The 72,089-nt window shown below is 41.5% G+C and overlaps 2 protein-coding genes across 5 annotated transcripts; one reads left to right on the top strand and one right to left on the bottom strand.

Moving 5' to 3' along the window:
• The first annotated feature begins 17,480 nt into the window (after window positions 1-17,480).
• Window positions 17,481-51,250, top strand: wdr26a (WD repeat domain 26a). Of its 3 annotated transcripts, XM_046400869.1 has the most exons (14): window positions 17,482-18,159; window positions 19,304-19,403; window positions 19,601-19,657; window positions 20,748-20,884; window positions 22,245-22,342; window positions 22,517-22,673; window positions 22,941-23,079; window positions 23,192-23,332; window positions 30,462-30,581; window positions 31,437-31,582; window positions 45,988-46,066; window positions 46,507-46,636; window positions 47,013-47,207; window positions 49,361-51,250. In XM_046400869.1, exons 1-14 carry the CDS (start codon window positions 17,873-17,875, stop codon window positions 49,381-49,383), a joined length of 1,809 nt encoding a protein of 602 aa, XP_046256825.1. In that variant the 5' UTR covers window positions 17,482-17,872; the 3' UTR covers window positions 49,384-51,250. The 3 variants fall into 3 exon arrangements, with proteins under 3 accessions (XP_046256826.1, XP_046256825.1, XP_046256827.1); XM_046400870.1 differs by lacking the exon at window positions 30,462-30,581 and having other exon boundaries at window positions 17,481-18,159; XM_046400871.1 differs by lacking the exons at window positions 45,988-46,066; window positions 46,507-46,636; window positions 47,013-47,207; window positions 49,361-51,250 and adding an exon at window positions 34,887-35,253.
• Window positions 51,251-53,148: 1,898 nt separating this feature from the next.
• cnih4 (cornichon family AMPA receptor auxiliary protein 4) lies at window positions 53,149-62,881 on the bottom strand. Of its 2 annotated transcripts, none has more exons than XM_046400872.1 (5): window positions 62,738-62,881; window positions 61,523-61,591; window positions 60,509-60,621; window positions 54,851-54,994; window positions 53,149-54,735 (listed from the first exon to the last, which is right to left on the bottom strand). In XM_046400872.1, exons 1-5 carry the CDS (start codon window positions 62,804-62,806, stop codon window positions 54,708-54,710), a joined length of 423 nt encoding a protein of 140 aa, XP_046256828.1. In that variant the 5' UTR covers window positions 62,807-62,881; the 3' UTR covers window positions 53,149-54,707. The 2 variants fall into 2 exon arrangements, with proteins under 2 accessions (XP_046256828.1, XP_046256829.1); XM_046400873.1 differs by having other exon boundaries at window positions 54,851-54,991.
• Window positions 62,882-72,089: the final 9,208 nt, after the last annotated feature.

Genomic DNA, 72,089 nt, shown 5'->3' with positions numbered 1-72,089 from the left:
GAACACATTAGACATCATGACCTCAGCCGTTTCTTTGGCTGAGGGGAGCTTGGGGAGAGCAATAAAATGGACCATCTTTGAAAGTCTGTCCACCACCGTGAGAACCACAGTGTTGCCATTGGAAGGAGGCAGCCCTGTGACGAAGTCCATGGAGATGTGGGACCAGGGGCGTCGGGGAATGGGCAAGGGCCTGAGTTCCCCTGAGGGTTTCTGGTGAGAGACTTTGTTACAGGCACACACAGAGCAGGCATTCACATAATCAGCAACATCCTGAGACATTTTGGGCCACCAAAAACGTTGTTGTAACACATACAGGGTCTTATGAATACCAGGATGGCAGACAGTCTTATTAGTATGGGCCCAATGAACCACATCTCCCCTGAGAGCCTGAGCCACGAAAAGTTTGCCCTCGGGGCACTCAGGGGGAATGGTGACCCCCTCGACTGCCGCTTTAACCTTCTCTTCTACCTCCCACGAGAGCATGGCCACGAAACAGGTCTCGGGGAGGATAGTTCTGGAGTCTGGTTCGGTATGGTCTGGACTGAACATTCGAGACAGGCAATCAGGTTTGACGTTCTTAGAACCAGGTCGGTAAGAGAGAGTGAACTCAAAGCGGCTGAAGAAAATAGCCCATCTAGCCTGCCTTGCATTTAGCCTTTTAGCAGTTTTTAAATACTCTAGGTTCTTATGATCAGTCCGTACCAGGAAAGGCTGAGAGGCTCCCTCCAGGCAGTGTCTCCACTCCTCCAGGGCCACCTTAACAGCCAGCAGCTCGCGGTCCCCAATATCATAATTTCGCTCAGCAGAGGAAAGTTTCTTGGACAAGAATGCACACGGGTGCAATTTACCGTCCTGGGGATTAATTTGTGAGAGGACCGCTCCGACCCCGATGTCCGAAGCGTCCACCTCAACCACGAACTGCTGACTGGGATCTGGGAGGATGAGAACAGGAGCGAAGGTGAAGCTTTTCTTGAGACCCAGAAATGCAGCTTCGCATGCGGGGCTCCAAACAAAAGGTCTGTGGGGAGAGGTAGGACAATGCAAAGGCAAAGCTACAGTGCTATAGTTGCGAATGAATTTCCTGTAGAAGTTAGCAAAACCCAGAAACCTTTGAACATCCTTGCGTGACCTGGGGGTAGGCCAATCTGCCACCGCGGAGACCTTCCAAGGATCCATCCTGACCTCCCCCTCAGCAAGCACGAACCCAAGGAATGAGACCGAGGGTCTGTGAAACTCGCACTTCTCCACTTTGACAAACAGCTGGTTCTGAAGCAGCCACTGAAGCACCGAGCGGACATGGCGAGTGTGAGACTCCTCATCGGGGGAAAAGATCAGGATGTTATCTAGATAAACAAAGACAAAAACATTGAGCATGTCACGAAGCACGTCATTAACTAAACTTTGGAAAACAGCAGGAGCATTCGTGAGTCCAAAAGGCATGACTAGATATTCGTAATGGCCCGTGGGAGTGTTGAAAGCCGTCTTCCATTCGTCACCCTCCCTGATTCTAACTAAGGGATAGGCATTGCGGAGGTCCAGTTTGGTGAAGATAGTGGCCCCTTCCAGAAGCTCGAAGGCTGTAGAGATGAGGGGAAGGGGGTACCTGTTCTTAACAGTGATGTCATTTAGGCCACGGTAATCGATGCAGGGACGGAGGGTCTTGTCCTTCTTTTCCACAAAGAAGAAACCTGCACCGGCAGGAGATGAAGAGGGACGGATAATCCCGGCGGCGAGAGAATCCCTGATGTAGTCCTCCATGGCTTTACGCTCAGGTGCCGAGAAAGAGAATAACCTGCCCCTGGGGAGTGTGCTTCCTGGTAGGAGATTGATAGCACAGTCGTAGGGACGATGCGGTGGCAGGGACATGGCTTTGGCTTTACTGAAAACCTCGGAGGGCTTGCCGAACCGGGTCCGAGTCGGCTGAGTCCATATTGGCCAGTTCGTACTGTCACGGTCCTGACTAAGCAAATAAGGAGGACTCAACTGCGCGACTGGAGACGGTCAAGCAGAGAACAAGGTTTATTCAGGCTGGGGTAGGTACACGAAAAAGCAGTCAGAATCAGGCAGCGGTATCCGAAAAACGTGAGGCAAAGACGAGGTCAGGAAAAATGAGCAGGGATCAAAAACACTGGTGACAAGACTATGAAAATGCTGGAACGTGAAGATAACAACGACGAACTGGCAACGAGACAAGACACAAGAGGGAATATTTACATGAGGCTAATGGGGAGTGATATGAGGCAGGGCAGGGAAAACAATCAGGGAACAGGTGCACACAGACGGGGAGGGGGCAGGGCAGACAGGAACCTGAAACAGAGGCAGAGGTGAGTGAACGTAAAATAAAACAGGAAGACAAGACATGAAACATGAGGGAAAAAATAAAATACTTAACAGCAGGGATGTGCAGAGACCTCTGGTGGGGCAGGGGCTCAGTTTATAAAAAAGGGCACAAAACATTTCAAGCAATTGAACTTTATTTAAAACTGAATTTCAATAACAACTTAATTTCTGCCTGTGTGTGTGTGTGTGTGTGTGTGTGTGTGTGTGTGTGTGTGTGTCTGTGTGATGTCCCTCTTTTGATGCTGAATATTGGTCCTCAAAGCAGCAGTTTTCGGCTTGCCATGTTCTTGTAAATGTCTATGACAACACTGTGTTCAATAGGGATATCTTTCTCAATTGCCAGCAGCAGGAGATCCGACAGCCTTTCTTCGTGGCAAAGTTTTGCAAGTTTTGTCTTGTCTTGGGTTCATTCAACTGTCATGCGTGCAGATTATCGTGTTATGGCGATTTAGAAAAGGTTTGCCTACTCCCCCTGCTTTATGAATTAAGTCAACTAACTTAAGGTTAAATCAGGGCTACTATAAAATGGTAGTAGAGCCTGGTTCATCTTCTAGAATATTCGAAGCTGCCACATTACTAAATCGATGAGGTTGCTCTACATTACACAACCCAACGCAAAAAACAGCCCTAAACAATGTATTAACTTGTCCTTTCACAAATCATACAACATGAATGGTCAGAAAAGGAATGAACACTGTGATTCTCTGTGACCTTACCATGCGCCTCTCCTTCTTGCATCGTCTCACTTGATGGCCGCATGCACACGCTTTCGATGGGTTCGCTGACCATGTGACGTCATGAATCGTAGCCGCAAGGTATTTAGGTGTAAAACATTTTTCCCCCCAAATGTATAACTTCGCATATGATTTAGGAGACATTGTGGAGAACTTAGCTGTTGGAACTCATTTATTTATTAAAAAAAAATAATAATAATAAAAAAAAAAAACAGCCCTGTCAAAAGGGCACTTTGAATGTCCATCAGGAAAAGGGCAGATGCCTGAGCCCCTGTAGCCCCCCTTATCTGCACGTGCCTGCTTAACAGGGATCATGACAGGAAAGGGTTACAAAAGTATCTCTAAAAGCCTTGATGTCCATGTGTCTACTGTAAGATAGACTGTCTACAAATGGAGAAAGTTCAGCACTGTTGCTACTCTCCCTACGTGTGGTCGTCCTCTAAAGGTGACCGTGAGAGCACAGTGCAGAATGCTAAGTGAGGTGAAGAAGAATCCTAGAGTGTCAGCTAAAGACTTACAGAAATCTCTGGCACATGCTAACATTATTGTTGACAAATCTACAATAAGTAAAACATTAAACAAGAACGGAGTTCATGGGAGGACACCACAGAGGAAGCCATTGGTGTCCAAAAAAAACATTGCTGTATGTTTGAAGTTTGCAAAAGAGCACCTGGATGTTCCACAGCACTACTGGCAAAATATTCTGTGGACAGATGAAACCAAAATTGAGTTGTTTGGAAGGAACACACAACGCTATGCGTGGAGAAAAAAAAGCACAGCACACCAACATCAAAACCTCATCCCAACTGTGAAATATGGTGGAGGGGGCATCATGGTTTGGAGCTGCCTTGCTGCCTCAGGGCCTGGACGGATTGCTGTCATCGACGGAAAAATGAATTCCCCAGTTTATCAAGACATTTTGCAGGAAAACTTAAGACCATCTGTCCGCCAACTGCAGCTCAACAGAGGATGGGTGATGCAACAGGACAACGACCCAAAGCACAGAAGTAAATCAACAACAGAATGGCTTCAGCAGAAGAAAATACACCTTCTGGAGTGGCCCAGTCAGAGTCCTGACCTCAACCCGATTGAGATGCTGTGGCATGACCTCAAGAGAGCAATTCACACCAGACATCCTGAGAATTGCTGAACTGAAACAGTTTTCTACAGAGGAATGGTTCAAAATTCCTCCTGACCGTTGTGCAGGTCTGATCTGCACCTATATTAAACGTTTGGTTGAGGTCATTGCTGCCAAAGGAGGGTCAACCAGTTATTAAATCCAAAGGTTCACATACTTTTTCCACCCTGCACTGTGAATGTTCATGTGAATGTGAATGTGCACATGTGAATGAAATCAGAACATATTTTATGACCAATTTATACAGAAATCCAAGTAATCCCAAAGGGTTCACATACTTTTTCTTCCAACTGTATACACAAGGTATAGAGAGATAAGGGCAGATAAGGTGCAGAATGGCAACGGATAAGGTGCGGATACAATCTTAAAGTGTTAATTGTAGTGCAGAATAAATTCTTATTTATGTGGAAAAAGGGGAAGAATTGAAGAGTTTGATAGCCACAGGGAAGAATGACTTCCTGTGGCATTCTGTGGACCACCTCAGTGGTCTCAGTCTACGACTGAAGGTGCTGCAGTAGGATTCCAGTATGGCATGCAGGGGGTGTGATTTGTTGTTTAGACTGCAGTTCCACTCCCAGAACAGAGCCAGCTCTCCTGATGAGCTTGTTGAGCCTTTTGGCATCAGCTGTCTTCTCCCTGCTGCCCCAGCACACCACAGTGTAGAAGATGACACTGGAGACCACTGAGTGGTAAAACATTTGCAGCATTGTCCTGCAGACATTAAAAGACCTGAATGTCCTCAGGAGGACATCTTCCCTTTCTTGTAGAGGGCATTGGTGTTGACTGTCCAGTCCAGTTTATTGTCTGTGTGGACCCCTAGATACTTGTAGCAGTCCACAATGTTCACCTCAGTACCCCTGATGTTGATAGGGTTGTGGGGGGTACTCATCTTCCTGAAGTCCACCCCCAGCTCTTTAGTTTTTTCTATGTTGAGCTGCAGGTGGTTCTGTCCACACCACTCCACGAAGCTGTCCACCACACCTCAGTAATCAGCTTCCTGGTCACCGGTGATGCAGCCCACAATTGCAGACTCATCTGAAAACTTCTGCAGATGGCAGGATTGTGAGCTGTACCTGAAACAGATTAGCTCTGTTGTCAGCACAGGCTTTTTTCAGCTTCGTCTACTGGCAAAAGTGAAGTCTTTTCTCAGTCGGCAGGATCTTGAGAGGGCAATCCATGCTTTTATTAGTTCCAGACTCGATTACTGCAACGCCCTTTACGTTGGACTCAGTCAGACCTCTATTGCTCGTCTCCAACTCGTGCAGAATGCTGCTGCACGATTTTTAGTGGGCACATCCAGGCGTGAACATATCACCCCTGTGCTGGCGTCACTCCACTGGCTCCCTGTCCGTTTTAGAATTGATTTTAAACTTCTGTTGTTTGTTTTTAACGCCATTAATGACTTAGCCCCCCCCCCTACCTGGCAGACATTTTAACTTTTCGCAACTGTGGCAGAGCCCTGCGCTCTTCCGGTCAGCTTCTGCTAGAGGCCCCCAGGACGAGACTCAAACAGTGGGGCGATCGTTCCTTTGCCGTCGCTGGTCCCAGCCTGTGGAACAAACTGCCCGCCGACATCCGCACCACTCGTGATCTCAGCCTTTTTAAATCAAAACTTAAGACACACTTTTTTAGATTGGCCTTTTATTCCGACTAGGTATACACTTCATGTGTACTCACTCTGCCTGCTGCATCTTATACATTTCTGGAAGGTTTTTAACACTACAGCACTTTTATTTTCTTTTATTTATTTTCTTTTTATTGTATTTAAATTGTATTTTAATTGTATTTTAGTTGTATTTTAATTTTAACTGCATTTATTTATCTATGTACCTGTTATGTATTGTTTCTAGAGGTTTGTTGTAAAGCACTTTGGGTACCGTCTGGCTATTGTAAAGGGCTATATAAATAAACTTGATTTGATTTGATTTGATCTGAAATCAGGGGTGTATAATGTGAACAGATAGGGCGAGAGGACGTCCCCTGAGGAGCCTCTGTGCTGCTCAGTATGGTGTCCGAGGTGGTGTTCTGCAGCCTCACGTACTGTACAAGTGCAACGACCAGCAGGTCAGCCATGATCCAACACTGCCTGACACCTTAAACAGCTTCTTTGCACGCTTCGACTCTCCAAGCAGCAGAAGAACTGCACATCTTCCTCCGCCAGAGGTGCAGCAGCAGCCTCTCATCCTGCAGCTGCACCAAGTGACCTCTGCTTTGAGAAGGATCAACATCAACAAGGCTGCAGGTCCAGACAAGGTGTCAGGACGCACTCTAAAGTCATGCACTGACCAACTGGCAGAAGTCTTTCTGGACATCTTCAACCTGTCCATGCAGCTGTCCACGGTCCCTGTGTGCCTGAAGTCCTCCATCATTGTGCCTGTGCCCAAGAAATCAACCATCACCTGCCTCAACGACTACCAACCTGTCACTCTGATCCCGGTTATCATGAAGTGCTTCGAGAGGATCCTCCTGAGATACATCAAGGACGCCATCCCGGCTGGCCTGGACAGTCTGCAGTTCGCCTACAGGGAGAACCATTTCATGGAGGATGCCATCTCGCTAGCACTTCACACGGCCCTGACTCACCTGCAGCATCCTAACATCTATGTTAACACCTATGCTATTTGTGGAATTCAGCTCAGCCTTCAACACTCCTGGATATGCTGGCCCTGAAGCTCCACAACCTGGGTTTGTCAGCTTTACTCTGCTCCTGGATCAGGGATTTCCTCACCAACAGGCCCCAGGTGGTGAGGATAGGGGAGGGTGTGCTCAGCCCTGCCCTATTCACCCTCTTCACACATGACTGCTCTGCTATCCATCCCACAAACATGGTCATTAAGTTTGCAGACAACACCACCGTGGTGGGTCTTATTCATATCCAACAATGATGAGACTCACTACACAGACGAGGTCCAGAACCTGACACAGTGGTGTTCCAGGAACAACCTTGTCCTGAACATCAGCAAGACCAAGGAGGTCATAGTGGATTACAGGAGGTCCAGGAAGACTGAACCCATCTGTATACTTGGGGAGGCGGTGGAGCATGTGGACAGCATAAAGTTCCTGGGCATCCACATTTCCACTGACCTCTCCTGGTCAGTGAACACCTCTCACCTGGTGAAAAAGGCCCAACAATGGCTTTTTTTTTCTCAGGAAGTTGAAACAGACTGGGCTGTCTTCTCAGCTGCTCGCGAACTTTTACAGGGCCACAATTGAAAGCATCCTGTGTCTCAGTGTGACTGTGTGGTATGGCAGTTGCACAGCAGAGGACAGGAAGGACTTAGCCCAGGTGGTGAGGGTTGCACAGGGGATTGTGGGCTGCCGTCTACCGGATCTGGACTCAGTTTACACTGCCCGAGTCCAAAAGACAATGTTGTTGGAGGGGGAGGGGTTGAGGCTGAAGTCCACGGTGGTGAAGAGGGGTGGGGCAGTAGTCAAGGAGGTGTGATGACCCCCAAAGAGGTGTTGGAGGTGTGGGAATTGTCCACAACATCAAACCTGATGAAGAACAGGTTTAATTTGTTGGCCTCTTGTTGGTCTCCTCCCATCACTGCCGCAGTCTTTGTTCCTTGACCAGTAATGCTTCTCATCCCATTCCACACTTGCCTGGTATTGTTTTAGGCCAGTTTGCTCTTCAGCTTCCTCCTGTACTGCTCCTTGCTGTCCTTGATCTTGTCCCTCACCTCAATCTGCGCTCTCCTCATCGCCTCCCTGCCCCTCTTCCTGAAGGCAGCCTTCTTCCTATTCAGGGCCTATTCTGGTCACCCATGGTTTATTGTTGGGGAAGCAGCTAATGGTTTTTGTGGGGACTATATTATCCGTGCAAAAATTAATATAATCCGTAATACACTCCGTGAGCATGTGAATGTTGTTGTGATCTCGGGTCATGCGCTCTGGAGAACAATAGAGCGGCCTATATGTAACCCATAAAGCTGAATTAGAGTGACTAATCGTTTAGAAACCCCTTCTGACATACACCTAGTCATAAGTTCCTGAGTTCGAACTCCGAACGAGCACGGACATTGGCTGCGTGCCAGCCATCCCTAAAATCCGAGGTGACGTCACTCAGGTAATAAAAGGTCACTGCGACCATCAGCCTTTGCCTTTTTCCTGTGCGTGCTGTGTCCAAACTGCCAAAAGGGAGCAACAATCAGACGTTTGATTATCATCATCTTAGATCCCGGGTCACAGTTCTGCAACTCGCAGGCCGAGAAACAGACTGCTGTATTTTTTCTGTAACTGTCCTTTTTTCTTCTTCCGACGTGGATCGCTGGGCAATCAGCTGATCGCACGTTAACGAGCTGCGCGCCGACTTTGTTAAGGACGAAACAAAGTTTGTTAACTTCTTCAACGGTGATTTTCTCCGCTGCCGGCGAGAGATCAACACTCCGCATCATCTGAGATAACGGACCACCAGCATCCCGCCGAGGACGACGCTGCAAACGTTTAAGCGGATCATTATTTCAAACTCCGAAAGATCGGAGCAACGCAAAGTAAGAGGCTTATGTCTGGGCAGAGATAGTGTAAAGTAGGGTTGTTTACCCATGATTTCCTGTAACTTTTAAGTGCTGCATTCATTGATTTTGTTTTCCAATCGGTCACTTCCGCCGTTTCAGCGAGACCGCGAGTCACCGGTTAAAGGACCAATAGCTGAGCAGATAAGCTCCGGTTCACTGACTCCGTTATTGTGTGGTGATACGCGAGTTTCAAAAGAATTAGAGTGGATTCTTTTATTGGGTTGTGTTTCTTGTATTTTTATTTCTATCTTTCCTCACATTCTTCTTTCTGAACGGTGAGACGAAAGTCCGAGCATGCGATCACGAGCCGTAAAAACAGGGTACGTGGCGCTCAAAGGCTTCCGCCCATTGTTCTCGTCTGTGACCATACAAGCAACATTACATGGGTTATCACCAACTTGGCTCTGAATAATACGGCCGGCGTATTCTTCTGTCCTTGGGCCAATATTATTCAGCCTGTATATGCTCCCCATTGGTGATATTATTAGGAAACACTCCATACATTTTCATTGTTATGCGGATGACACACAATTGTACTTATCAATGAAACCAGATGAAACAAATCAGCTAGTCAAGCTTCAGGCATGTCTTAAAGACATAAAAACCTGGATGACCAGCAACTTCCTACTTCTAAATTCAGACAAAACTGAAGTTATTGTTCTGGGCCCCGAACACCTTAGAAATAAATTATGCAGTGATATTGCATTGATAGATGGCTTAGCCGTGGCCTCAAGCTCCAATGTAAGAAATTTAGGAGTTATCTTTGACCAGGACATGTCCTTTAACTCGCACATAGCAAATATTTCAAAGACTGCATTCTTTCACCTCCGCAATATCGCAAAGATTAGCCACATCCTGAGTCAGAAAGATGCAGAAAAATTAGTCCATGCATTCATTACCTCTAGACTGGATTACTGTAACTCCCTTCTATCAGGCTGCCCCAGTAAATCCATAAAGACTCTCCAGCTAATCCAGAACGCTGCAGCACGACTACTGACAAGAACCAGCATGAGAGACCATATTTCTCCTGTTCTGGCTTCTCTACATTGGCTACCTGTAAAATTCAGGATAGATTTTAAAATTCTCCTCCTCACTTATAAAGCCCTGAACGGTCAGGCACCATCCTATCTTAAAGAGTTAATAGTACCCTATTATCCCACCAGAACTTTGCGTTCCCAAAATGCAGGGCTACTTGTGGTTCCTAGAGTCCTCAAAAGTAGATTGGGAACCAGAGCCTTTAGTTATCAAGCTCCTCTACTATGGAACCATCTTCCGGTTTCGGTCCGGGAGGTGGACACCCTCTCTATATTTAAGAGTAGACTAAAAACTTTCGTCTTTGATAAAGCTTATAGTTAGGGCTGGCCTAGGCCGGCCCCTAGTTATGCTGCTATAGGCTTAGACTGCCGGGGGCCCTCCCATGACGCACTGAGCTCTTTCTTCCTCTCCCTCTCCTTCTGCACACATTCATGTCCCATTAATGCATATTACTAACTCAACTTCTTCCCTGGAGTCCCTGTGCTTTCTTGTCCCGCAGATTCCTATCGATCATGACTGAACCTCCTGCTGCGGTCCTGCTGTCGTCCTGCTCAAAACCTACTGCAATTACTACTGTTTAGTCATAATCTGATTTAAATCTGTTACGACTCTGTACAGCTACTACCATTATTGTTACTACCATTGTTATCAAAATCACCATAATACCTTCTGTATACTTCAATGTCATTATCATTATCTACATTCCGATACTTCTGGCATTATTACTGCTGCTATGCATCCGGGTGCCCCCTGTGCTCAGCAAGGACCAGCGATTCACGGGCTGGTCCCGGATCATTTGGCGTCGGGTTGCATGGAAAGAGGAAAAATGGTCTACTTGAGGCAGTTGTGGATCAGCGGTTAGGGTGTCGGACCCGTAACCGGTGGATCGCTGGTTCGAGTCCCCGTACCGGTGTCCATGGCTGAGGTACCCTTGAGCAAGGTACCTAACCCCCACTGCTCCCCGGGCGCTGCACGCGGTCGCCCACTGCCCCGGGTTTGCTGTGTGTGTGTGCACGTCACTTGGGTGGGTTAAATGCAGAGCACAAATTTCGTTGGAGTGAGTTCCCTCCAATGACAAAATATGTCACTTTCATTTCACTTTCACTTTCATCTCTGCTTGTGTGCTCCTTCTCTCACACCCCACCCCCTCTGCCTCTCTCCCTCTCTCGCGCTCTCTCTCTCTCTCTCTCTCTCTCTCTCTCCTTCTCTCTCCTTCTCTCTCAACCCAACCGGTCAAGGCAGATGGCCGCCCATCTTGAGCCGGGGTCTGCTCCGAGGTTTCTGCCTTCTAAAAGGCAGTTTTTCCTCGCCACTGTCGCCAAGTGCTTGCTCAAGGGGGAATGTTGGGCTCTCTCTATTTTACAATTTAATTAAAGAGTTTGGTCTAGACCTGCTCAAATTGGAAAGTGTCATGAGATAACTTTTGTTGTGAATTGGCACTATATAAATAAACTGAATTGAATTGAATTCTGTTGTCATTTTGGGTTTTGCTGAGTCATCACTTGCGTGTGACTAGTTGTTTTGTTTGCTGAGTCATCCTTCATGTGGTCGCTCATCCTGGTGTGCTGACCCCCCCCTCATGTAGTCCTCCACCATTTTGGTTGTAGTTTCCCCACTCGCCATTTTGGTTGTAGTTCTCCACTCATGTGGCCATCCGCCACCTTAATTGTAGTCAGCCACTAGCTTGTCGTTGTTAGCTGCTATGTTGTTAGCCGCTATCTTGCTAACCGCCATTTTGTTTGTTTTTAGCCGCTAGCTTGTTAGCCGCTACCTGGCTAGCTTGTTAGCCTCCACCTTGTTTGTTGTCATCTGTCTCTCTCTCACACACACACACACACACACACACACACACACTCCTGTATATATGCACACCTATGTATAGATATACTCTTGCTGCTGTACCTGTGTTATCCCTAGTTAATGGTTAATGTGTGTTGATAAAACTTAGATTATAATAGTGTTTATTACAAAGTGATACTTATCTATGGATGGTTGTTGCTGGTTAATAAATCCTGTTATAGTTTAACCTGTCGTTGTCTGTGGTTATTGTGTATGTACTTGTAATAACAGCTGAATTCATGACAGCCAGTCCTCGGATTCATCCTTCACAATTTTAAGAGACTGTTTTTCCTATTAATTAATTTGGCTATTGGTCCCTTGGTCCCATACACTGATTTTTGCTTCAGTGATTATTCCCCATAATCATTGACTCTTTTGCCAATAACCAAATTGCTCCTACAAGTGCACAACAATGTCCTCCCCATGTGCATCACAGAAATCTTTCCAGTCAGTTGCCTCAAAGTAACCCTACAGGGTCTCCATAGCCTCCTGTTCGGTGGCCACCTCCGAACAGTTCTTGTGGTCACTGGTTGTCGCTGACCTGTAGGGATGTACTGGGGCTTGAGGTAAACTAGGTTTTGGTCTGATTTGCCCAAGGGGAGGAGAGCTATGGTACTGTATGCTTCCTGCTGGGGGCAGCCGTGGCCTAGAGATTGGAGAAGCGGCTTGTGATCAGAGGGTCACCGGTTCGATTCCCCCACTGGATGGGCAGAAAAAATTTGGATGTGGTGGAGTGATTAATGCGATAAAAAATGCTCCCCCCCTTCATTAGCCGGCTTACTTAACCCCCAAATATGCTCCCCGGGCGCTTGATGCTGCCCACTGCTCCTGTGTGTGTTTCACTGCATGTAATTTGCCGGGTGTTGAGCGTGTGTGTTCAACTAAGGATGGGATAGATGCAGTAGTAAAATTCAGTATGTGTGTATGTAAAAAATATATATATATTGCCAATAAAAGTTGATTCTTCTTCTTCTTCTTCACATTAGCATACAGCAGATCCATTGTTTTATTTTCCCTTGTTCTGCAGTCCACAAACTGCAAAATTTCCAGATATAGATGAAGACATCAGGATTCTGAGTCTGAAGTCTGCCGGTCGCGGAGATGATGACGTTAGCAGCCCGCGTCGCGTCGGCAGTTGGTGGAATGTAAACACAGAGAATGATGGCGTGTGAAAACTCACGGGGCGAATAATATGGGCGAAGTCCTACTGCCAGCAGCAGTGCAGCGAAGACAGCGGAAAGAGCGACGTGGATACACGCCAGCCACTGCAGGAAGGTGCCAGAACCAGCAGACAACGTTCTTCAAGATTAATCAGCTCATAAAATCACTCACCCACACACACATAGTGAGACAGCAATGACCAGCTCAGCTGAATGGTGTAAGCCAAGCGCTGCCACAGCTGCTACGGTGAATCACACAATGCACATACATAGCTCCAGAGATAACACACTATGCGAGGCATCGTGGAGTGTCCAACGAGGAACATCGAGGGATCGCCAATTAATCATTGGAAAATTCTTACTACCAGTTGTAATTGTAATATCCATAATGCTAATCATATTATGTTGTATTATCCCCTGTTCAAGAAGGATAATTTCTTCTATGATAGATTCATCATTTACTATGGTACATGTTACTGGAGAATATAGTGCCCAGATGATGATAGTGACATTGATGAAAATAATGTGTAACAATAATAACCTATTCTAAATGATGTGTAGAATTGAAGCTGGTTGTATTTTCTTCACTGATATATGAATAGTTTATCACAGATGATAGAAAGGGGGGAGTGGTGGTGGAAATTTTGTATGCTTTGTAGTAACAATGATATAATGTTTTGCTTTTACTTTATACTTGATGTAGTTGATCTGTAGCTTTAGTTGTGTAGTGTTATAGTGACTAAGTAATGACCTGGTGAACTGACTGTTATTAATAACATCCTGGGTAAAGCAAAAGGCAGGAAGAGATCTACATATCACAAGAGATAATGCCTAGTCATAAAACCCTGAATCGGGGCACAACAGGTATTTCATCCTGTCTGTTTCCCGTCAACCTGCGAAGTAATGTTTTGAAGCTCCAAACAAAGGACCAAAGACACATCAGAAAGTTATAAAATGGGATGAAGTCTTCAGTGGGGCACTCTAAATTGCTTATTGCCGTGTGGTTCTGTGTGTTGCCTTCTCTCTACAGAGAGAGATTAAAACATTTTGGTGCATGCTACCTTTCCAGGTTTGTTGTGTTTTTCCTTTTCTTGACTCACTACAGGCAGGAAAGAAATTGCTGTAGCACTGCAATATCAGTATGATTTTCATCACTGAATCTCATGTACGTAGATAAATAATACATTTATTAGGCAGATCTGCGCAGAATTGATCACTGATCATTGATTGTTGCACAGTGCATGCCAGTTCGACCTCTGTCTGACTGTCTTAATCTCAATTTGCTCTGATGTCATACACGCGTGAGCAACGATAATACCACAAGATCAAGGGCTGCAGTTGCTCTCCACCGAATGCAAAACCCAGGACATGAGGGGAAATGCCTGCATGTCGCCCGTTCCAAGAGCTGACTGATTTAGAAGCTGACTCAAAAATATGACGTTTTGTACATAATTTTGTTTTTTGTTGAATTGGAGAGATTTTAGTTTTATTTGTATGACTTTGAAGATTTATTTAAATTTATTTAACATTTATTTAAATATTAAATAAATATAAAAATTAATATTATATATATTAATATTAAAACTATTTCAATTTATTTAACAGAATACATGTTGGGTGGCTCATGGTGACATTCAGCAGTAGTAAAGAGAATCAATACATATCATAGTTGTATGCATAGGCCTGTATTAATACTGAATTGATTTAATGTTTAAGTGTTTGCAAACAGATAAACTTGAGAGTAGGTTGTGAAGATTATTATCTGTGCACAGAAAAGAGAAATGAAATTCAGAACAACAATTTTCATGATTGATAATCTGTCAGATATTTAGGGTTTTTGTTTTTTTTTTTTTTGCTATTTATGCAATTTGAGAATAGTGTGCTCAGCTGATTTACAAACAGTAGTTATCTGATATGATTCTCTTTTACATACATTTGTGTAAAATTTAGTGTAAATGTCAAAGCCATGGTTTTCTTTATTTACAATGTCCACATGTCAATCACAAACCACCAAATTTTGTAATTTAAGTTGTTTTATTTCCAAGGATGAGCAGTACTTAATACCCCAAACACAAAGTTAAACAGAAAACATTTATTGCGTGAGAACCAGATAGGAATAATAACTGGTTGGGGAAATGTCTTTTTTTTTAAATGAAGGAATCTCCTTTTAAAAGCAGAATTAAGAACAATGTTAAAATTTAACAGTCCAAGAGCTCACGACCATGCTCCAGCCATTGTCCTCCTGCAGTGTTAGCGCTGTCCTTTCCGCCACACCAGTTAGCCCCCGCGGGTCGTCCTCCACTCTATTTAGCCTGAACATCTCACTGCTGCTCGTGCTGCTCCCATCCCTCACCCGGCCTCCACCTCGGCTGAACTGCTCCCAGCGACGTTCGTGGGCCTGGAACACAGGAGATGGCCAGCCGTCTATTCTACAAACACAGGGTGCACTTTCTCTGGTTTGAGGGTTCGTCTCAGCCTGCAGCCAACAGTGCATCAGTCAGGGACTCAGCTTTTGGTCAGAAGCTGCTTCTGCCACTTCACATCCTAAGACCTCCAATATGTTGCTGGTGTCTCTGGTCAGCCCTCCAGGTCTTCTACCACTGCTGCTTCCTGGTGTGTCAGCGTTAGAAGAAGCACACGCATCTGGCTACCTGGCCTGCCTATCAATCAGTCTGTGGGCCTGTTGTAACAGCCGATTGCATGGTGCAGCTGTCATTCAAAAGGTTGCATTCACTGCCTAAAACCATATCCGGACATTTCTAAGGCATGCATATAATCAACTCAAATCAAACAAACTACACTCCAATAATAACCACAACAGTCCTAACTGAAAAGGGTCCAAAAAATGTGAAAATAGATTGATAAACAAACATGCAATTAAACCAAATACACAAAACACGGCACATAATAGAAAACAAATATAGCAAGCAGTGTATGACACTCAGCATGACATAAACATAAACTTTAATGTCACAGATTGCCATATAATAGTTAGTAAGCAAGGAGCTGTGTACAAGCAGATAGAGAGAGAGAATGAACATTCCAGAATGCCACTCCAATGGAGGTCACTAGTGCCAATAAACAGGAAAGAAAAGCCACAACACTAACAAATGCTCTGGAAAAAGCCCACACAGACAAGGCAGCAAAAGGTTTATCTGCAGAAGAAACAGTTACATTGATGGAGACTATTGTAAAAGCTATAGATGGGAATCACATTGACGATGGAAGAAGTTAGCAGTCAGATACAGAAGCACAACACCATGCTAGTTTTGATAGCCAAAACAGTGCAGAGGAACTGAAAGGAGCTGAAGGAATATAAGATGAAATGGAACTGCTCCAAAAGGAAAATGAAAACATGAGGGAACACATTTTGAGAAAAAAAAAAGAAAAATACAAAAGAAGATGGTATCTTCGTATTAAAGATAAAAAAGAAAAAGTCATTCATCAATGGCGGGCGCATACCAAAGGCAACAGCTGACAGCTGAGCTTATGTTAAACTAGCATACTCAATGCAAGAGTTCTGATTATGGGATTCACATCTCATGACTTTTCTTCTCCGCCTCCTACAGTTCTTCAGGAAGGACAAAACAGACATTTCCTTTCTTAATACAAAGGGACTCTGTTAAACACAAAGCTGTTTTCCTGTTTTGTAAATGGCAGAAACTTAATTGTATATTTCTTCAAGAAACCAACTCTCACACATTGGATGTTAAGTTTTGGAGTCAACAATGGGGTGATAAGATCTTAGTCATGGTACAAATCACTCAGCAGGAGCCGCCATATGCCTCAGCAAATAGATAAGATAATAAATGTTAAGGCAGACAGCAACTGACATTGGGTAGCATGTGTGCTGGAAATTGATAGTGTTGTCATTATCCTGATCAATGTGTACAGACACAATGATCTGAAAAACAAACAGATGTTTTGTCCAGTGGCAACAGTTATCAGGGAATTAAATACATTTATATATTATTATTTGTTCCACAGTGAGGAAATTAGCATTGTTGCAGCAGCACAAGGACAGCAATAAGGTACATTTGACTAAAACATATAAAAGCTATATGCTAAAATTATAAAAAGTAGATTTTTAATATTTACAACTAGATTCAACTAAATTCCTTTCCATCGAAGAAAAATTACCCAAAGGACAAATATACACGATATAAGTGAGAAAGTGAAAACTTACATTAAATGTTACTGTATTGCACGTCATCTGTTGAGGTTATTGCACATATTTATTGTACACATAGTTATTGTTGTGAAGCTATTGCACATATAGTTGTCGTAGCGGCGCTACAGAAGGGCCCTGGAACCCTCCTGCCGTGAGATGACAGTGCTACCCACTGCACCACCATGCTACCCAAGTACTTTTTCACTTAATTAGAAAAACAGTTTAGAGGGGTTCCAGGTTTTAATCCCGCTCTGGGCCGTGCTGTGCCGAGTTTGCATGTTCTCCCTGCGTGGGTTTTCTCCGGGTACTCCGGCTTCCTCCCACAATCCCAAAAACATGCACATTAGGTTAATTGGCTACTCTACATTGCCCCTAGGCGTGAGTGTGTGCGTGTGTAGTTGTCTGTCTTTTTACAGATATGTATTTCATTTATATGTAACAAGCTTTTTGTCTCCATCCCCTGCCTATTGTAAAGATGAGTGGAGGACTCCTGTATTGTAGGCCGACAGCGTCTCGTAGCGGCGACGCAGCCCACGCAAAAGACGTAAAGGAATTTCCGTTGACGTCACTTCAAATGTCCATAACAGGGCCGCAGCTATCTGAGAGCAACAATAACAAGCTGTCCCCAGTAACTTCAGCGCGGCGTCAACGGAACTGACAGTGCGAAATTCCATCGAGTTTCACAAAATGCGGCTGTCGAAATAAATTCGGTCTCTGTTTGTTCGTCGTCCGAGTTCAAAATCGGGTTATATTCGCGGTAACTGTCGCGTACCAAAGACGGAGGCTCGGCCGCAGGGGGAACAGGGCAGTTCGGGGCTGCATCTGGGTCAGTGGGCCTGTCGGCCTGCTGTGATAGAGGTTTTGCTCTCCCCACAGTGCCTCGTTGCGCCGGTCATTGGTCTATAGAAATACATTTTAACACCAGCATAAACTGTGGTAACATGCAGGCTAACGGAACAGGACAAGACCGAGATTCAGAAGTGTCCTGCCACACCATTGCGCAGAACGGCGAGTCGTCCTCCACGGGGGTAGCTCACTCTAACGGACTTGTGTCAGTGACCAACAATGGAAACAATGTGAGCAACAACAACAACGGAGTGACTGCCCAGTCTGCGTCTAACAACAGCAACAACACGTCGGATGGCGTCAAAAAGAAGAAGCGGCTGTCCCAGTGTGAGGAGGATGTTATCAGGCTAATAGGACAACATTTACACGATTTAGGTCTCAAGTAAGTTTAGACACGGTGTCATCCTCGTCGTCATCATCATCATCGTCCAGGCGAGCCAGCTGTCAAATGAATAATCTGACCAAATTAGTGATGCAGTCACGATGACCTGCTGTGGACGTGATGTCTTCTTACTGATGAAGGGAGAAAATATCCCAAAACTCACGGGCACTTTGTTGCCATTGTAATTTACATTTCAGCAAGGCGCTTAATTCATTTAAATAATGCACAAGTATCCGGCCTCGCAGGCTGATTGTGCCTGTATCTAACCAAACAAGGAGATACGTTTTCATAGATTTTCATGTTCGGGATGGCGGTTTAACGGTTTCAACGGTACGATGATTTCTTTAGAAATTCATGCAGGTAGTTGAATATATGTTCGGAAAATATAAGCACATACACCACTATGTCCGTGGTGTAGTGCAAGATTGTTGACGGGTAGGCTAATTTTCTGTCAGTGAAATTATTAGTTAATAAAAAGCATTGTGAGCTTGTGCTCAACTCATTTGTTTTCATCTCTTTTTTCACTGCGTGTACTGTAGATCATATAGTCCGTTCATTTTCAAGATTGGTACACCGTGTTTTGATTTGCCCCCCCAGGTGTTTATAGGGGGAAAAGAAAGTGATTTAAAATCAATGTTATAAAATCACAGGTTATGCATCTCTATTTTGGTGTGGTGGGTGTGAGGTGAAATGCCCTTTAAGGATGTAGAATTCCTAATTATTTTTCAAAATCTGAGCATGGTGGGCAGAGTGACTGAGAAAGTCATGTCAAGTCAAATGTTGACTATACAATATGGTAAAACACAGTAGGTTTTTACTCTTGGCCTGTGGCCCACAATTGAGTTTCAGTTTAGGGCCCCCCAACGGGAAAAAGTTTGGGCACCACTGGTATACACTGATTGTATAAATCATGTATATTGTATAGATCATGAGCTAAAAATCAAATCTGAGGCTCAGCCCAATTGGTGCATAGTGTCGCTCAGTTGATATTGATTCATGTTATCTATCAGTACTTGACATGGCAAGAGTGTACAGACTATTCATTGAGTTTCAGTCATTTTGGTAAAAGTAATGAGTGCTGAGCTTTTCTGAGGTCACCGATTGATGTGAATTGATTTTTGTGTGCTGTGTACACTGATTACAGTCAGACGGTGGACCTCCTGATGCAGGAGTCTGGCTGCAGGCTGGAGCACCCATCAGCCACCAAGTTTCGCAATCATGTCATGGAAGGAGAGTGGGACAAGGTGGTTTCAAAATGGAAATCCATTCTCTTAGTCTTTTCTAGTAATTTATGTACTGTATTTAGACCAAATAGAATGAAGCATACGGGTTTAGCTAAAAAATATTTTCTGTGATTGAAGCCTCTGTTGTTCAGTATTGGTCCGCTAATGACTTCATCCATTTGATCTTTTAATTATTCTTTTTTCATGTCTTTATTCAGGCTGAGAGTGATCTGAATGAGCTGAAGGCATTGATGCTTTCCCCAAGTGCTATTGTGGTAAGTGGCAAGCCTAGCAATCGTCAGACTGCTAACAGGCAGTTCTGTCTCTGATACTGTTGTTGTCTCAGCAGCCATGAGCACAAAGCTCTGAACATAGGGACAAATTAAAAGAATTCTGCAGTAAACAATACTCAAGTTTATTTATTTGTGTCAGAACCACAGAATTAAAGAATATAAACTCGCTGCTTGGCTCCATTAAACCTCTGCCATTCTTTTTTCTATATTGCAACACCTGTTGTGCTCATTTGTTTACCATTCATTCACATTAAGAATTGGTTATGTGTAAGTACAGAAGTGTTAGAACTGCATTTTAACCCAGGGATCTGTTAGACCTGTAGGCCCCATGACAGTTGTCTGCCTTGTCTGTATCCAGCCTTGATGTTGGTGCCCAGCAGTCCAGATGATGTGCATTTGTGCAATATCATCAAGAAGAATGTATTGTACTATGGAGCCCTGAAGTGTTCTAAATTAAATGGATAAATAAGGCATTTTAAAATATTAATCAGTACAAAATCTAATGATGGTTATTTAGTGACCCATTACATGTTTAAATCTCATTTTATTATTTTACATCTTTTCATGCTGCTGCTTTTCACTGCAGTTTGTTATTTAATTCCAGCAGTTTTTGTTTTAGAATAAAGTCAGTTTTTGTTTTTATCATCAAGTCTTTGTCAGACAAGACGAACAGGGCAGAGCTAACTATGTGCTTGGCCAGTCGCTTCAACAGCCATATGGAAAGATTTCAGATATACCAGAGAGACACTGACAGACAAAGCAGGATGGAAATGTTGTTAAAAATCATATTGACAGTGTTATCAATGAATGCTTTATCGAAACAGCTGGAAGTGTGTTCCAACCATGTTATGCTAAGAAAGAAGGTTTTACAGTTTGATTAACTACTTGCTTCAGACATTCACCAGATGTACAGAACACAATTAATGAATGTTTAAAATAAACAAAAAATAAACCATACATTCAGTCATTTGTTGATTATGCTTAACAATCGATCATTTTATTATTATTATATATAAGCATTGTGTTTTGATATAATGGCTAAAGTCATATTATTCTTGGCCTTCTTGTGTAGCGGATGAAGTTCCTGCTGCTGCAGCAGAAGTATCTTGAGTATCTGGAAGATGGGAAGGTGTTAGAGGCCCTACAGGTCCTCCGAGCAGAACTCACCCCTCTCAAATACAACACAGAGCGGATCCACATCCTGAGCGGGTCAGTTCACCAGCTGACAGTCTGGAAGCTGAGACTGTTGATGAGTTTTCATTTCACTGCACTCAGAATGTGAAATATTGCTTGTTGTTTCGAAGCTGTTGCAGTAGAAGGTGTCGAATCCCTCTGAGAAATGACAGAAGTGATTTTGGCAGCCTTTCTGTTGACTTCGCTGTGTATGAGATGAACAGCACTGATTATAATGTGCATATTCATTGACAAGACTTTTTGAAGGCCATGTTGAAACAGCACTGAAGTTGTCATAACCTTTGTGAAAGAAGTCTGTCAGAAATTCATGCTTGGCAGGACATTCATGGAAATATCATAGAATATTAAAACATTAAAAGACAATCTATACACAGTGTTTTTATGTCCATTACTTTCCCTCTCAAGCGTCCTCCATTTTGTCAAACATAACAGTCAACACAGACTCCAAGACCAGAGCATGTGATGCACAGTCTCTTCTCTTTCCTCTCTTCATGTCTATGGGCAGCCTTTCAGATCATACAGGTCTCCTGCTGTCTGTATGTGTAATCACTGATTAAAGTTATCATTAATGATCCCAGCACTCCCAGTTTTGCTATGAGCTTTCTGGTTTCACTTGAAGCAATTACCCTCCCACTAAGATGGGGAGTTAAATCTGTATCTGTCCTATGTCTACTCAGCTGAGGGAATTTCTTCAAATTTGACACAAAAATCAACATGGACTCAAGGATGAAGTTATTAGAATTTGGTGGTCAAATGTCACTTTGACCTCAAGAAATCTGTTTTTGGGCATAAGTCAAGAATTCACTACACTAGACATACTACGACAAAATTTTGCTCACTGATCTACTAAGATAAAGTGATGACATTTTATATCCAAAAGGTCAAAGGTGAACTTCACTGTGACATTGTCATGTTAAACAATTTTCTGTTCATTATTCAACTTCTATACAGTAAGTCAGGTACTGAATTGGTGACTGATTGTACAGATCCTCTATGCTGCTGCATTGAAGAAGTGTGTTAATCGTCCATGTTTTAGAATTTGTAGCTTCTTTGTGCTGTCTTCTGTCAGAATCAGCTGCATTGGCCAAGCATGTGAACACATAAAATGAATTAGACTCTGGCTTTTATTGAATTCATTCAGAGTTTTTTATACATATATTGTTTGAGTCAGGTCAAACATAAATGTAAAATGCAACTTGTCTAGTTGGTGGAAGCATATAACCACAAGGCAATAATCCTAGTTTCTATAGTTATTGTGAAGGAGGGTCCTTCATTATATGAGATGCATGACGAGACAGGCCTGCATCATACACTTGGAAAGCTCACTGTAAAAGCAGGTGACAGTAGCTGAGAAAATGTCATCATGTGTTTGAAGGTACCTGATGTGTAGTCATGCAGAGGACCTGCGAACCAAAGCAGAGTGGGAAGGGAAAGGCACAATATCCCGAACAAAGCTCCTGGACAAGCTTCAGAGTGGGTGCAGTATGATTCACTGCCCAGTATACAGTGCTATCCTCAGAATATTTCCACACTGAGTCAGATGTTTACTGTAGTAGGTCACTATTTTGTAAAGTAATTAAAATCTATTTGTGTGTGTGTGTGTGTGTGTGTGTGTGTGTGTGTGTGTGTGTGTGCATGTGCGCACAGCATACCTGCCTCCATCAGTGATGCTGCCTCCTCACCGCCTTCAGACTCTGCTGAAGCAGGCAGTGGAACTGCAGAGGGAGCGCTGCCTCTACCACAATACCAAGTTGGATAGTGGACTAGACTCTGTGTCCCTGCTGCTAGACCATGCCTGCAGCCGGTATTGTACTGCTGCACCCAGGCTGATGGCACTTTTCTCTTTAAAAAAAAATCAAGTTCTGATTTCTAATTCACATTTACGTTGTGGTAACAGTAACACTACAGTAGAAATGTATTTGTGTCTTGGTGGAAGCAATATTTAATCCACTGAACCAACTAGAAGATGATGTTAAATATATTTTACTAGAATCAGTTCAGTTCCCGTTGTGAAGCTTGGTATCTGTGTGTGTGTGTGTGTGTGTGTGTGTGTGTGTGTTCTTAATCCTAGGAAACAGTTCCCTTGTTACACTCAGCAGATTCTCACTGAACACTGCAATGAAGTCTGGTTCTGCAAGTTTTCTAATGATGGTACAAAACTGGCAACTGGCTCCAAAGATACCACAGTCATTGTATGGCACGTGAATATGGTAATCAGTCAATTACTTGTCAGGAATTTAACTTTGGAACAAGAAAGATTAATCAGCAAATATGGGAGTTGAAATAGCTACATCATTGACTGGTTTGTCTGTTGGTTAACAGGAAACCCAGCAGTTGAAGTTAATGAAGACCCTGGAGGGTCATGCTTATGGTGTTTCATACCTGGCATGGAGCCCTGATGATTCCTATCTGATAGCCTGTGGTCCTGATGACTGCTCTGAGCTGTGGCTGTGGAATGTACAGGTACAATATCTCTTACACACAGGCAGTATGATGTGCATGTCGCCCAATCATTGGTTTCCCTCCTACTTGACTAAGTTGTGATCCACATTTTGAAAATATAAACAGAACACAAAAAACATAATTGAATAACAGCTGCTGTTAGTTGTGTGATGAACCTAAGTCAGCAGCAGGCCACTGGCCAGTCACAATTGTTTTGAGGAAGCCAGGGTCTTTCTGTATCATTTTAAAACAATTTAAACAGTCCAGGGTCTCTGTCATATTTTGTGCTTCATAGTGCACCCCAGAGCCTTTCTTTGTAGAGTTTGCATGTTCTCCTTGTGTCCGCTTCGGTTCTCTGTGAGTACTTTGGCTTCTTTCCCCACTCTAAAGATATGCAGGTAGTTAAATTGGTGACTTTAAATTGCCCATATGTGTGAATGTGAGCATGAATGGTATGTTTGTCTCCACGTGTCACCCCTTGTGATGAACTGGCAGCTTGTCCAGGGTGTACCCCACCTCTCACTCTATGATCTGCACGGGGTGCAGCAATGATGGATTATGGATGGATAGTGCGCCACATATTTTCAGCGTGAGACAGGTTTGGAATGTAGACAGTTCCGTCTAGTACCTGCACATCTGCTGTTGTAACACACATGAAGAATGTGGCTTGTCTGGGTGGCTGCAGATGTTGCTCCAAAATCTGTCTGTACTTTACAGTATTAATGGTGCCTTCACAGATGTGCAAGTTATCCACACCGTAGGCATGAACACACTCCAATAATATCATATTTGCTGGCTTTTGAACCTTGTGCCTTGTGCCAATAACACCAGCCCCTGAAGTAATAATCTTTGTGCGTGCGTGTGTACAATATATATATATACAGTGGTATGAAAAAGTTTGGGCACCCCTGATCATTTTCAGGATTTTCCTTTATAAATCATTGGTTGTTCGGATCAGCAATTTCAGTTAAATATATCATATAGCAGACAAACACAGTGATATTTCAGAAGTGAAATGTTTTAGTTTAGTTTAGTTAGTTTAGTTTAGTTTAGTTTAGTTTATAGGATTAACAGAAAGTGTGCAATAATTACTTAAACAACATTAGGCAGGTGCATAAATTTGGGCACCCCAACAGAAAAATGACATCAATATTTCGTAGATCTTCCTTTTGCAGAAATAACAGCCTCTAAACGCTTCCTATAGCTTCCAATGAGGGTCTGGAGTCTGGTTGAAGGTATTTTTGACCATTCTTCTTTACAAAAAATCTCCAGTTCAGTCAGGTTTGATGGTTTCCGAGCATGGACAGCCCGCTTTAAATCACACCACAGATTTTCAATAATGTTCAGGTCTGGGGACTGAGATGGCCATTCCAGAACGTTGTAGTTGTTCCTCTGCATGAATGCCTTTGTAGAGTTTGAGCAGTGTTTGGGGTCGTTGTGTTGTTGAAGTATCCAGCCCCGGCGCAACTTCAACTTTGTCACTGATTCTTGAACATTGTTGGCAAGAATCTGCTGATACTGACTGGAATCCATGCGACCATCAACTTTTACAAGATTGCCAGTACCTGCACTGGCCACACAGCCCCACAGCATGATGGAACCACCACCAAATTTTACTGTGGGTAGCAAGTGTTTGTCTTGGAATGCTGTGTTCTTCTTCCGCCATGCATACTGCCCCTTGTTATGTCCAAATAACTCAATTTTACATTCATCAGTCCACAGCACCTTATTCCAAAAGGAAGCTGGCTTGTCCAAATGTGCTTTAGCATACCTCAAGCGACTCTGTTTGTGGCATGTGCGTAGAAAAGGCTTCCGCCGCATTACTCTCCCATACAGCATCTCCTTGTGCAAAGTGCGCTGAATAGTTGAACGATGCACAGTGACACCATCTGCAGCAAGATCATGTTGTAGGTCTTTGGAGCTGGTCTGTGGGTTGAGTTTGACCGTTCTCACCATTCCTCGCCTCTGCTTATCAGAGATTTTTCTTGGCCTGCCACTCCGGGCCTTAACTAGGACTGTGCCTGTGGTCTTCCATTTCCTCACTATGTTCCTCACAGTGGAAACTGACAGCTTAAATCTCTGAGCCAGCTTTTTGTATCCTTCCCCTAAACCATGATGTTGGACAATCTTTGTTTTCAGGTCATTTGAGAGTTGTTTTGAGGCTCCCATGTTGCCACTCCTCAGAGAAGATGCAAAAGGGAGAACAACTTGCTACTGGCCACCTGAAATACCCTTTCTCATGATCGGATTCACCTGTGTATGTAGGTCAAGGGTCAATGAGCTTTCCAAACAAACTTTGTGTTCCAATAATTAGTGCTAAAGGTACTCAAATCAATAAAACAACAAGGGTGCCCAAATTTATGCACCTGCCTAATGTTGTTTAAGTAATTGTTGCACACTTTCTGTTAATCCTATAAACTTCATTTCACTTCTGAAATATCACTGTGTTTGTCTGCTATATGATATATTTAACTGAAATTGCTGATCCGAACAACCAATGATTTATAAAGGAAAATCCTGAAAATGATCAGGGGTGCCCAAACTTTTTCATACCACTGTATATATATATATATATATATATATATATATATATATATATATACACACACACACATCATTAACTCCATTAAAAAGTGCATAAGTGCAATCCCACAGTAATAATGCCTGAATCATTAATGTACAAGATGCTTCCTTTTCTTCCTGCCTCTGCCTATCTATTTATTATACTTTGCTGATTATTTTCTCCTTTAATTTATTATTTGTTCCAACTAATAGTGCAGACCTCTATGTTATAAAATATAATTAAAGGGAGAACCAGTAGATGTCTGAAACCATGAAATGTTTATACATTGAAAGACTTGAGTGATTACCAAAATACTTGCCAATTAGATTTCTGTCAGTAATTGACAATTAGTTTCAGCTGTACTTGTATATTTTCATTGTTTTATTAGCAAAAATCTTAATTTATAAAGGAACTTATTACTGAAGCTGTTAAAAAAATGTAATAAAGAAAAAAGGAGAAGGTGTAGTGGAGTGAAAGTAGGAAGGGGCAGGAGAAAGAGGAAGTACTCAAGTAAAGTACAAGCATCTTAAATTTGTACTCGTGCAAAGAGTTTAAAGAGTTTGGTCTAGACCTGCTCTAATTGGAAAGTGTCATGAGATAACTTTTGTTGTGAATTGGCGCTATATAAATAAACTGAATTGAATTGAATTGAATTGGTTGGGTAAGTGTACTTCATTACATTCCACCACTAGAAAATGCTAAAAACTCCTTTATAATATTACGGACTTTAATTGAAATCTTGTGTCGAGAGACTTTGATCTTAAACTGCTGGATTAACTAAGTTTTTCACGTCGCCCCATCCTTGCTTGTGAAGACTGAGCTTTTCAAGGATGTCCATTTAATAACCAATCATGATACTGTCACCTGTTACCAGTTAACCTGTTTACTTGTGGAATATTCCAAACAGATGTTTATCGAGCACTCCACAACTTTCCCAGTGTTTTGTTGCTCCTCTACCAATTTGTTTGAAACATGTTGCTGGTATCCTAAAGTCAAGCATTAAATGTGTTGTCTTTTTAGTGTTTTCAATTACAAACAAACAAACAAACAATATATGTCGGAAATGCTGTGAGATTTTACTTGATCAGTTTACACATTTTATTACCTTTGACATGTAACTGTTTACTTTGAATGAATTGATCTAAAGATTTTGACTTTAAGGTAATGTATATAGGTAAGTCTCAAAGTTTCAAAATATTGAAAATACTTTGTATTGCCAAATTCTTACATGCTTATTGATATAACAAAATAAAAGCGATTAACTGTACAGCACCAGATTAAATATATTTTTCCCCATAATTAACAACGACCAACAACCAGCTGTTACAGCCTTTGTTTATCTGTCACACAGTCCGCACAAACTAATTCTAAAGCAGCGTACTGTTTATGTGTTGTTGTTATCTCTGAAACTACAGTCTTTATAGTACAAGTACAAGTGTTTTCACAGAGTTTCTTGTTGAGTTACAGTGAAGTAATAACAAAAGAGGAAGATGCAAACTAAGAAGACTGTGACTTTGAAAGATATGAGCTTTTAAGACAGTTGAAACCTGATATTAGTGTCAAACTTTGTTTGAACCAAAAATCCTTTGATCCTCCAATGAAATAGAGAAATGTGTGCTTGGTAGACTCGGGTGCAGTGGGGCCCAACACAAGTGAAGGCTGCACCGAGGAGGGCCAGTAGAGAGGTGCAGGCAGATCAGCAAGTATATGAGTGAGGTCTCAACAGGGAATTAGACCTGGAGGTAATGAGGTGACCGGAGGTACAACAGTGTGCAATCATGTGGGGAAAAACTACAAACAAAAACACAATGGCAATGCTGCACTTATCCATGCATGAGAAATATGGGACATCGAAATATGAGAATATATGCACTGCCTCAAAGAGAGCTGAAAATGGTGAAACCCCTTACAGACTCAAATCCCGATTTTTTTTGTCTGAAACCTGATCAACTCAAATATCTTCACAGGAAGCTTTTTATTTCCAGGGTCCAAGTTAGTATATTTAGGAAAGACAGAAATAGATGAAAAGGATGCGGCTTACTTATCTAAGACCACATAAGGCAAAAACACATAGATACAGTTGCTAGGCTGGAGAAAGAAATAAAACATCTGGCATTCACTATAACTCTGTCACCTAAAATGTCATTTATATTGGTTGTCATATATAAACATCCATCTTCAGATGTTTTCTGTGAACGCTTTCAAGGAACTTATTGGCTTTTAATGTGAATTGGGCAGAAAAAAGAAGAAAAAAGGAAAAAGAGAAAGATTATCTGCTTATTACAGCATTGAAATCTTAATCTTAAAATGTTAATTGTGATATACATCCCTTTTAAAGACCATCATAGCAGAGTAGTAATGAATTTATCGTATTTAGTCAGCCACCAATTGTGCAAGTTCTCCCACTTAAAAAGATGAGAGAGGCCTGTAATTTTCATCATAGATATGCCTCAACTATGAGAGACAGAGTGGGGGGAAAGAATCCAGGAAATCACATTGTAGGATTTTTAATGAATTAATTGGTAAATTCCTCTGTAAAATAAGTATTTGGTTGCCTACAAACAAGCAGGATTTCTGGCTCTCACAGGCCTGTAACTTCTTTTTAAGAGCCTCCTCTGTCCTCCACTCGTTACCTGTATTAATGGTACCTGTTTGAACTCGTTACCAGTATAAAAGACACCTGTCCACAACCTCAAACAGTCACACTCCAAACTCCACTATGGTCAAGACCAAAGAGCTGTCAAAGGAAAAACTGTAGACCTGCACCAGGCTGCACTTAACATAACATCAGCAACATCCTCTGCCCTTCGACTCTCACATCGACTAAGGAAAAACTCCCAGAAAAACCTTTAACAGGAAAAAATGGAAGAAACCTCAGGGTGAGCAACAGAGGAGGGATCCCTCACCCAGGACGGGCAGACGTGCAATGGATGTTGTACAGGCAGGAAAGCAGTTACCAACATGAGAAATGACATTACTAAAAAGAAAAGTAAAACAAAATCTCATCTGTTTAGTTTCACTTTCTGCTACCACCTCAATATGATTTTAACATTTCACAAGTTATAAGAAAATTATAGTAATGAAAATTATAATGAACTGCGGTAACATTCATGTATTCTTTTTTTTTTATGTGATGTTGAGAATCACTATCCTATCAGTTCGATTTCGGCCCGTAGGGAGAACCACCCCGCCGATAGTCGGTACACAGAGGAATGACAGGCAGATGTCAACAATACACATTGGGTTGGTCATAGAGCCGGCTACAGTTCAACTTGAAGATCTGGATGGAGAGATACCTGCATGGAGAGATACCTGCAGAAAGATACAAGAAAGATACAGAAAATGGAAGACATACAAGACCACTGATAATCTCCCTCGATCTGGGGCTCCACGCAAGATTTCACCCCGTGGGGTCAAAATGATCACAAGAATGGTGAGCAAAAATCCCAGAACCACACGGGGGGACCTAGTGAATGACCTGCAGAGAGCTGGGACCAAAGTAACAAAAGCTACCATCAGTAACACACTACGCCGCCATGGACTCAAATCCTGCAGTGCCAGACGTGTCCCCCTGCTTAAGACAGTACATGTCCAGGCCCGTCTGAAATTTGCTACAGAGCCTTTGGATGATCCAGAAGAGGATTGGGAGAATGTCATATTGTCAGATGAAACCAAAATAGAACTTTTTGGTAAAAACTCAACTTGTCGTGTTTGGAGGAGAAAGAATGCTGAGTTGCATCCAAAGAGCACCATACCTACTGTGAAGCATGGGGATGGAAACATCATGCTTTGGGGCTGTTTTTTTGCAAAGGGACCAGGACGACTGATCCATGTAAAAGAAAGAATGAATGGGGCCATGTATCCTGATATTTTGAGTGAAAACCTCTTTCCATCAGCAAAGGAACTGAAGATGATATTTGGCTGGGTCTTTCAGCATGACAATGATCCCAAACACACCGCCCGGGCAACGAAAGAGTGGCTTCGTAAGAAGCTTTTCAAGCTCCTGGAGTGGCCTAGCCAGTCTCCAGATCTCCACCCCATAGAAAATCTTTGGAGGGAGTTGAAAGTCTGTGTTGCCCAGCGACAGCCCCAAAACGTCACTGCTCTAGAGGAGATTTGCATGGAGGAATGGGCCAAAATAATTGACCAAATACTTATTTTCCACCATAATTTGCAAATAAATTCTTTAAAAATCAGACAATGTGATTTTCTGGATTTTTTTTTCTCATTCTGTCTCTCATAGTTGAGGTATATCTATGATGAAAATTACAGGCCTCTCTCATCGTTTTAAGTGGGAGAACTTGCACAATTGGTGGCTGACTAAATACTTTTTTGCCCCACTGTAAATAACCTCTAACAATCAAGATCAATCCTATACTAGCACAATAAGAAAATAAATATGTAAATGATGGACTCCTGTGTTCAAGAAGAATGCCATAACCTCAGTTTCACAGTTGATAAATCTATTAGAGAGCTGCTTTTCCTGCTATATATTTAAGCTATTGCAGAATATATATATATATCACTATAGATAGCTAAGAGTGTGTGGTGTCTGATCATTTTTCTCTCCTGGGCTCTGGTGTGTAGACAGGGGAGTTACGGACAAAGATGAGTCAGTCTCATGAGGATAGCTTGACCAGTGTGGCCTGGAATCCAGATGGCAAGCGCTTTGTCACTGGTGGTCAGAGAGGCCAGTTCTACCAGTGTGTGAGTATTTTTCATAGCACACTCTGTGCTGTCAGTGCTCACAGGTTGTCAACATAAATACTTACCATGCGTTTACATCACACTCACTTACATTAACATAACCAGACCAATCCAGTTTACAGTTGTAATAAGGCTGTCCTGAAATTGACATGCACTTTGAAAATGAAGAGGTATCACCTCACATAATGCTAGCTACATAAAGCATTGGATCTAACTGTGATCTGTTACTCACTTATTAAACTTGTCTATACTCACAAAGTCTTATTGCCTCTCCTACCTCATATTTAGTTGGCAGAAAGGATCCATTGGTCATCAGCAGAGAGGCACAGCATTATTACCAATCTGTCTCATTGTGTTCAACATTAGACTTCAGTATATTTAAACATTAGACAAAGCATTGAGTTGAAACAAAGTGTCTGTTAGTCAACTATTTCTATACTAAGTTAATCATTTAAGTACGTTTTTAATCAAAAATAACAATTGCTCGCTTCTTCTGTCATTTTTGGTTTTCCAGGGGGAGAGAACATAGGGTTGTGACCTAAAAATTGAACCGTAAAGCCCTTAAGATTAAAATTTTAATATGATTCTAACTTCTTTGAAATGTTTCTTGCTCTAATGGTTACATTTTTTATTTTAGATCCAACCATGAGATGTTGATTTAATAGTCAGGACTAGATTATTATGTTTACGTCCTCTTCCCTGCTGTCAGAGGACACCATTGAGCCATTCACAGTCAAAAGGTGTTTTGCCGGTTTTCAGTAACACTGATAAACTGACTGCTGGATGTGGGATTCCCTGCAGCAGTCTGGTGCTGGTGGTGTTTCTGAATGCATTTTGTTTCCTCCTGACTTCCAGGATTTGGATGGAAACCTGCTGGACTCATGGGAAGGAGTTCGGGTGCAATGCCTATGGTGTCTGAGTGACAGCCGGACCGTCCTCGCATCAGACACCCACCAACGCATCCGCGGATACAACTTTGAGGACCTGACGGACAGAAACATGTAAGTCACCACCCTGACTGGACTGAGGAACTTCAGCAGCCTCTTCTCCTGCTAAGAGCACAAAATGTGACTCTTTCATCATCACAGCAATCGAAGCAAACATGGGATTTTTGTCACATGTTGAACATGTCCCTAAAAAACATTTGCATGCATTGATGGCCAAAGAGTAGTATATTTTGCTGGTTATGGGATTGTCATTCTTTCTATAATAGAATGATTTGAAAGAATGAAGGGAAAGAAAAAAGTCTATCTTCCATCCTAAAATCTTGCTCTGAATTGATTTTGAAAGATTCTGAAAAATCAGTTTTGTGTGTTGTTAATAGCATTATATCAGGACAAAAAAGGCAAGTGGAGCACTGAACTCCAGCACCACAATACAAGCCAACAACAAATGAACATACTGCACCACTTAACAAAAGTTAAATGAGAAAATAACTTGGTCCACAGTCTGTTTCTCATCAGAGGCTTTGGGAATAATGATGGTTTCACCTGTACGAGCTTGCCTTGTAGCAGAGAGAGACAGTGATGAAGACCATGATGTTGTTTTGGGCCATTCGTCTCTTGGAAGACCCAGCTCCATTTAAATTTAGAAGTAATGGTTTAACGTCAGTCAGAATTTTGAGGTTATCCCCATTCTTCATTGGTCCATCCACTTTCTACAATGCATCCCTTCTGCTGAGGCAAAACAGCTGCATGACACATTGTCTGGCCTCTCATATTGCTGCTTGATAATTGACTTGTTTTTTTTAGGTGGGCCTTCTTTTTTAGGTGGCTTAAATGCAATGTGCAGCTGCGATGGTCCAGAGCAGTATATTTATTGCTGAGCTTCCCACACTGGTACTCCTGCTGGTCCTCCAAAGTTATGTCTGCTGTGAGCTTTGTTTTCATTATACAGTTTTTTCTTTTTAGAGCATGCCAGGTGGAACTTTTTCTCTCTCTCATCTGTGTGTGGATCACCACACCTGAGTCAACCTTGAAACCCCAACAGAGCGCAGTGAAAAGATTTTCCAGTACTCAGATGTCAACTATACTAGTTTAGTACTGGTGCAAGTGCTAGATTTTACTTTTAACTTCTGACCCACAGCATGTACAAGCAAAATTCTTTTTTCCATGCATTCTATAGACGATTCACATCATTTCTGAACAGGAAGCCACTCATTTTGACTTGATGACTTTTTGATATTTCTACCATGTTCAAAACCTTGAAGTTTTTCTTAGATTTCATATTTGATTCACTGTTCACTGAAATTGAACATTTAATAGTCACAAATTCCTCTTCTATTTGACCAGTATTTAATAACTTTTGAATTTGTATTACTACTACTACTATTACTACATACCACCAAGAAAAAACTGCTATACTAGATACCTGTCTGATAAATGTATGGAGGGAGATGGAGAGAGACAGGAGAGGGGAGAGAGGAGAGACAGGGAGATGGAGGGAGAAGTGCTGAGAAAAGATGGAGCACAAGAGCTCCGGGGGAGAGGGCGAGTTAGTGCTGTCCAGTGATGGGACATGATGAGTGAGTCCCCCTGCTCTGAAAACTCGGTGTCTAAGGATCTCCCCCAGCAATTTAAACGTGTAGCAGCATAACTAGAGGTTGATCTAACTATAGGCTTTGTCAAAAAGGAGGGTTTTAAGTCTTCTCTTAAACATAAAGAGCGAGTCTGCCGTCCGAACTGAGGCTGGTAATTGGTTCCACAGAAGAGGAGCTTGATAACTGAAGGCCCTGGCTCCATATTTACATTTGGAGATTCGTGGTATTACCACCAAGTTTGAATCTAAGGAACGCAGCACCCTAGAGGGTTGATATGGTTCAATGAGATCAGTGATATATGATGGTGCCAGACCATGCAAGGCTTTGTAGGTTAGGAGGAGGATCTTAAATTCTACTCTAAATTTTACTGGGAGCCAATGTAGAGAGGAGAATTTTCTACTTCGAAATTCGGACAAAACTGAAGTTATTGTTCGGGGACCTAACAACACACTAATTATCCAGTGATGTAGTAACTCTAGAGGACTTAACCTTGGCCTCAAGCTCAACTGTAAGGAATGTCGGAGTTATTTTTGATCAGGACATGTCTTTTAACTCACACATAACACACATTTCTTAGACTGCATTCTTTCACTTCCGCAATACTGCAAAAATTAGACACATTTTGAGTCAGAAAGATGCAGAAAAATTACTCCATGCATTTATTATTTCCAGTTTGGATTATTGTAACTCCCTTTTATCAGGTTTCCCCAATAAGTCTCTAAAGATTCTCCAGCTAATTCCAGAACGCTGCTGCACGATTACTCACAAGAACCAGCATTAGAGATCATATTTGTCCCGTACTCCCTTCTCTTCTTACATCTTATATTCATAAGGTGCAGGCTACTTGTGGTTTCTAGAATCTTCAAAAGTAGACCTGTACCGTTAGTTATCAAGCAAGTTATCAAGGGACAGCCGTGGCCTAGAGGTTGGAGAAGCGAAGGTCGGAGGGTCGCTGGTTCGATTCCCCCACCGGACAGGCAGGAAAAAGTTGGGTGGAGTGATTAATGCGAAAAATGCTCCCCCCCTCCATTAGTTGGCTGATGTGCCCTTGAGCAAGGCACTTAACCCCAAGTTTGCTCCCCGGGCACTTGATGCATGTAATTTGCTGGGTGTTGCATGTGTATTCAGCTAAGGATGGGTCAGATGCGAAAGACAAATTCAGTGTCTGTATGTAAAAATATATATAATATATATACTGCCAGTAATGTGAATCTTAATTCTTAATTCTTCTTAATTCTCTACTGTGGAACCATCTTTCGGTTTCGGTCCGGGAGGCAGGCACCCTCTCAACATTTAAGAGTAGACTTAAAACTTTCCTTTTTGATAAAGCTTGTAGTTAGGGCCGGCCTAGGCTGGCCCCTAGTTATGTTGCTGGGGATCTCCCACAATGCACTGAGCTCCCTCTTCCTCTCCATCCCCTTCTGCACACATTTATATCCCGTTATTGCATATTACTAACTCAATTTCTTCCCCAGAGTCCTTGTGCTTTCTCGTCTTGCAGGTTCCCATGGATCGTGGTTGGACCTCCTCCTGCGGTCCTACTTGAAACCTACTGCGATTACTACTGTTTAGTCATAATTCATTTTAATTCTGTTATTACTGTGACTATAGCTACTACCATTATTATTGTTACTACTGTTGTTATCATAATCACTATAGTACCTTCTGTATACTTCATCATTATCATTATCTATATTTCGAATACTTCTGCTGGTATTATTCATGTTGCTACCCATCTCTGTTTTTGATCGTTTCCTCCGGTCAAGGCTGATGGCCGCCAAGGTCTGTGTCCGAGATTTCTGCCTTCTAAAAGGAAGTTTTTCCTTGCAACTGTCGCCAAGTGCTTGCTCATGGGGGAAGGTTGGGTTCTCTGTATTACAAAATTTAATTAAAGAGTATGGTCTAGACCTGCTCTAATTGGGAAGTGTCATGAGATAACTTTTGTTGTGATTTGGGCGTATATCAATAAACTGAATTGAAATTGAATTGAAATGCATGGAATTTCATGGATGAAAAGTGGCGTTGCACAGAATTTGTTACATTGTATTTTAGTACTCTTTGCTCTTGTTCAGTTATAAATGTTTAAGACTGTGTTGTTAATCTCTGTTTTACATAAACTGTCATTGATCAGAATTGGCGTTACTACTACTTGTCTGAGGACACGTGCCTCCAGAGTGTACCAAACGTTCAGAAGTGTCTACCTCATAACTGACTTCAGGTTTTTAAGAGAGATTAAGATGAAGTGAAAAATAACTGAAGCGAGGAGAGGAAACAGGGACAAATGTGTTACCATCTATATTTCTGTGTTGATCAATGTGTAATTTGTTTTATCTGAAAACTTGGGCTATTTGCTCAGTATTTCCACTTTACAAAATCTAAAAAACTAAATTACACTAGTCCCTAAGCTGTAGTTCACATGCTCTGGTTAAGCAGTCTGACTGTTGTGGGAAAGAAGCTGTTTAACAGCCAAGTGGTCCTTGATCTGATGCTTTTATATCTTTTTGCTGACTGCATTAGTGTAAACATGCCATGAGAGGAATGGGTGGGGTCCTTTATGATGTCGTTTGCTCTGCTCAGATAGTGCTCAGTGTCGATGTACTACAGATGTGGCAGCGAGGCATAAACCTTTTTTTTTATAAGCTGTTCTCACTGTCTTCTGGTGTGCTGTTACTAAACCAGGAAGAGATGCAGTCAGTCAGAATGCTCTCAGTGGTGCCTCTGTAAAACAAGGTCATGGGTGCTTCAGTTTGCATAGGGAGTGAAGGCACTGTTGGGCCTCTTTGATGAAAACTGTGAAATTGTCATCTGTCATCCATCAAATGGACCCCAGGAACTTAGTGCTGCTGGTAGACAGTGGGAGATGGTGCTAGTGACCAGTCCTCATAAAGTCAGTTACCATCTCTTTGGACTTATTGATGTTGAGAGCAAGGTTTTGTGTTTTGCACCTGGCTGTTAGCTGCTCAACCTCTTTTCTGTGGGCCAGCTTATTGTTGAAGATGAGGCCGACAACTGTGATGTTGTCTGCTAACTAATGATGTGGTTGGTGTTGATAGTACAGTCATGCGGCAGCGTAAACATTAAAGGGCTCAGTACATACCCTTGTGGTGATCCTGTGCTCACTGTGGTTGTTTTAGATGCTACCAACTCTGTCTGCTGTCTCGCTGTCAGAAAGTCCAAGATTCACTCCAGCATCAAATACTTTTCAATAAGCTGGTGTGGCTATATTATGTAAAGCAGAGCTAAAGTCACATTAAACCATGTTTTTCTGTTGGAAATCAATCTAAATAAGTACTTTGTGGGGTTAGTGACTGATTCAGGTCCAAATGTTGACATTTTAGTGAAAAATATTTGAATTTTACGTTTGTCTTACAGATATGCATGGCGACTGCCCTCTATTCAAATTTGGCTATAGTAACTGAATTACGTGAGTGACTGAACTACAGGCAGGTGATGTTTTGGAGGCAGCTTATGTCACCAACCACCTCATGCCCCCCCAGCTTTGTGTGTTTTAGAGAGTTCTTTGATTTAGCATCAGTTAGTTTTAGTATTCATTAGCTAGTTGGCAAAATGGGTCAACGCTGATTGCTGACCCTCTTCACGCTGTCTGCAGTCAGCTATAGTACTTGGTTGGCAGGAGACAGTGCCCGCCTTTGTGCTGCTCGGTTGTCTGTTACCTCAAACCAGGAGAAAAAGGTGTTGAGGTTATCTGGTAGGGCGGGGTCACTGTTGTCCATACAGTAGGCTTGTAGCCTGTGGCTGCGTGGAATCCCACAAACACCTGTTTTAGGTTGTTCCTTGCTGTTTTGAATGCTTTATTGTCACCATATCTGAATGCAGCATCACAAGGCCTCAGCAAGGAACATACAGTGTGTCCAGAAAGTATTCACACCGTTTCGCTTTTTAAACATTTTGTTATGTTACAGTCTCATTCCAAAATGGATTAAATTAATTTTTTTCCCTCAAAATTCTACACAAAATACCCCAAAATGACAAAGTGAAACAAGTTTGCTGGAATTTTTTCTCAAAAATATAATGTATTCACACCCTGTGATCAATACTTTGTTGAAGCCCCTTTGACAGCAATTACAGCCTCAAGTCTTTTTGAGTATGATCCCATAAGCTTGGCACACTTATTTTTATCCACTTTCTCCCACTCTTCAATGCAGAACCTCTCTGCTTTCCTGCCTGTACAACATCCATTGCACATTTGCCCGTCCTGGGTGAGGGATCCCTTCTCTGTTGCTTCTCTGAGGTTTCTCCCATTTTTTCCTTGTTAAAGGTTTTTGTGTGAGTTTTTCTTAGTCAGTGTGAGGGTCTAAGGGCAGAGGATGATGGTATGAGACAAACTGCTTGTAAAAATGGGCTATACAAATAAAGTTTAAATCATACTTTAAAGGTTAAAGCATGATATCCTCAAGTACTCTTTCACATTTTTGTTTTTATGAGTGATAACGGCCTATAGTGAAGGGCTTTGAACTGCCTACCATAATCAGGTTGAAACCAAGCAGCTGTAAGATTTTTCTTTGTGTTATGCATACTTTTCTCAGTCCGGTTCTTTATCAGATCTCTTAACTCTTAGAATTGGTTTTTTAATGAACATTTTTTTTTAATTTAATACACTTAGAACAAGATAAGAATTAAATATTCTTTTCAGAGCAGCAAGGTTGTATTATATTTACACTATATTGCCGAAGGTATTCAGTCGCCCATCCAAATACTTGAATTCAGGTGTTCCAATCACTTCCATGGCCAGAGGTGTATAAAATCAAGCACCTAGGCATGCAGACTGCTTCTACAAACACTTGTGAAAGATCTCAGGAGCTCAGTGAATTCCAACATGGTACTGTGATAGGATGCCACCTGTGCAACAAGTCCAGTTGTGAAATTTCCTTGCTACTAAATATTCCAAAGTCAACTGCCAGTGGTATTATAACAAACTGGAAGCGATTGGGAACGAAAGCAACTCAGCCATAAAGTGGTGGGCCACGTAAAATGGCAATGTGGGGTCAGCAGATGCTGAGGTGCGTAGTGCGCAGAGGCCAACTTTCTGCAGAGTCAATTGCTACAGACCTCCAAACTTCATGTGGCCTTCAGATTAGCTCAAGAACAGCACGTAGAGAGCCTCATGGAATGGGTTTCCGAGCAGCTTCATCCAAGCCATACATCACCAAGTGCAGTGCAAAGCGTTAGATGCAGTGGTGTAAAGCGTGCCACCACTGGACTCTAGAGCAGTATTTCTACTCTTTCCCTGGAAAGAACTGAAAAAGGGCATCCAGCTGGCAAAACACAGGTACAAGCAGTGCATTGAGGAGCACTTCAATGACAACGATCCACGTAACATGTGGAAAGGCATCAGGACCATTACGGACTATAAGCGCAATGACCAGACTTTGCCTGACACCTTAAACAGCTTCTTCACACGCTTTGAGTCCCCAAGCAGCAGAAGAACTACACATCTTCCTCCGCCAGAGGTGCAGCAGCAGCCTCTCATCCTGCAGCTGCGCCAAGTGACCTCCTCCTTGAGGAAGATCAGCACGGCTTCAGGTCCAGACAAGGTGTCTTCAGCGCACTCTGAAGTCATGCGCTGACCAACTGGCAGAAGTCTTTCTGGACATCTTCAACCTGTCCATGTAGCTGTCCACAGTCCCTGTGTGCCTGAAGTCCTCCATCATTGTGCCTGTGCCCAAGAAATCAACCATCACCTGCCTCAACGACTACCGACCTGTCACTCTGATCCCGGTTATCATGAAGTGCTTCGAGAGGATCCTCCTAAGATACATCAAGGACTTCATCCCCGCTGGCCTGGACAGCCCTGCAGTTTGCCGTTTTACAGGGAGAACCGTTCTACAGAGGGTGCTGTCTCGTTAGCATTTCACACGGCCCTGACTCACCCTATTTGTGGACTTCAGCTCAGCCTTCAATACCGTCCCCCCGGATATGCTGGCCCTGAAGCTCCACAACCTGGGTTTGTCAACTTCACTCTGCTCCTGGATCAGGGATTTCCTCACCAACAGGCCCTAGGTGGTGAGAATAGGGGAGTCTACATCTGCCCCACTGATCCTCAACACTGGCACGCCGCAAGGTTGTGTGCTCAGCCCTGCCTTATTCACCCTTTTCACGCGTGACTGCTCTGCTATCCACCCTACAAACATGGTCGTTAAGTTTGCGGACGATACCACTGTGGTGGGTCTCATATCTAACAATGACGAGACTACGAGATGAGGTCCAACGAACTGTTTGTACCGCTTCCATCAGGAAAGCAGTACAAGAACATCGACAAGCACAAACAGACTCAGGGACAGCTTCTTCCCCAGAGCTGTAAAAGCAATAACCCCCCTGCAGTGAAAGACTCACATCCCATCCCCCTACAGGACTTCACACATGCGCCCTCCCCCCTTTAGCCACATACACACACAAACCATCACTCACAGCATGCCAGAGACTGGTACTAAGTGCACTATTTACTTTGTGTTTTATATTTTTCTTAAGTGTTCATTTTTAATTTTTCTGCTGTTATTTATACGTGTGCATTTAAGCTGAGAATCTGTACAAAATTTCGTTAGGAGGACTGGCCTGCACAGAGTCCTGACCTCAACCCAACAGAGCACCTTTGGAATGAATTAGAGCAAAGACTGTGAGCCAGGCCTTCTCGTCCAACATCAGTGTCTGACCTCACAAATGAAATGGTCACTTGTGAAATGGTCAAAAATACCCATAAACACACTCCTAAACCTTGTGGAAAGCCTTGATCGGATACTTTTGGCAATATAGTGTAATCTGTCTAATATCTCACTGGAAACCAATCTCTAATTTCAGTAAAGTAAATAATATTCCTCAGTAAAGTTTAGAAAGAACAAAGAATGTAGACATCTCAGTATCAGTCTTTCCTAATGTGATTCACTGACAGCATGTACCTCTAGTAGAGAAAGGAAGGGCTAGCAACTCAGCTGCTAGTGACATTTACAAGAGTTAGACACATTTTATGATGTGGTGCATTAAGATATTCAGTTTATACATACAGACAGCTTTCATTTTAGCTTGTTCCTAAAAATTTGTTGTTACCTGTGGTTGTGGAAACACAACTGCAGACAGAGCACATGGAAATATGGCTTCTACTTTACTACTTTTTACTCAAAGTAAAATGTTCACCCACTGTCCTCCTTGGCCTCTCAGCTCTGTTGTCCTTTCTTGTCAAACACACAGAGGACATAGGCCTGTGAATGGGCCTGACCACACCCACTATGCAACTGGCTTACCCTAAGTGACCGGGAGAATATATATTTTTCTTAACTGTTATTTTTAAATTTTAAAATAAAATGCACAATAGACTAAAACGGTGCTTCACTTTCTTAAAAGTAAATGATAACAGTTATTAGGCCATATCGTGTGGATGAACCACAACAACCCGTTTTATGTTGGACCAGGCCCACACACATGATATCAAGGTTATTCACCATCAAATGATGGCCAAAAAAACTTGTTTGAAATCTAGTAAATATTGCAGACTTCAGATAAATTAATTAATTGTTATAACACAACAGACATTGATTTATAAATCATTTCAGTTCAATTCAGTTTATTTATACAGCGCCAATTTACAACAAAAGTTATCTCATGACATTTTCCAATTAGAGCAGATCTAGACCATACTATACTTAAATTTTGTAATACAGAGAACCCAACCTTCCCCCATGAGCAAGCACTTGGCGACAGTGGCAAGGAAAAACCTTGGAGCAGACCATGGCTCTAGGTGGGTGGCCATCTGCCTTCACCAGTTGGGTTGAGAGAGAGGGTGCTGGGGCCTGGGGTGGGGGGGCAAGAGAAGAAGCACACAAACAGAACCTGGGTAGCAACAGCAACAATACCAAAAGTATTGGAACTATAGATATAGTAGTAACAATAATAATGGTAGTAGCTGTAGTCACAGTAGTAATAGAATTAAAATAAATAACAACTAAACAGTAGTAATTGCAGTAGGTTTCAAGCAGGACCGCAGCAAGGTGGTCCAACCACAATCCATGGGAACCTACGAGACGAGAAAGGATTCTGGGGAAGAAGTTGAGTAAGTAACATGCATTAATGGGACATAAATGTGTGCAGAAGGAGAGGGAAGGTAGAGGAGCTTGATAACTAAAGGCTCTGGTTCCTAATCTACTTTTGAAGATTCTAGGAACCATAAGTAGCTCTGCATCTTAGAAAAGCAAAGCTCAGGGCTTTATATGTGGAGAGAAGAATTTTAAACTCTATCCTGGATTATATAGGTAGCTAATGTAGAGAAGGCAGTACGAGGGAAATATGATCTCTAATGCTGGTTCTTGTGAGTAATCGTGCAGCAGCGTTCTGAATTAGCTGGAGAGTCTTTAGAGACTCATTGGAGCAACCCAATAAAAGGGAGTTACAATAATCCAGCCTAGAGGTAATAAATGCATGGACTAATTTTTCTGCATCTTTCTGACTCAAAATGTGCCTACGGTAATTTTTGCAGTATTGAGGAAGTGAAAGAATGCAGTCTAAGAAATGTGTGTTATGTGTGAGTTAAAAGACATGTCCTGATCAAAAATAACTCCGACATTCCTTGCAGTTGAGCTTGAGGCCAAGGTTAAGTCCTCTAGAGTTACTACATCACTGGATAATTAGTGTGTTGTTTAGGTCCCCGAACAATAACTTCAGTTTTGTCTGAATTTGAAAGTAGAAAATTGCAAGTCATCCAGGTTTTTATGTCTTTAAGACAGGCCTGAAGTTTGGCTAGGTGATTTGTTTCATCTGGTTTAAGTATAACTATGCGTCATCTGCATAACAGTGAAAATGTATGGAGTGTTTTCTAATAATATCACCAATGGGGAGCATATAAAGGGTGAAAAATATTGTCCCGAGCACAGAACCTTGGGGAACTCTGAGACTCACTGTTGTATGGATGATGCATCATTAACATGAATAATTGAGATCGAGCTGATAAATAGGACTGAAACCAGCTTAATGCAGTCCATTTAATGCCAGTTAAGTGTTCCAATCTGTGTAGTAAGATAGAATGGTCAGTGGTGTCAAATGCAGCACTATGGTCTAACAGTACAAGGGCAGAGATGAGTCCCTTGTCTGATGCAAGTAGGTCATTTGGGACTTTGACCAGTGCCATCTCTGTGCTATGATGAGCTCTAAAGCCAGATTGCAAATCCTCAAATAAACTATTACTATGTAGAAAGTCACATAGCTTATTGAGGACTGTTCTCTCAAAGATCTTGAAGAGAAGTGGAAGGTTGGATATTCATCTATAGCTGTTTAAAACCTCTGGGTCAAGTGTGTGCTTTTTAAGGAAAGGTTTGACTACAGCTACTTTAAAGGACTGGGGTACATAGTCTGTTATTAGACAAGACAAGACCCTCACATCAACAGAGGAAAAACTCCCAGAAAAACCTTTAACAGGGAAAAAGTAGGAAAAATCTCAGGGTAAGGATTTTGTATCCTGACAAGAGAGAATTACAGTAGAACAGTCTAGAAGTGATGAATGCGTGGATCAATTTCTTAGCATCACTCTAAGGAAGTATGTTCCTTATTTTAACTATGCTACGGAGGTGAAAGAAGGCAGTCCTAGCGATTTGTTTTATATGGGAATTGAAGGACAGGTCCTGGTGAAAAATGACTCCAAGGTTCCTCACCACTGTAATAGAGTTAAAGGTGATGTCATCCAGGGTGGTGGCAAGAAAAGGAGTCCCTGAGATGTTTAGGTTCAAATACAGTAACTTTTTATTAAGTAATAAGAAGAGTGCTTCCGGATAATATAGAATACTGAACCCTGAGGTACACCATAAGTAGCTTTACTGTACTCAGAGCAATTGTGATTAATGTTAACAAACTGATACCTGTCAGATAGATATGACTCGAACCATCGAAGGGCGGATCCTTTAATCCCAATTTCATGGTCCAGTCTCTGGAGAAGAATGTTGTGATCAGTGGTATCAAATGCAGCACTGAGATCTAGAAGTACAAGTATGGAGACAAGACCTCTGTCGGATGCTAGGAGAAGGTTGTTAGAAACTTTTATCAGTGCCGTTTCAGTACTATGGTATTCTTTAAATCCAAGTTGGAAAGCTTCAAAAAGGTCGTGAGAGTGGAGCTGTCGATTTAGCTACTCTAAGACAACCTTCTCAAGGATATTGGAGATGTATAGAAGGTTGGATATAGGTCTAAATTTAACTATTACATCTGGGTAAACGGAAGGTTTCTTTAGTAGTGGTTTGATGACAGCCACCTTAAAGGCCTGTGGTTATGACCTGTGACTAAAGAGAGATTGATCTGGTTCATTATAGAAATGTTAACTAAGCAACTAACTTCCTTAAGCAGTCTTGTTGGGACCGGGTCAAGTAGACATGTGACTTGGATGAGGCAATGACTGAAGTTAACTCTGAGTGGTTAATGAGGGAGAAGTTGTCCAATACATAACATAGGTGTGGAGGTTGGTATAAGAGAAACTGTATTTGTTGGAGTATTACCGCCAATCCTCGCTCTGATGTTCACAATCTTATCAGTGAAGAAAGTTAAGAAATCATCACTGCTGAGAGTCGAGGGGATGCATGACTCAACTGCCCTATGGTTTTTAGTTAGCCTGGCTACAGTATTAAAGAGGAATCAAGGATTATTCTTGTTCCTTTCTATTAATGAGGAGTAATATGCCCTTCTGGTGCTACCAAGTTCTTTTTTATAAATTAATAAACTATTTTTCCAGGTTTGACGGTCTTCTGCACATTGGCTGGACTGTGGCTACTCTAAATTGCCCCTAGGTGTGAGAGTGTGTGGTTGTTTGTCTTTGTGTGTTGGCGACCAGTCCAGGGTGTACCCCGCCTCTCACCCGTAGTCAGCTGGGATAGGCTCCAGCCCCCCACGACCCTGACGGATAAGCGGTATAGAAAATGGATGGATGGATGGAAGAAGTGATGTTGCAGTGCTATCTACAAGAAGGTCTACGTGTGAGAGAGTGAAATTGGCATAGTTGCCCTCCATTGTATTAATGTAGGGCGTAATGGCAAGCACTGCTGGAATGATTTCTTTAAATTTAGATACAACAGTGTCAGAAAGACGTGCTGTAGTGGAATTTTTTCCTAGGCAAAGTATAGTTTGATAAAGTAAATTCACATGTTATTAAAGAGTGGTCAGGATTTGGGGGAAAACTGTAAGGTGGTCAACCTCAATGCCATAGGTTAGTACCAGGTCTAGGATATGATTAAAAGAGTGAGTGAGTTTATTTACCCTCTGGGAGAAGCTGATTGAGTCTACCAGTGATTTGAATGCTGAAACTAGGCAGTTATTTTCAACATCCACATGAATGTTAAAGTCTCCCACTATAATTACTTTGTCTGAGTTTATTGCTAAGTATGATAGAGAGTCAGGGAATTTATCTAAGAACTCAGAATAAGGCACAGGGAGATAGTACACCACAGCTAATAAGCGTGGTTTATCTGCTCTCCAGTCTGGGTGTGACACTAAGGATAAGGATAAGAGTTTCAAATGAGGTGTATTTAGCAGAAGGTTTAGGGTTAATATGCAGATGTGACTGATAAACTGCTGCCATTCCTCTTCCTCTACCAGTATTTCTGGGAACTGGGAGCAGTTAATGTAGCACAGAGGGGTTGATTCATTTAAACTGATAAATTCATCCTGCTGCAACCAGGTGTCTGTGAGTGACATTACATCAATATGGTGATCAAGTATCAGACCTTAGCATAATTATACACCAACGTTAACTTTAGTGATCTCCGACTGAACAGGCTTGGCTCTCATTTTCCTACACAGTCTTATTGAATGGTCTTACTGGTTTCGCTTTGCCAGCAGCTTCAGATTAGCTTCGATGTTGCCCACTCTGGCCCCAGGGAGGCACCTAACTTTGGACTACAGAGACGCGACGGGGCTGGTGGTGAACCACGGGCCGTTGCTTTGATCTATGCTCCCTTTGCACTGTAACCCAGCTGGCCTGGCGTCCCAGCTTCTCAGGAGCTAGCAGTGGCTAAGCTAGGTTGCTCCGCACCGGCTACAGAGCTAGGCAAGGCAAGCTACAGAGGCTAATGGTTTACTATACATGGTGCGGAGCCGGGATTCCAAAACACTAAGCCTCACCTACACTTGTTACAAGTATCATTATCAGTAAACGAGGCAGAGGAGTAGGTGGTCATCAGGCACACGGAGCAGGAGAGAGATGAGGAAGTGAAGGGAGAGAGAAAAGCCATTCTAGGCTCCTGTGTTTGAAGGTAGATAGCCAACTTTAATAAAAAGGAGCCGTCGGATTCATGTTGTTTTCCAGCTGTGTAGAATGCAGATGCAGGCACTGTCTAATTTAATAGCTACAAAAGATTTCATATTGAGATTTTAAAAAACTTGGCAAAGATTTTGGAACATTTGAAGATAAGCAGTATTGATGAAACACTAGTATGACTAAACCATGAAGAGGGCACAGTCAGGCCAAATATATTGTGACAGTGCTATATAATTTCATTGAAACAAGATTGGCCCCGGTGTAAGTACAAGCTTAGTTAGCCTCCAAACAGAGACAGACATAGATTTTACCTGGTAAGAAAATAACAGTTGTTTGTAGTCATTTGCCCTCACAGAATTAAAATGTATAATGTCTAAAACTATTCAGTTTTTTTTAAACAGCATTCAATTTAATGACTTGATTGAATGAACTAAACAGCGTTGTATTAGCATAACATCCAGGGAAGGAACAGGATACCAATGAAAGAGGGAGACGTATATACATGCCTGGTTCACAGACTGAGTCACATTAAACATGTGGCTGTGTATGTTTAACCTGCCCATCTTGAAGCCTCTGTGTGCACCAGTATTTGGCTGCGGATGATGTTGTGTGTTGTGTCGTTGCAGAGTGCAGGAGGACCACCCCATCATGTCTTTCACTGTTTCCAAAAATGGAAGGTTAGCTCTGCTCAATGTTGCTACTCAGGTGAGCAGCACTTTCTTTCACCTTTCACTCCACAATATACAACCCTGATTTCAGTTGGAACACTGTGTAAAATGTAAATAAAAACATAATGGAATCAATTAGAAACGAACAGTGTAACAACACATCAACAAATTAATGGTTTTACAAAGTGTTCCTGAGCCCATGTAGTGTCATCCTTTGCACAATCATGTGTATCATGACAAAGTGTTGAACCTCATCCCATCCTTGCTTGTTAACAACAGAGCCTTTCCTTCACCTATTACCCATAAACCTGTTTACCTGTGGAATGTTCCAAATTAGGTAAAAAGGTATTTTTGAGTATTTCACAGCAGTCTTTTGTTTGCCCTCATTCTGATATTGTTTGTAATGTGTTGCTGCTCCATGAGCAGTTTAGTTTGATGTTTTTGAAATGTGTGTCTCATTACATAATGTGCTTGTAGGGAGTGCATCTATGGGACCTGCAGGACCGGGTGCTGGTGAGGAAGTACCAAGGGGTGACCCAAGGTTTCTACACCATCCACTCCTGCTTTGGAGGGTACAATGAAGACTTCATCGCTAGTGGCAGTGAAGGCAAGACAACATAATTATTTTTTTGTGTGCTGAGACAACAGACAGATTTAAAAAAGAACATCTCTGTGGTGAATTATGCTTCTTGGAAGACATGCGTATACATTTCGGCAAAGCAACACAGAGAAGGCTGTTAAAATGAGTCGATGCAGTTTTCTTAAACCTCAACAAAATCTCATGCGGAAATTCATGTCAAATAGTTTAAAACCAAACAAAAGTAGTATAATTGTACATGATACTTACAGCACAAGTATATAACAAACAAACAGGCAAGATACAGATGTACACAAGTATTCCACATGGTGAGTAAACAGATTTTAATTTGCAAAGTTGCCTCGTCTACGTGTAGCAGCTGGTGAAGTGTCCTGTCTCCTGTCAGACCACAAAGTTTACATCTGGCACCGACGTAGTGAGCTGCCTATCGCAGAGCTCTCTGGTCATACTCGCACAGTCAACTGTGTGAGCTGGAACCCCATCCTCCCCGGATTGCTGGCCAGCGCCTCTGATGATGGGACAGTCCGAATCTGGGGACCCGCACCCTTTCTGGATGTTCAAGATGCAGAAGGACTCAGTGGTATGAACATGAATGATAGTTTTTGTGTTTATATTTTTTTGAAATGCTGTGAAAGAGCGGGCAGCATGGTGGTGCAGTGGTTAGCACTGTCGCCTCATAGCAAGAGGGTTCCAGGTTCGAATCTCGGTCTGGGCCCTTCTATGTGGAGTTTGCATGTTCTCCCTGTGCCTGCGTGGGTTTTCTCCGGGTACTCCGGCTTCCTCCCACAATACCAAAAACATGCACATTAGGTTAATTGGCTACTCTACATTGCCCCTAGGTGTGAGTGTGAGAGTGTGTGGTTGTTTGTCTTTGTGTGTTGGCCCTGCGATTGACTGGCGACCAGTCCAGGGTGTACCCTGCCTCTCGCCCGTAGTCAGCTGGGATAAGCTCCAGCTCCCCCGCGATCCTGACGGATAAGCGGTATAGAAAATGGATGGATGGATGGATGTTGTGAAAGAGCAGAAAGCAGGATTTAACTGCAGACATCACGTCAGCTTTGTGATTTTTAATGTCTCTAAGGATGTTTGAGTTGTGTTGTTGGAATGAAAAGAGAAACAGATGTGCGAATCATCTACATAAAATAGGAAGCTGATATGCTGCTTTTGAAAAAATTGACCCAGAAGTAGTGTATGGAGATCAACAGACCAAGCACTGAACATGAGTGAACTGGGTTGTGCAGGATTTACAGTTTTCATTAGCCGGTTCAGAAAGATAGGATAAAATCAGTCTGAGAACACAATGCTTAAAAATCAGTTTCTTCAGAAAACTGAAAATTTGCAAGTTCCATTTTTCTTGATAACATTAATATCATCCAACATTAAAAACGGCTACTGACTGTTAGGCTATGTGCTTATAAGTAAGCACAGAATAAGTGCCTATGGTATGCACTTTATGGACAGCAATTAGGTGATAATAAAACTAAATTGTCATAAAGTTATCTGTGTACATTTACAATAATCATTTAAAAGCAGCACGGGGAGGAGCTTAAAAAAAGCTGTTTGCAGATCAAGAATTATATTTATGTTTCACAATTAGATCTTTTGCACATACATAGTTTTTCATGAGATCCTTCAGTTTTTAAAGCTCAGTTCTGTAGCCTTCTATTTGCATTGTACTCTGTGACAAGTTTTCTTTCATGAAATTCTTGCCTCATTTAGTCAGGACTGTGATGACATTTTGTAACTGTTGAGTCTTAAAGGAGCTGCTGTGTCTCAAATAAATGGGAGAGTTACAAAATAGGAGCACACTACAGTCTGTGCAAACAACATGTTTTGCCTAATCTGGCTGCTCCGAACAGATCAAAAATTAATCTATACAATATTCTCTGTGAGGAATTGTTATGTGATGGCTAGTACACCCTTATTCTTATTCTACCTTATTCTTCAGTCAGAAAGAATGCAGCTCTTCCAGAATGATGAGTATTTTATTTCCAATCCAACCACAGATATCAATAATCTGTAACTCAGTTTACATTCAATAGTAATGTGTTGTGTTGTGGTATATTGTCAACAACGCACAACTGGACTCAACTGGTTTGGAAGTTACACACCACTTAGGTACTTCAGTAATAGCAGAACATGCATGCACAAGCAGTGGCAGGGAATTTAGTACATTCTCATTTCTTTTATTTGGTGAAGACACACCCACATGAACCTCTCCAAAATCACATACCCCTCTAGTCACTAGCTGCTCATCTAACAGAATAAAAACTGAGTGAGTGTAGCATCTGTAATCCAGATAGTTGTTTCCAATATTTTGTCCAGCCTGTTTATATCAGTCAGAGTAGACTGAATATTGGAATATAGGAACGCCTCTCATTACAACCCAATACAATTCAACAGTGGCACAAAGTACAACCTTCAAAATGCCCTCTTGTAAACGGTTTTGAAAAATAACTGGATATTATACCCTTCATTTATTGCTGACTGTACACTCAGTGTATGCAACAGGAAAAGCAAAGTGCTTGTCGCTCTGCTGTCAAGACTGGACAATAAAGTATGTTTGACGCCGTGTGATGCTGGTGATTTGATTTTCCATCATCCGCATGCTCACTAGAACTTTCTCCTGTGGAGAGTGAGTGAGTTAAGCCATTTCCATGAGCAGCTTCAGGTCTAAACAGAGCAGCAAGTGATGTTGATGATGTGACCTCTGTCTTTTTCCTGCCCTGTCAGAATGTTGCAGCATGGACAGCTGATGATCTGCTGCTCTGAACCTGAGGAGAATTAACACTCTACTTGAATGGATGAAGCAGGGAAAGCTTTGACGATTGGACAGCTGCTTCCAAGTGGCGGTGCCAGTGATGTTGTGTGTTTTCTGTGTCACAACATAGGGATGTCAGACTCATTGAGATTTGAGTCGACCAGGTGAAGTTTGGTTCCACAACCTACTCCATCCAGGACCACCCACTTCCTATTATTTATTTTCCAACATTATTTATTTATGAATAATTCTCTTACTTGTGGTAGGCTGTGACATAGCAGTGTCTATGGAGGGCGTGTGTTTCCATCAGTCCAGTTGTCTGAGCTACTCTTTCATCTAGTGAACCTTTGAAGAAATTTTACCTACAGGGACATTTGATGTAACACCCACTTGAAATAAAGTAAAAATTCTGTTATCCCATTTTTTTTTATGCAGAATATTTTCATGGTATGCTAAGTGGTTGGCTGCCCTCTGATGTGTGGAAAACTATGGAGTTCAAAAGATTGTGTGAGTGTAGTTTTCTTATGCCATCAGTAAAGATTTCCTCTTTCAGTTGCTGTTACAACCTGTGCTCTGGTTTCATATTTGCTATCGATTTGTTTCCATTGCAGCAGTTGCCATTTTTTTTCCATTCATATGATTTTCTCTTGCTTTACTTTAATTGTTACATGTTGTCAGTTTCATTTATCTGTTCTTTTTTTTAAATTTATTGCAATTAAAGCTGTAATATTTAAAAAGAAAGACTCAACTAAAAAGTGAGGCTGGTGTTCTGTATGTTTCATATTAACAAATCCTTTGAAAAGACCACAACAATCACCTGGCTCTGCTGATGAAACACACAAATAATCCTAACCCTAACTCTATCCCACAAAATAATGTAGTTAAAAAAAACAGCTCCATCATTTTCTAAAACAGCTGTTTTCTAGTTTTCAATATACATTACTCGACCAAGGAGAAATAGTGTGTTTGTTGGGGACTATTTTCAGTGGTGGATTAATCTGCATTTGGAACTCTAGTGAGTAATTGTGGCAGCAGGAGAGTGTGTGTGGGACTGAGTGAAAATGATGTGTTTTTAATGGAGCACTATGGCATAGAGGAAGAATATATATCAGACTTTCATACATCTTTGGAGGAAGATTTACATTTTTTGTGTTGGGATTTGTTCATAATTTTAAAAAATGAAACTGCCAGCCTTCTCACACAAGACACTCTGTAACACATTTTAACAGGTAGCACATTTGTACAGAAGTGTAACATGAAGTTGTTATGAACAAAGTGTTTCCTTTCAGAGAGTCAAAACAATCTTGCCTGATGTGATGTTCTATGTAATGTGCTGTATATTTCTGTGTTTGGCATGTATTATGAGGCAGTGTACAGTGGCAGACAGGATGACGTGTGCTTCACAGGGTTCTCATACCGATTTTTTACCTGTCAGCATAATTATAACAACCTCATAACAAATTTGCTTGACTGTGCTACTGTTGTAATACAAAGCAGCACGTTTGTTAAAGTAAGAATTATTTTTCTGGTCCTGGAGGGTAACTCCAGGACTATCAGGACAGTGGGGACCCTGACTCCATCACAGCCAACTTTGTCATCACAGAGCACACACACTTGTGCTGCATAGATGTAAAAAACACACATACACACTTGATTTAATCACACGTGATATAGTTTTTTCTTTATTTATTAGTACTTCAGGCTTCTCTTTTTTCTCACTGTAGAAACCAGTGTAGAAACTTTTGTTTGCTTGCAGGCAGTTTTTCCGTTTCAAATGTGTTATAACAAAAAGTGATTGTACTGTTCTGTATTGTTCTGTAGGGGAAGTGTTATTTTAAATAAAGCATTCAGGGTTTTAAAAATGTCATTTACTTTGATACATCCCTCAGTTGATCGATACTCCTTCCTACGTCTGACAGGTGTCTCAATGCACTGACCAGCACCTAAAAAAAACCCTCACAGCCTGTGTTCATGGACATTGCATGCTTTTTTTTTCTAAGCAAATGAAAGTGGTTCTCAGATTTTACTTCAGCCTGGTATGTGGACTTAAACTAATCATTTAAGGTTCAGTTGTGACTTGTCAGAGTGGCATATCAGAACACTTTTACAGATAAAACATCAGTTTCAATACAAATATCTATATAATATTAGCATAATTACCATATGATGTTAAAAGTTAATGTATGTTTTCAGTGTGGAGAGCTTTTCCCAAATTGATTGTCCACTCCAATGGACACAGATCCCTTTCCTGAAAACATGACATAATCATTATTCTGATCATTCTCTGCTATGTGCCTGTTGGAGGATTGGTTAATTACATTTTTAAAACAACACTTCATTCATTTCATTCTGGCCCATGACTTTACAGTTTTATTGATTTTCAGCCACAGCAGACAGCTTGTTTCAGATTTTAAAAAGCTATATTAAGGCACAAAGGACTAGCTGACAGACATAGTTTGATTCTAGCTTTGAATGTAGTGGAGCATTTAGCAGCTGAAGATATATTTTTCTCATGAGTTGGAAGAGATGAAAACAATGCTAAAAGGGAGTTCATGTTGTGCTTGGTAATGTTTCTTGGAAATGAAGTCCAAATCTTGATCAGTAGCATTAATATAATAGATCATGTGACTGCTCTCATGATGAGCTGCTTTGGCACTTTGATTGCTGTCAGAACAATTTTACAGGAGTTGAACTGATTAGGAATTAGAATTGTTTATGAAATGAAACCTGGTAAAATGGCTCACAAAGTACATTAAGGTACTGTAATTCATTTCAATCAAAAGTACTTGATCATAAAAAGATTTAACATGTATTACTGCCTGAAATCCAACCAAAATTAATTGATTGTATGAGTTATATTTGTGATGCATCTATACAGTTTATTACATGTAATAGCCTGTTTCCAGGAACACTGATGTCCCGTTTGATGACACTGATGTCAGTTTTACGATCATTAAAACCTGAATTTCTCTCTTTTGTCTGCAGTGTCAGTTTGCATTGAGAATGATGACAATTTTATTTTAATATATAGTATTATTGTGTGTAGTACCTTTTATGTGTTAATGTGGAACAGAGTTCAATTACCCCTACATAACACGTGTAAATCATAATTATTTATTATAAGCATGTGTTTAGAGTTCACTTCTAAATGTCTTGGTCATGATCGAGATAAGGTTGGACTTTGGACTTTTGTAGACATAAATCTGAAAGCAGCTTTGAAGTGAAAAATTCAGTCATCAACACTCAAATAAAGTTAGAAACTGCTTTACCTTTTAAGTATCCATTTATAAATATACACAAATATACTTTCCTCAACAGGGTGTAATAATAAAATACTAAATCATTAGAAATGTTTATTTTGGACACTCTGCTAGCTAACCTGGTAGATCATGTACAAAGAAGCAGTGTCCTCACAAGAAACCAGTTTGATTCCAACCTGTGGCCCTCTGCTCAATGTTTCAAGTCCTGTGTCCATTTCTCTCTCCCACCTCCATTTCTTTTAAGTCTAAGCTCAGGTGAGTAACTGGCAGCATGGTGCCTCAGTGGTTATCAGTGTCTCCTTACCAAAGGTCCTGGTTTCAAATCCCGACTGGAAGGGGATTATGTTCTCCCCATGTTTGTATAGGTCTCCATCAGTCACATCGGTTTCTCTCAACAGTTTGCCTACTGATTCTAGTACTGATGGGTCATAGACAGATTTCAACTGTGCATTATACTGTGTGTGACTGTGTATGTTGCAATAAAAACTGGATTAAAGACGAAGTAGCTGTCATTTTTATTTATAAAACACCACATTTTTCCCTCCAAAAAAAGAAACTTTACACGGCATGAGATAGTGCTCACTAGCGTCCCTAAAGAGACAAATTTCTACACGTGGCTTTCATAATACAGATGTACTGTTTGGTCACCACACAAAGTCCATGGTCCCAGTGAAAAGCTGAGACAGCTGCTGGTCAAACAGAGAATGTCACACTTTAGCATACAGTGTGTGATCAATACAGCATCAAGATCAGTGCATGACTGAGATCAAATTCAAACTGCCACTCAAACAGTAATAATAAAGCAGCCATGACTTACAAACTGTATCAGTTCTTTCTTTCACACTGAGTACAGCACCACTTTTTATGACCCCAAATTCAGACAACATTAAGCTGTGAGAGGTTTGTGGTTCACTCATTAATGTAACCAGACTAACATTTACTGCTGTGTGTTTTGAATGGACACACAAATAGGTGGGCTGGGTGTTGATCAGCAATGGACTCTGCATGTTTTGCACTTTCACACCATCACAAGCCTCTGATTTCATTTTGAAAATCTTTAACTTTTTAATATAAGAATTAAAAACAGTGTTGAACAAGAGGGTTAGCAAAGCCCTGGCACAACAAGAAAAAAAACAGTATGACAAAGACTGAACATACAGGCTGATAATCATGATGCACAAGATTTTGGAGCAACATGTTGGACATTCCTCTCCACCCTGAACCTTACTTTGGAGAAGTTTGACATCAAATCTTAAACCCCACTGTTATTTACTGACCTACCCCCAATTTATGCTGTTTTTTGAAACTGTCTCAATTATTTAGGATAGGATAGGATTTTTACTTAGTTTTTACTGCAAAGCACTTTGTAACTTTCATTTTTTAATTGCTATTTTTAAAAAGTTACTATTATTACTTAGTGTTGGGTTTTACTTTTATTTATTACCTACACATGTGCACTATGCTTGCATGATAGGAAATACTCTGGTCCTGTCCTTGTATGGATTATAATCATGTCAACAAAAAACTGCTCATCAAACTCTGAAGTATTACTTTACCTACGGAAGAAACAAGAAAAGGCACAGGTGGAAAAGGGGAAAATGATGAAATGATGGCTGAACAGCCAATTAACCTCCCAATTCAACATGCTGACTTGGTTGATCGAATGAACACAAACACTACAATGATGTCAGGAGACAAATATGTGGACTGACAGACACACAACTGAGCTCTGACATTCTGAACACAGACAATTAATGTTAACTTTGTACTGTGCCATAGCACAAAAGAACAAGAATATACACTCACTTTAATTGGTACAATAGTACAATTTAATAGGTTGCAAATAGACGTTGAAAAAAATGATTCAATGAGCCTCCTTCACAATAAAACACAGCAGTGGTTGTAGGAGATTGTGTCTTGATGGTACTGAAGTGTTAAATACACATACTGTGTCAAAGTCAAAATTGAGGCATTCTGACACACAAAATGTGAATCTCTGATTCAATGCATACAGTACTTAAGCAGGATGAGGAGACAGTTTGGCAGCTTGTTTAGTGCTTCAGTCGTTGATTAGAGCCAGGATCATGCTGGAGAAACAGGGAAGATATGTGATTATACACAAGAGCCACCACTATTATACAGAGTGTGACCCTTCAGCATGTCACTAAGTGTAAGGGTGCATGTGCTAATGCTGTTGCTCACCTGTACAAATATATGAAGAAGCAGAGCAGGTGGTAACCCAGTTTAATCATGGCCTCCTTCATGTGGGACTTTAGCTGACCTCGGTTGTGGATTTCAGTTGGGTCAAATACTCCCATGTTTCCCATCGGAACCTTCATATACCTGCTGAGACCAAAAAGAGTAAAGCCAGGAGCCTCCCTGCACGACCAGCTCTGTGCTCATACACACAGCACATTCAAACTGTGTGAAACTATGATGAAACTATTCGGTGAGATGCATTCACACACGCACTACTACTCTGAACTTTTCCAGATATGAAGTAGACTTTACCCTCCCAATTACAAAGACAGAAAAATGTCCAGTACTGTCCAGTAATGCAATGTCCTCCTCCTGCACACTAACGAGGTATCATACCTTGTCTATGCCAAATACTGACTGATATGGATAACCTCCTGCTTCATGTCCTATGTGTTAACTTTACGTTTATGTAAATTCAAAATATTAGCACGCATAATGTTGTCTGTGAAGATTCTAAGCAGCTAGGTCATGGTATATCTAAATGCTATCTGAAGATCACAGGACTTACTTGAAGTTCTTGAGAACATTTCACCTGACTGGTGGGGAAACCCAGGCATTTAACCTCTTGTGGGGTCCTTAAAATACCTTGAGAGTCACTGAGGTCATATGTGACTCCTTGACCCCTGCTAACCGTTGCTTATGCCTGGGTATTTTGTCGTTGGGTTGGACATACTTCTGCCTCCGAGTGTTGTTAGGTTTGTAGTGCACAGGATCTGTTTGTAGTTTTCTTTTCTGTCTGTTTTGTGTCTTTTAGTGGTTTTGATGAAGATCTAGTTAAAATTTTGAGTGCTTCACTGTTTCCACTCTTTCTTCTTCCTCCGGTCATCGTGGGCCCATTCTGAGTCTGGTGATGTATGGTTCTAATAACCCCCAGCTTGTGTTCCAGAGGGTAGTGAGAATCCATGTTAGTTAGTTAGAGTTAGTTTCCTGTATACTTCGATGCTTAGACTTCTGTCAAGGCTTCTACGTCCTGTATTTTAATTTTCACCCAAGTGTCATCCACATACTTAAACCTGTGGTTGGGAGTAGTTCCTGTGAAAGAGGCCACAGGCACTGTTCTTTATTTCCTCCACCCAGACGTTAGCCATTAAAGGAGGCACCACTGAGCCCATGGCACAGCTGTCGTGGTGGTGGTCAGGCAGAGGTTGAGCAGGGTATATAAGTGGTCTATGGTGAGGTTGGTTCTGTTGTGAAGAGTAAAGTGAAATTGTAGGAAACCATGGTTTCATTTGAGTTTAGTTTTACACTCCTTGTTGGCAAAATCCTGAATGTTGTTCCCTACCGAAGCAGCTAGGATGGTTTAGCAATGTTATAGGTGACCAAGTTGATGCTGCAGATGATGGGTCTGGGTGGGGCTCCTTACATGTGTATCATGGCCAGTCCATAACTGCAAGGGGTGGCTTCCTTGGGGTACAGAAGGTGAGTAAGTGTCAGTCAATTGCCTTAGGTTTTTTCCAGTTGCTTTAGGTAGTTTACTACCTTTTCTTCTCCTATGGCAGCTGGTAATATCTTGTCTTTGTGTTTCGCAGGTGGCTGTGTTGCTGAATAGACTGGTCACCTTGGCATGTACTCAGCTGCGTTTAGTACAACAGCTACCAAGATGGTGATGTTCCGGTCTCTCTGTAGTGGTCCCAGTGCCTTCCTTTCTTGGACAATGAAGGCAGTATCTTTGCACTGGCAAGGGTAACTGCTACTTTCAACCTGAGTTGTACATCATTTCTATCTCTCAAATAGTTGCTTCTGATGCCTGATTCTGTAGCTAAGATGAATCTGTTCCAGTGTTACAGCAAAGTTCAGTCCTTTGGCTAAGAGATCCTTCCCCAGTTGGGTAAGCTCTCGGTTAGACAAGTTCCTCAACCACCATGAATGTCCAGTTGTGTTGTTACAATCCTTTTTTCTTCCCACCAGGAGCTGCCTTCAGCAGCTCTCCCCTGACTGAACATTTCCTATCTATCCCATATTTCATGTTGTTAACTGCTTTCCTGTCCGTATAACACCCATTGCACATCTGCCTGTTTGAGGGATTCCTCCTCTGCTGCTTACCCTGAGGTTTCTCCCATTTTTTCCTGTTAAAGGTTTTTTTCTGGGAGTTTTCCTTAGTCGATGTGAAGGTCTAAGGGCAGAGGATGTTGCTATGATGTTATGTAAAGCTCTTTGAGACAAACAGCTTGTAAAAATGGGCTATACAAACAAAGTTGTCTTGTCTTGTCAAAGTCAGTTGTTTAGTTCTATGTATAATTGCTTGGACTGTAAAGCCATTCCTTGCCCTCGGTGAGTTGTGGTGTCTGTGCCTATTCCACTAACCTGGATACTTCCTTCATGCTCCACTAGGTAGAATGGTTGTCAGGTCCTCAAGCATGCAGTCGGTCTTAACTTTATGGTGAAATGTGCCTGTCTCACTCTTGTAAAGCGGTTTTATCAAGTCAACAGTTAAGGGCTGAATCTGAGCACTAGCTGTCAGAATCCAGCAGCTGTCAGACCAATATGCAAATCGTCACAAACAATGACCAATTCAGCTAGAACAAAATTTATTAATAAGTATCAGTTCATTAATCCTATCTTAAAGTGTTAATAGTACCCTATTATCCCACCAGAACTTTGCGTTCCCAAAATGCAGGGCTACTTGTGGTTCCTAGAGTCCTCAAAAGTAGATTGGGAACCAGAGCCTTCAGTTATCAAGCTCCTCTACTATGGAACCATCTTCCGGTTTTGGTCCGGGAGGCGGACACCCTCTCTATATTTAAGAGTAGACTAAAAACTTTCCTCTTTGATAAAGCTTATAGTTAGGGCTGGCCTAGGCCGGCCCCTAGTTATGCTGCTATAGGCTTAGACTGCCGGGGGCCCTCCCATGACGCACTGAGCTCTTTCTTCCTCTCCCTCTCCTTCTGCACACATTCATGTCCCATTAATGCATATTACTAACTCAACTTCTTCCCTGGAGTCCCTGTGCTTTCTTATCCCGCAGATTCCTAGCGATCATGACTGGACCTCCTGCTGCGGTCCTGCTGTCGTCCTGCTCAAAACCTACTGCAATTACTACTGTTTAGTCCTAATCTGATTTAAATCTGTTAAGACTCAGTACAGCTACTACCATTATTGTTACTACCATTGTTATCAAAATCACCATAACACCTTCTGTATACTTCATTGTCATTGTCATTATCTACATTTCGATACTTCTGGTATTATTACTGCTGCTATGCATCTCTGCTTGTGTGCTCCTTCTCTCACACCCCACCCCCTCTGTCTCTCTCCCTTGCTCTCTCTTTCTCTCTCTCTCTCTCTCTCTCTCTCAACCCAACCGGTCAAGGCAGATGGCCGCCCATCTTGAGCCGGGGTCTGCTCCGAGGTTTCTGCCTTCTAAAAGGCAGTTTTTCCTCGCCACTGTCGCCAAGTGCTTGCTCAAGGGGGAATGTTGGGCTCTCTCTATTTCACAATTTAATTAAAGAGTTTGGTCTAGACCTGCTCTAATTGGAAAGTGTCATGAGATAACTTTTGTTGTGAATTGGCGCTATATAAATAAACTGAATTGAATTGAAATTGAATTGAAATTAATCAGTTCAATCAAGTCAGTCAACACTACTTGCAATTAATTAAGATCTGTCATGAAGTACAGCTAAAGCAACAAACACAAGACACTATACTACAACTGAAGCAAACTAGTACACATGTGATGTGAGGTGATGTGCTGAGTGTGCGCGCGCGTGCGTGTGTGTGTGTAAGAGAGAGAGCGGGAGAGTGGACAAAGATGGCAGATGAGGTGATGTCATCTCACTGGGCTCAGGACAGTGGGCTCAACCATGAGTTTGAGCAAAGAGAGTGTGGAAAACAAAGAGGACAACGTGGTCTAACGTGTGTCCTGCAAGGAGGCCTGGTGGTGGCAGGCTCAACAAAAACACTCATGCTGAGCGCAAATTGACAACGAGCAAGTAAAAAGGCCGCACAGCAATCAGCAAACAATGAAGTTAATTTAAGTCAGTTAAGTTAATTAAGTCTCTGCTCAGACATAACCCTTTTACTTTGTGTTGCTCCGGAGTGACTGGAGTGCATGTGAAGTCCGCTCTGGAAGAGCAGTTGTGCCCTTTTCTAGCAGCTACGGCACACTGTTTTCCTCAACTGACAGTGGTTAAAAAACAGTGGAGTTAACTTAATTGGGGAAGAGGGTAATCCGTTCTCTCCATGAAGAAGTCTGTTTGTCCTTTCACAGGCAATGGGTGAGATCAGCTGATTTGATGCAGGTATCTCCTTGGATCCAGGCACAACAAAAAAGAAACAAAAATGATCTTGTTGCTCCACCCATGAGTTCAAGACATGTAGCCAAGTTTTAAAGCGTAAAAACAAGCTCAACTGGGTGCTCCTGGAGTAGCTCTCACAGTCAGCATGGTGCACTGAAAAAGCAAGGAGGAGGAAAGCAGGGGTGCTTTTATGGCCTTTTATGATGTGGCCGGAGGAGACTGAGGATCCCAGGGGTTTCAGTGAGTCTTGTCCAATGAGAGGTCAGAGTTTGAATTTAAACCAATCTTCACACCTTGCTGCAATTAGTGAGGTGTTGGTGCTTGCTTAACAAAAGCCTGTAAACTCTCAAGCTCAAGTTTCTGGGACTACATGCAGGCCTCTCTATTGTTTTAAGTTTTCTGAATGTCGCACCAGTTGAAAGGTGTTCATTCAAAAGTGTGTAGCAATGTGTCCATGCAGATTCTGAGTCATCCAGGTTATGGTATATCTAAATGCTACATGGAGGCAATACAAGCTAGGAATCATCAGAACTCTACACTATCAAGCTCAGAATGTGCCCCCAGGTGTAAGCAGAACAAGGACAAGGGACACTTATTTGAGAAAAGCAATGCACACTTTATGGCCAGAGAAGAATACTAATTTAAAAGAGGTGGTGACTTATGACACCAACTTTAAGCCATCTGTAGTGCAGCCGTGAAATCCCCGTCCAGACGCTTTAATCCCCATTTACACTGTCCTGCATGTGACTCTAACAACTCACATGATGGAGTGGGGCAACAACTTACTAATGAGTCACACATTGGCTCATGTGATGACCCCGAGGAGGTGACAACCCCACCAGAGGTTAAACACCTGGGACTCCCCACCAGTTTTAGTACTGAAGAAGCCTTTCAGATGAGAGGTGAAACATCTTTAACAACCTAAAAGAAATCCAGCTGCCTTCCATTGTAGTACTTTAACAGTCATGTGTGAACAGACTGAAAAGGGCCGGACTGAAGACACAGCCCTGTGGTACGCAAGTGTTCAGAATGAGAGTGGACGTTGTGCGGTTGCCCACCCTGACATTTTGCGGTTACTAAGGAAGTTCTATATCCATGAGTAGTGTGGTGGTTAATCCCAGGTTGCTGAGTTTGCTTACCATTTTATGGGGGGGGGCTGTTGCATTGAAAGTGATGCTAAAGTCAACAAATAGCTTTCTGGCTCTTGTGATGTTCTAGTTGGGGCAGGGTTATGTGCATTATGTGAAATGACTACATTTTTACTGTCACAGAGTATATATTAGTATACATAGTCACATTACGCAACCCTACAGAAGAGCATAGTCTCTCACAAGCAATGCAGGAAACAGCAGCAGTATGAACATACCTATAAATGTTCCAGACTGCTACAGGCAGGTTGAGGAGGAAGATGAACCAGTGCATAGAGACCAACATCAGCATTGTGGACAGACACTGGCCAATCATCTCTGGAATTACCCACTGGAAACACAAAACATCAGAAATCATACATCACTGTAATTATGTATCTTCCACCAACCAGCCAAGTTATAGTTTACATCCATGTCTGTCCAGACTCACATAATATATGTGGTGAAGACTTTGAAGGAATTTGATTAAAGTTAATAAGTGTACTTCTTGATGAAATGGAAGTTATCGCTATATTAACATGTATGATTCCAGTACATTATTTCCATTGTAAGTCATGTTGTCTTCACTCAGAGACTATTTTACACATCACAGTGACAGAAAGAAACAACAACAAAAAAATCATATTCCTTGTATGTGTTCAAATGCTTAGCTAATAAAGCTGAATCTGGGAGAACATAAAGAGGCTAAAAATTCTAAAACATGAATGCTTCACATACATTTTCACCTCGACAGCACAGAAGATCTTGACAATCAAGTTTCAAGGTGGACACCAAAATCAGTGTCACCAATTCAGAATCTGACCAAATGTGAAATATGGTCACTATCTCCCCTTCTGTAATAACTGACAGAAAAGTTCATCATTTAATCTTATTAGATATTTATGTGAATTTTTGCTATTTCCGTGTATCAGTTCTTGAGGTATGTGCAAAAACAAAACTTGTTTGATAGGTCATAGTGACCTTTGACCACCAAAGTCTAATCAATTCATCCTTGGATCCAAGTGGACATTTATACCAAATTTAATGAAATTTCCTCAAGGTTTTTAAGAGATATCACTTCAGAATGGGATAGACGTACATATGGTCAACCAGTAAAAAATAATGCCATGGTTATCGCCGGTATGGAGTCATAACAAGTAAAAAGGCACCCCAAATAAAAGAACATGAACAAAAAAAAAAAACATAGGTATGTTCATCCTGTAACAATAATAATACAGACTATCATGGCTTACTTTGTTCAGCTTGGAACAGCAGGCTCTAGCGTTGATGTAGTCACATTCCAGATCAGACAGGGTGATGATCTGAGCTTTAAGTCAAGGCCTGATGCCATAAACTGATGAGAACCTTAAACGTGTAAGGTAAAGAAAACATTTTTGTCAGCGTACTCATTTTCAGCCTCTATCAGCCTCATTCAACTGAACATCCACTTAAAAGATAAAATTGCTGTAATCTACACTCAACTCTCCTTAAGACAGGAAATAACTTACACAGGACGAATCAAATCAAATCTAATTCATCAGAATTGTTCTGATTCTACGCTGGTTTTAGCCCAATGATTTACTGCACACAGAAGTCCTTCTTCTTCATTACACACCGATCAGCCACAACATTAAAACCACTGACGGGTGAAGTGGAAAAAATGAATCATATCTTTTCAATGCAATGTTCTGAGGGAAATCTTGGGTTCTGGCAATCATGTGGATGTTCTTTTACAAACACCACCCACCTTAACATTGACGGTTCTTCTCGTCAGCAGGAGCCTCCCCCCTACTGGGCAATGTATCCTGTCACATTTTGAAATCAGCTCAGGAATGTCTCATAGTCCATAACAACAGCGGTCAGATTCCCCAGGTCCCAAAGTGACAGAGAATCTGTGGGATGCACTGGAATAAGCTGAATCCGCCCTCCTTCAGGGGAAGGAACACAGGATTTCTGGCGACATTTTGTGGTCACAAGCATCAGAATGTTGGCTCCTTTGGGTGTGTGTGTGTGTCAAAGTACACCCACATACTTGCCATAAAACAAGGTTTCCCCGCAAAATATTACATTGTAAGCATATGATTAATGACAAGCCACAATAACTGAACCAAATTTACACTGCTATTAATGAATATTAATCAAACTACTAGTGTAATTTTCGTAACAGTAGTTGAAGTTATTCCTGTGCAACTAACTTTAAATAAAAGGTCATCAGTAATGTTGTAATACATTTACTAATTCACAAGTCACACACCGCATTTCGTCACAAAAGAGGCAGTAAGGCACCAGAAACAGCAACGGCGATAGAAAGCCAACTTAAAATACACTTATGACAAGGCGGCTAAGCTACTTGGCTAAGCTACTTGGCGTTAGAGTAATATACTAATATTACGAAAAGAAATCACGAGATCATTGGGTCGGAGAGTGGAATAAGCTCGACTCTTAGCCGAAACATCCGAAAAGGATACAAAGTACACGGAGAGGAATATCAGTGCACAGCAGTCCACAAGTGAGAGAATGAACACTACCGCTTCCATTTTCTTTTTCCGACAGTACCGTGTTTCATTTCCGGACAACGCTCGATCCGCTGGGAGTTGTACTGCTACATAGCGGTCAGGAGTGGAACTAATGAAAGCCGAGTCAAAGCGTTGGACTGAATTAATCACATAACTCATAAAAAGACAGAGAGAAGGAGTATCTAAAGCGAAAGTGAATTGTAATAATTCAAATGGTGGAATGCAAGTGTTGCAGGGGTATGGTAAGAAAACAGTTTACGGGTTACAAGACAAGAGAGGTGACTGGGAAAGTGTGTGTGGTGAGGGGGGGTCAGAGGGAGTTATTGTGGAGAGTGCAGGAAAGATTCCTATCTGATCTTAACTAAATATATATATATATATATATATATATATATATATATATATATATATATATATATATATATATATATATATATATATATATACATATATATATTTCTGAGCTCAGATGTGTGGATATCCTCTTCCATCTTTCCTGTAGTAGCTTTATTGTTACTCAAGTATAAACTATTGACAATAATTTATGTTATATCAAACATTAACGTATGATCTGAGTCATTCTACCAAACCAGTGCCATTTGGGTCCACAACGTTTGATGAAGTGTATAAGGCACAAAAAATGTGCCAAAGTATGTTTCTAAAGCTTAAAGCTTTTAATTCCATTGTTCTTGTTAACATGATATATGAGTAAATACTATTTTTTGAAAGTGACATACTATTTTTAATCATTTTCATGAGTACATGGCCATTTTCACATGTCCATATTGACCAACATAACATTTGCATCCAAAATATCACCAAATACAATTCAGATTTTTATCAAACCTTTATTATTTCCACGAGTATAAGTGTGTCACTGATTCCTTAAAATGTATTTATTCAAGATAAAAACATTCTTTTTGGTAAAAATTGTATTATTTGTGTGCGTCCCTCAGTTTGTCTTACCACCCCGTCACACTCACCAGTTTTGTCTATAAATAACTGACTGTTGCTTTAAGTGACATCACAAAGAGGAAGTGACATAATTTGAACCTCTGGAGCAGCCAGGAACTAAGAAGGCAAGTTCTGACATTCTTTTTCATTGGTTTTTTGTTGTTTTTTCATCTTAGATGAGGTCCGTCAAGCTCAACCCAACCACCCCGTCATGCAATATTGATAGGGAAAACAGTTTTTTATTAAAAAATTTACATTATTAATGTAAAGAAAATGATATTTTCAATTGAAAGTATACTCACTTAGGTCAGGAACTTGACCACTTGGAGAACAGCGGCCATTTTAGGATGAAATTTACCACCCGTCACATACCACCCCGTCACATGTTTTATTGTGACGGGGTGGTAAGGGATGTGACAGGGTGGTTCTTCTTCAACTCACTCACAAAATTATGTCCAAATTATGTTATTTAATTTAATTATTATGGCACACATTCAACATAAAACAACAGTACTCCTACTGCAGAGAGTTAAAACAAAACATGTCTAAAGAGGAGGCAGTGATTCACATTGACTTCTCTGAAAACTACACATGCAAATACAGTTCAGAGATACAAGCTGTCCACTTTGGCTCCTCACACCAACAAGCTAATCTGCACACTGGTGTTTTGTACATTGGTGGTGAAAAAGAGCCCATTTGCTTTTGCACTGTGTCATCCTCCAAACACAAAAGCCCCCCAGCTATATGGGACCACATGAATCCGGTGCTGGATTATCTGCAAGCCACATATCCGCAGGTATCAGTTCTACACTTTCTGAGTGATGGACCATGTACTCAGTACAAACAGAAAGGGAACTTCTTCCTTTTCAGTACAGAGCTTGCAAGACGTAGTCTGAAAGGCGGCACATGGAACTTTTTTGAGGCAAGCCATGGCAAGGGGGCCCCTGATGGTGTTGGGGGGACCCTGAAAAGAACAGCAGACAAGCTGGTGACCAACGGCCGGGACATACCTGATGCCCGTGAGCTTTATAAGGCCCTCAAAGAAAACACTTCAACTATCAAGTTGTTTTATATTGAGAATGAAGCGGTGGAGCAGGCAGTGGAAAGAATGCCAGGCCAGATCCCCCCAGTGCCATCTACAATGAGAACCCACCAGGTGGTAACATTCACTCCAGGGGAGATCTTTTACAGAGAGGTCAGCTGCATGTGCTCCACTCACAAGCAGCTGAGATGTCAGTGCTTCACAACAAAGCACTTCTCTTTTAACCAGACAGCCCAAAAGGGGCTGACAGAAGCCATTGCTTGGGAGTCTGGAGATCTCCTTGGGAAGTGGTGTGTTCTCAGATATGATAATGATCTTTATCCAGGGATCATCCTGAATATAGACGAGACGCATGCCCTTGTGAAATGTATGCATCATCATATTATCATTATCATTATCATCATTATCATTATCATATATGCATCATCATATTATCAGACCATCTACTGATGGTCTGATAATATAGTAAGCATTAACACAACAGTTAATATCACACATTTCAATAGCATAGTTAGTACCAAAAATTAGGTAAGATCGTGTTACGGCAATTTCATTTCTGCCTGAAGTGAGTTAAGAAAAGGAAAACACAACAAATCCAGAAGATAGCATGCACCAAAATGTTTTAATCTCTATAGAGCGGAGGCAACACACAGAACCACACGGCAGCAAGCAGTTCAGAGTTGTGCCCCACTGGTTGAATTTTCATTTTATACTTTCTGATGTGTCTCTGCTTCTTTGTTTGGAGCTTCAAAGACATTCCTTCACAGGTTGAAGGAAAAACAGACAGGATGTAATAACTGTAAGTACCCCAATTCAGGTTTATCTCTTGTGAGATGAAGATCTCTTCCTGCCCTCTGCTTTATCCAGGATGTTATTTATAACGGGGCTATAACAGTCAGTTCATCAGGTCATTACTTGGTCACTATAACACTACACAACTAAAGCTACAGATTAACTACATTAAGTATGAAGTAAAAGTAAACATTATGTCATTGTTACTGAAAAGCATACAAAATTTCCATCACAATCATTGAACTTAAGACAAGACACGACATTTTATTTTATTTTTTATTTTTACAAGCAGTTTGTCTCAAAGGGCTTTACTACTACTACTTACAACTAAGGAAAAACTCCCAGAAAAATCTTTAACAAGGAAAAAATGGGAGAAACCTCAGGGTGAGCAACAGAGGAGGGATCCCTCACCCAGGATGGGCAGACGTGCAATGGATGTTGTACAGGCAGGAAATCAGGGGAGAGCTGCTGGAGGCAGAGAGAATACGAGACACCAAGGCCAGACTACATAGTATAACAGATAATGACGGAACAGCAAATGTGTAGAAGGAGAGGAGAGGAGATGAAAGGAGAGGCGATGCCTCTCTGTATCCTGATGTGTCCCCCAGCAGTCTGAGCCTATGGCAGCTATATAAAATGGTTCAGTTACCTGAGCCAGCCCAACTATAAGCTCTATCATAAAGTGGAGAGAGCCTCTCTGACCTGTGGGGAGAGTTGGTTCCACAGTAGTGGAGCACAGTAGCTGAAAGTTCTACCTCCCAGTCTGTTTTTAGAGATATTGGGAACCATAGCAGACCTGCATTCTGGGATCGAAGTGTTCTACTAAGGCAATAAGGAACAATGAGGTCCTTGAGATAGGACGGAGCTTTGTTATTGAGAGCTTTATAAGTCAGTAGAAGAATTTTGAAGTCTATCCTATATCCTACAGGAAACCAATGGAGTGAGGCTAAAACAGATGAGATATGCACTCTCTTATTAACTCCTGTCAATACCCTCACTGCAGCATTCTGGACTCTTCAGAGAGTTTTTAGAACATCCTGACAAAAGAGAATTACAGTACTCCAGCCTAGAAGTGATGAATGCATGGACCAACTTCTCAGCATCACTTTGAGAAAGGATGTTCCTTATTTTAATTATGCTACGAAGGTGAAAGAAGAAGAAGAAGTTTTATATGGGAATTGAAGGACAGATCCTGGTCAAAAATGACTCCAAGCTCCTCACCACTGTAATAGAGTTAAAGGTGATGCCATCCAGGGTGGTGGCCCGGCTAGAAAAAGAATCCCTGAGATGTTTAGGTCAAAATACAATAACGTCTGTTTTTTCTGTATTAAGTAACAAGAAGTTGGAGGACATCCAGGAGAGTAACTGCATTTTGTATTGTATGGCAATTATAAATTGACAGACTTTTATAGATAACTATAGCTGAGTATCATCAGCATAACAACAACTTCTGGATAATATTCCCTAACGGGAGCATGTAGAGAGTGAAAAGTATCAGCCCTAATACTGAACCCTGAGGTACACCATAAGTACCTTTACTACACTTGGAGCAATTATGATTACTGTTAACAAACTGATACCTGTCAGATAAATATGACTTGAACCATCAAAGGGCGGATCCTTTAATCCCAATTTCATGGTCCAGTCTCTGGAGAAGAATGTTGGGATCAATGGAATGGTCTAGAAGTACAAGTATGGAGACAAGACCTCTGTCGGATGCCAGGAGAAGGTCATTAGAAACTTTAATCAGTGCTGTTTCAGTACTATGGTGTTCTCTAAATCCAGATTGGAAAGCTTCAAAAAGGTTGTTGAGTGGAGATGTCGATGTAGCTGCTGTAGGACAACCTTCTCAAGGATCTTGGAGATGTATGGAAGGTTGGATATAGGTCTGTAATTAACTAATACATCTGGGTAAACGGAAGGTTTCTTTAATAGTGGTTTGATGAAACCCACCTTAAAGGCCTGTGGTACATAACCTGTGACTAAAGAGAGATTGATCTGGTTCATTATAGAAAGTTTTTTTTAATACATTAATAAAGTATTTTTCCAGGTTTGACAGTCTTCTGCACTGGAATGTGAATTTCTTTCCAACTGTCTATTTTTTTGTTTTAATATGTGTAGATTTGAATTGTACCAGAGAGCTACTCTCTTCTGATTAATTACCTTCTTTTTCTGAGGGGCTACAGAATTAAGGGTCCCAAGAAGTGATGTTGCAGTGCTATCTACAAGAAGGTCTAAGTGTGAGGGAGTGAAATTGGCATAGTTGCCCTCCATTGTATTAATGTAGGGAGTAATGGCAAGCTCTGCTGGAATGAGTTCTTTATATTTAGATACAGCAGTGTCAGAAAGGCATGTCCTGTAGTGGATTTTTTTTCAGTCAAGTTTGCTAAAGGAAATTCAAATGTTATTAAGGAGGGGTTGGACAAGACAGGATTTTGGGGGAAAACTGTAAGGTGGTCAGCCTTAATGCCATAGGTTAGCATCAGGTCTAGGATATGATTAAAGGAGTGAGTGGGTTTATTTACCTTCTGGGAAAAGCCAGTTGAGTCCACCAGTGATTTGAATGCAGAAGCTAGACAGTCATTTTCAACATCCACATGAATGTTAAAGTCTCCCACTATGATAACTTTGTCTGAGTTTATTGCGAAGTATGATAGAAAGCCAGGGAATTCATTTAAGAACTAAGAGCAGGTCTAGACCAAACTCTTTAATTAAATTGTAATATAAAGAACCCAACATTCCCCCTTGAGCAAGCACTTGGCAACAGTGGCGAGGAAAAACTGCCTTTTAGAAGGCAGAAACCTCAGAGCAGACCCCGGCTCAAGATGGGCGGCCATCTGCCTTGACCCTTTACCGGAGAGTGAGAGAAAGAGCAGGAGAGAGAGAGAAAGAGAAAGAGAGAGAGGGAGAGGGAAAGAGAGAGAGAGAGAGAGAGAGAGAGAAAGATAGACAGACAAAGAGAGAGAGGGAGAAGGAGGGGGAGGGGGTGGGATGTGAGAGAAGGAGCACACAAGCAGAGATGCATAGCAGCAGTAATAACACAAGATACAACAAGATACAAGATACGTTTATCTGTCACACACACAATCATACACGGCACAATGTGCAGTGAAATTCTTTATGTCCCTGCTACCAAAAAATAGGTAAGTAAAAATTAAATACTGTAAAATAGAAAGCTTATAAAAATAATAAATTATTAATTAAAAATGTGAAAATGTGCCCTATTTACATGTACAGTATTTACATCTAGTGCAGGTGGGAGTAGGATTGTCCAGATTAACGCTCTCTGTTGAGCAGACGGATGGCCTGGAGGAAGAAACTTTTCCTCATCCTCTCCGTGTTGGTTCTCAGGCAGCGGAACCGATGGCCTGATGGCAACAGGGAGAGGAGTGAGTGCCTGGGGTGATGGGGCTGCCTGAGGATCTTCTCAGCTCTCGATTTGCATTGTTTAATGTAAATGTTGTGCAGGTGGGTAAAGCTGTTCTGATTGTCCGCTCAGCTGAACTGCCCATCCATGTGGTGATGCTCCCACTCAAGATGATCTCAGTGGTGCAGGTGTAGAAGTTCCTGAGCACCTTGAGGGGGAGCCTGAAGTCTCTGAGGCGTCTGAGGTGGAAGAGACGCTGCCTGGCCTTTGGAACTGTAGATAGAATGATAGAATGATAATGACAATGAAGTATACAGAAGGTACTATGGTGATTATGATGGCAATATTAGTAACAATAATAATGGTAGCAGCTGCAGCAGAGTAGTAATAGAATTAAAATAGATCATGACTAAACAGTAGTAATCACAGTAAGTTTCAAGCAGCACCTTGAGGAGGTCTGACCACGATCCATGGGAACCTGCGAGACGAGAAAGCACAAGGACTCCAGGGAAGAAGTTGGGTTAGTGATATGCATTAATGGGACATAAATCTGTGCAGAGGGAGAGGGAGAGGAAGAAAAAGCTCAGTGCATCATGGGAGAACCCCCAGCAGTCTAAGCCTATAGCAGCATAACTCGCGGCCGACCAAAGCCAGTCCTAACTATAAGCTTTATCAAACAAGAAAGTTTTTAGTCTACTCTTAAATATAGAGAGGTTGTCCTCCTCCCGGACAGAAACCGGAAGATGGTTCCATAGTAGAGGAGCTTGATAACTAAAGGCTCTGGTTTCCAATCTACTTTTGAGGATGTTAGGAACCACAAGTAGCCCTGCATTTTGGGAACGCAAAGCTCTGGTGGGATAATAGATAGATAAATAGACAGATACTTTATTGATCCCAAGGGAAATTCAAGTATAGGGAACTATCAACTCTTTAAGATAGGATGGTGCCTGACCATTCAGGGATTTATATGTGGGGAGGAGAATTTTAAAATCTATGCTAAATGTCACACTTAGCCAATGTAGAGAAGCTAGTACAGGAGAAATATGATCTCTCATGCTGGTTCTTGTGAGTAATCTTGTTGCAGCGATGGATTCTGGATTAGCTGGAGAGTCTTTATAGATTTATTGGGGTAGTCTGATAGAAGGGAGTTACAATAATTCAGCCTGGAGGTAATGAATGCATGGACTAATTTTTCTGCATCTTTCTAAGTGCCTAATTTTTGCAATATTGCAGAGTGCAATCTTTGAAATACTCGATATGTGTTGGTTAAAGGACATGTCCTGGTCAAAGATAATTCCTACATTCCTTATAATGGAGCTTGACGCCAAGGTTAAGCCATCTAGCGTTACTACATCATTGGATAATCAGTTTCTAAGGTGTTCAGGGCCAGAACAATAACTTCAGTTTTGTCTGAATTTAGAAGTAGGAAATTAGCAAGTCATCCAGGTTTTTATGTCTTTAAGACAGGTCTGAAGTTAGACTAGCTGATTTGTTTCTTCTGGTTTCATTGACAAATACAATTGTGTGTCATCAGCATAACAATGAAAAGGTGTGGAGTGTTTGCTAATAATATCACTGATGGGAGCATATAAAGGGTGAATAATATTGGCCCGAGGACAGAACCTTGGGGAATTCCGTGACTAACTTTTGTGATGTGACCGATAAACTGCTGCCACTCCTCTTCATCTACCAGTATTTCTGGGAATTTGGTACCGTATTTTTCGGACTATAAGTCGCTCCGGAGTATAAGTCGCACCAGCCAAAAAATGCATAATGAAGAAGAAAAAAACATATATAAGTCGCACTGGACTATAAGTCGCATTTTTGGGGGGAAATTTATTTTATAAAATCAGAGATCAAGAACAGACATTACATCTTGAACGGTAAATTATAGTAATAACAATAGATTAGAGAACAACGGGCTGAATGGGTGTCTGGTATGTTAATGTAACACATCAACAGATATTCAGATAACTATAACATAAACAACATAAGTTTACCAAACCCTGTTCCTCTAGCTGTGGTCATCTAGCTTTTAGCCCACGATTAGCTTTTTTATTTTTCTTCATTGCAGTTAGAGTATCCTCCGCTTTTCGCCAGTCCCTCACAAGTTTCTCGCTAACTACAAACTTTCTTTCAGCTGCTCCATTACCGTTTTTGGCTGCATATTTCACTACTTGCAGCTTGTAATCTGCAGGGTATGATTTTCTTTTTGGGGCATTTGTGTTCAGTCTTTCTCAGTTGTCTTTATAAGTTTATGTTTACATTTAAATTTTTCGGTGGTACAGGAGCGTAGCAGATACTGGCACACCAGCCTAGAGCGCCCCCTCGCGACTGTCAGCGTGAACATGTGAAATTACCGTATATATTTTATTATATAAGTCGCACCTGAGTATAAGTCGCAGGACCAGCCAAACCATGAAAAAAAGTGCGACTTATAGTCCGAAAAATACGGTAGTTAATGTACAGCACAGAGGGGCTGATTTATTAAAACTGATAAATTCATCCTGCTGTAACCAGGTTTCTGTGAGTGACATTACATCAATATGGTGATCGAGTATCAGCTCATTTATTAGCAGAGATTTGGACGTGAGGGACCAGATATTTAATAAACCACATTTAATAGTTAACTTGGATTGGTTAACTAAAGTAGTTGTTCTGATTTTAACTAGGTTTTTTAACTAAGTTTCTGTGGGGTGTGAAGAGGGTTGGGGGGTGACAGTAGAAAGGAGCTTCCACAGGGGCATGTAAGATGGCAGCTCTGCCTCCTGGTCTGGACTCTGGGTGGTTGTCATGATTTTGTTCATAGACAAGAGAGCTCCCTATAGAAGCCCACTTCTGTCAGTAAAAAAAGAAAAAGGAAAGAAAAAAGAAAACACATATTAAGTCGTAATTCTGAGATAAAAGTCATATCATTCTTTGATAAAATGTCGAAATTATAAGAAACTACCGTAAGTGCGCATGTTTTTATGGTGCCGTCTTCAAGAGTCTCATTTCATCTCACTGGACGCACTATGCATCAGTAAATTAGGTAAGTATTATAGTTGTCTTTGATAGACATTAGATATTACTGTTCTTTAAATTAGTCCGTCCGTGCTGCTAAACAAATTACGTTATTTTGACAATATCTTTCAGCTGTCAATGAATCA

This window comes from Scatophagus argus, chromosome 9 (genome assembly GCF_020382885.2).
Source record: "Scatophagus argus isolate fScaArg1 chromosome 9, fScaArg1.pri, whole genome shotgun sequence".
Lineage (NCBI taxonomy): Eukaryota > Metazoa > Chordata > Actinopteri > Scatophagidae > Scatophagus > Scatophagus argus.
The sequence above is the reverse complement of the archived record's forward strand: the minus strand, read 5'-3'. Positions and strand labels throughout refer to the sequence as shown.

Excerpts from the sequence above, each read along its gene's own strand:
- wdr26a (XM_046400869.1), top strand. The coding sequence starts at position 17,873 with ATGCAGGCTAACGGAACAGGACAAGACCGAGATTCAGAAGTGTCCTGC. Across the intron at positions 20,885-22,244 it reads CGGATCCACATCCTGAGCGG|GTACCTGATGTGTAGTCATG; the intron begins GTCAGTTCACCA and ends ATGTGTTTGAAG. Across the intron at positions 23,080-23,191 it reads TTGTATGGCACGTGAATATG|GAAACCCAGCAGTTGAAGTT; the intron begins GTAATCAGTCAA and ends GTTGGTTAACAG.
- cnih4 (XM_046400872.1), bottom strand. The coding sequence starts at position 62,806 with ATGGAAGCGGTAGTGTTCATTCTCTCACTTGTGGACTGCTGTGCACTG. Across the intron at positions 60,622-61,522 it reads GCTGTTCCAAGCTGAACAAA|TGGGTAATTCCAGAGATGAT; the intron begins GTAAGCCATGAT and ends TTGTGTTTCCAG. Across the intron at positions 54,995-60,508 it reads GCAGTCTGGAACATTTATAG|CAGGTATATGAAGGTTCCGA; the intron begins GTATGTTCATAC and ends TTTTGGTCTCAG.